Here is a 72,089-nt window from a genome sequence, read left to right on the forward strand (position 1 = left end):
ATATTCTCAAATTGCTTTTCATGTGTCTGATCAAGATATTCAAAGAATTTTTATTTCTAATTTACAAAAAGATATTAGAGATAAACTTCTCATTTATGAGTTTACTTCCTTTACACACTTGTGTGCAATACTTCATAATTATCACCTTACTGTGAGTCAATTGGAACAATCATCTTTAATGGCTAAATGATAAAAATTTACAACCTTTTACAAATTTAAAACCAAATAAGGGATTCATCAAGTTCAATTACAACAACAACACTCAAGTAGTAGTCGCAACAACGGGTGTGCCTCCTTTGTCCAAATACTTTAGAAAATAATTCACTCCTCTTAATGAGCCTTTACATAGTATTATGTCATAGTTGTTACAAAAGAATTTGTTGAAGCGTCCCCCTATTAAACCAATTGACACAATTAAGCTTTTGTCACCTGCCTTTGATTCCAAATCTTTTTGCCAATATCATCGTCAACCTGGTCATGACATTGAAAAAGTGTTATTCCTTAAGAAGTAAGATTCCAAACTTGATTGATAATAATACCATATATGTGGTTGGTGTGAATGATAAAGGAAATAAATCTAATCCTTTACCTCCCCATTCCACTAATGTGACTGAGACTTATCGTCTTGCCTTCTCTCCTACTAATCTTGGCCTTGAGTCAAATAATATGGTGAACCTTATTGATAAAACTAAACATCCTAAGGACTTATGCATTACATTTGATCCTAGAGAAAATATTAAGGCACCCAAAGACCCATTGTATAGCACGATGAGAATGAAAGACATACCCTTACGAGGAGTGCTCATTGATATGGTTTATATGGTTAATGTGATAATTGAATAATTTCTTTATACATTACTATTGAATCAAGTGACATATGATAAATATGATGTGGCAATTAAAATATGTGGTGGCTTCTCTTGTCCTTCTATTGGTTCTATCACACTTCCTATTGAGGTTGGCACTAAATGCTTAGATGTTGTCTTTGTTCTCATTCCTACATCCGATCAATTTCATGTGAAGTTGGGACATCCTTGGTTGTCTTCCATGAAAGCGATTGCTTCTTCTATTCATTAGTGTTTTAAATTTCCTCATGATTATAAAAATCATAATTGTTAATCATAACATGTATCAACCTATGGTGAGGAATGGAGATGTTTGTCTTGACCTTTTTTGGTCCGAACAATTTCAACCTCTTAAGCCTATAAGTGATGCTCTTTGTCAATATTATCAAAGATGGGAGAATGACATGATTTTATCCTCAAGTAAACCTAGAAATCCAACACTTAGTCTTCCTCTTAGCAATGATCATATTCCTTCTATTAAGGATACTCTCCTGCTTCCTCATATGGATAAACCTACTCTTCCTCCTAAGGATAAAAATATCATTCCTCCTAAGGATACACCTATTCCTCCTCCTCATGATGGACATGGACTCCTTCCTACACCTTATATTCCTCATTTATATGGTGTGGTCCTGCCTCCTAAATCTTACAAAGGGAAGCACCCGACATCTCCTATCATTCAACCTAAGAGACCTTCTCCTATGCATCCTTACTTAAAGGAAGAGAAGAAGTATATGCATGTTGATCCTAAACCTTTACAACCTTTGGCTAAAACTAAACAAAATTGTTGTGCGAGAGAACGCCAATGGAGATGTTGTGCTAGAGCTCGTGAACTTCTCCTTGAACAATTTCCTCCCTTAAGACACCAACAGTTGACATAATAACATTTCTTGAACCTTCTCCTAACCAATATGTTCAACCTAAAGCTCCAAGATGTAAAATGATTAAGACAAATGATGGTTCAAGTTCTATGCCTATTAGAGCTCCACTTTTTGTTGATCTCAATGAATAAATAGATGAGAATGTTGTTCATGATGAAAATATTGATGCTAATATTCTAGATGATGAATATTAATATGTTGATGTTGACAATCATTTATCTAAACAATTTTCAAAAGCATTAATCCTAGCTCCAAGTAATAGACAAAGTGACTCGTCATTAGAGCATGGTCCTTGTTTGGAACTTGTGATAGCTCCATCTATAGTGCTCAAGTGGCTCCTCTTGCATGTCATCCACCTTCCCAAAATAGTGATGAGAAATATTGGGAGGTGGATGGTTTGCATGATTAGCTTCATCTGTATCATAGATTCTCTCTCTCCTCTCTTGCTTGTTTTTTATCCTCTTCTATTTATTGTCCCTAGTCTTGTCTACTTGAGGACGATGCAAAGTGTTGAGATCTCTTTTGGTCTCTCCCATGTTGACTCAAAATACACATGTGCCTTTCTTCCATGGTGGTTTTGATTTCTCTAGGGGATGAGGACAATTCTATGCAAAACCACAATGGAAGAAAGGCACATGTGTCTTTTGAGTCAACATGGGAGAGACCAAAAGAGATCTCAACACTTTGCATCATCCTCAAGTAGACAACACTAGGGACAACAAAGAGAAGAATTGAGAGACAAATTAAAGAGGATAAAAAACAAGCAAGAGAGGAGAGAGAGAGAATCTATGACACAGATGAAGCTAATCATGCAACCACCTCCCAATCTTGTTCATCACTGTTTTGGGAAGGTGGAATATGCAAGAGGATCCATCCACTTGCATTCTCCTACAAATGCAAGTTGCACTCCCTATTTTAATCAAATAAAGCATTTAATTAAAAGGCCTATTTATCCTCACCCACTTTCCAAATCCACTTTCTCACTAATCATCTTATAGATTATTTTAATCCCCTTCTAGATTCTTCTAAGCCCTTCCAAATTAGCATAATCCCTCTTCTAATTATTTGCACAATCCTAAACCAAAATTAACCCCCAACCCATCATCTCAACCATTTAAGACTCTTACAGAGTCATAAATGTTTCCCTTATTCAACACACTAACCCACATGGGTCTTGACCCTTTATTCAAGGCTTAACCATGGGTAAAATTTGCACAAGAATTTACCCATTGGATAATAACCTTACCCTTGGATAAAAGCTTCATCCAATAACCCAACCCACATGAGGTTATCCTCATGTCTTCTTAGACATTAAATGCTCCTTCCCTCTCCTCTCAAGCCATCTCATGCTGACACTTGTCATCATGGGATGGGTTGAAAACCATCACATGGATCATGAATCATGCAATCTTGGCCCTCCACAAACTGGATCAATCTTCTATTTTTCCTATATATAGAACCCTTCTCCTCAAGCAAAGGAGGAAGCATTAGAGCATTGTTATTATAGTGAAATTTGCATAGATACTTAGAGATTTCTCATAGCATCACTCTTTGCATTTGCATAGCATATGTGTTCATTTTCAACCATCTTGAATCTCCATTTGACATCCATGGTTAGTGCTAAAAGCTGAGAGCTCTATTCATTTAAAACTTGGAGAGGAGGGAAACAAGGGAGAGATCAAAGACATCATGGAAGCATCTTAGGGAGGCTCTTCTCCTTTCTTGTTATTTGATTAAGCTACTTTCATGCTTTTGAATCTCCTTTGCTATGTTTTTGGAATGGTTTTTAGTTCTTTGATTTGGTTTTATGGTTGAAACTAACATATTAACATTGAACTTTGTTTTTGGCTCTTGTCCATATTTCCATGCATCATATATATACATACATTATTTATCATAAAAAGCATACTGACAACAAAGTTAAGTGAAACCACCTCATCTTTTTTCTATTGTGATCATTATCCTTTGATTTGCCCTTTCTCGGGGACAAATTATTGTGATAACGTGTTTATCTTTTTGGGTGTACCCTACCTTAAAGAAATTGGTCCTGATTAGGCGTACGCATTCTCTTTAATGTGGGGGCATACACTCTGCTCAATGATCTTTCTCTTTTGCATATCTTGATACTTAAGTTACTTAGTGAACTTAGTCTTTTGCTTTGTAATTTTGGTATTTTTCTTGTCATGATTCGTAGTAAGAGAACCTTACTAGTTTGTAGTCATGGTTCCCTCTTTCTCTTTCTCTCATGATCTCCTTTTTTCCTTGTCATTGAAGTTGTGAGATCCTAAAGTCCACTAGTGTCTTGGTGTGTCTTGCCTTCTTAGTGACTAGGTGAAAGTTTGTCAATGTGAACCCTTATACTTTACCAAGAGTATGATTGACTTCATACTCTCGCTAAAGTAGGGGCTAAATGTCGCATCCTAAAATTACACCATTGTACAATTTTGACCGCATTTGTGTCCCTACCTTAGTGTTTGCGCCCTTAGGCCCGATAGGACCAGATTCTCTGGTGCAGTCATCAGTTAGCAAGGACCTCAAAGAGATCAATCTGGACTAGGCAGCAAGAGTAAACACAACATAAACAAGAGGATATGATAGAGGCAATGCAGAACTGAATGAATTAGATCATGAAAACTGATTACAGATAATCGGTAACATCTGGGATATAAGATTCGGCTCACTGGCTTGCTACATACATGCTCAATTACATAATTGGTCAACTCCAGACCTCTAATTCTTAAGATTTATCTTCTAACTTTCTTGGAATTAAATTCTAATGCTCAATTACAATGATTTATATGATCCAGGGAGATCCGGTCGACCCAAAAGGGATCAAATACCAAAGATCAAGATCAAAGGTGTAAAACCAACAGGTCAACCTCCACCAAAGACATTCCTCTGGAAAATCCAAAGGATGAAGTGCAAATTAAAGGGAAGGTCAGCCACATGCCAATGAACATTGGAATTGATGAACTTGGGCTCCACAAGCTACGAAAAGGATCCACAAGATTCGCCAATATAGGTCCAAGCAGTTCCAATGTCTTAAGCTAGAAAACAGTCTCGAAATTCAGAATCGATAACTTTCTAAAAAAAGATCCAAATGCTCTGCGGTTTAGGAATAAGGAAGATGGTCATGTCCTCAAGCAAAATCCAACTCCATAAGATCCAGTGAGCCAATGCAAGAAAATGCAGAAAGAAATGTTGAAATTGCAAAACATAAAACAAAATGGAAAGGAAATATTTTTGGTTGATGCTGGATTGCCAAGAATCGGGGATGCTCTTGCATCAAACATCTGGGGTTGTTGAAAACACAAGTCTCTTACTTTGTTGGGGTTAGAGGAAAACCAAGGTGGTCTACCTCTTCCTGATAAATCCAAGATGAATCCTCAACTGGTGTGTCCTTCCATTTCACAAGATACTTGATGTATTGACTACTCTGGTACTACGCCCAATCCTACTATCCAAAATGTCTTCAATGTGCTCTGGTTCCTTCTGGGGAAACTATTTCTCCAAGTCTGCAATATTGTCTTCATTGAATTTTGATTCATGATACTGATGTAGATCTGCAATGTTGAATATAGGTTAAATACTCAAATTGTCTAGTAATTCTACTTCATATGCATTTCCAGAACTAAATTTCCTCAAGATTTTGCAAGGTCCAAACTTCCTCATCTGCAACTTGTTATAGGTTCCAATTGGAAATCTTCTTTTCTCAGATACACCATCACTTCATCGCCAACTTCAAATTCCTCATGTCTTCTGTTCTCATTTTCTTTCTCCTTATACTTGTTGTTCTTATCCTCCAAATGTTGCTTAACTTGAATATGTAAGGTCACCATGTGATTTGCAAATTCTTTTGCTTCTGCACTCCTCTTGTCTTCATTACTGATATCTTTCAATTCTGATATACCTCTACGGTGTACTCTGGTAACAATCTCAAAAGGTGTTCTTTCGGTACTCCTGTTGACTGAATTATTGTAGGCAAAATCTGCTTGTGCGAGAATCAAATCCCAACTTCCGGTTTTCTCTCCAACTAAGCATCTCAACAAATTTCCCAAGCTTTTGTTTACTACCTATGTCTGTCCATCAGTTTGTGGGTGAAAAGTAGAACTGAACTTCAAATTTGTCTTCATCTTCTTCCAAAGTTTTCTCCAAAAATAACCAACAAACTTAGTGTCTCTGTCTGAAACTATGCTCTTAGGTAATCCATGCAATCTCACTACCTCCTTGAAAAATAAGTCAACTATATGCACTACGTCTGATGTCTTCTTACAAGGTATGAAATGAGCCATCTTCGAGAATCCATCCACCACCATAAATATAGAATCATCTCCTCTTTGTGTCTTAGGCAATCCAAGTATGAAATCCATGCTTATGTCTTCCCAAGGTCTCTCTGGTACTATCAAAGGTTTATACAAACCCACATGTTGACTACTACCTTTTGCAACTTGACAAACTCTATAGCTCTACACAAATTTCTTAACATCGTTATGAATCTGAGGCCAAAAGTAATGTTCACTCACCAATGCTACTATTTTGTCAGCACCAAAGTGTCTGACTAATCCTCCACTATGCTTCTCCTTTATGAGATTCTCCCTCATAGAACTCTTAGGTATACACAATTGAACTCCTCTGAATAACATCTTGTCCTGAATGAAATAATCCAGCCATTTGCTTCTATCTACCATAACCAGTGCCCTACATGCTTTCCAAGATTCTATAAAATCTGGGTCATCGTCATGCAAGGTCTTCAACTCTTCAAATCCTAATACGATCACTCTCATCTCTGTCAACAAATTCCCCCTTCTACTTAATGCATCAACAAATTTGTTTGACTTCCCACTCCTATTCTTCAACACAAAGGTGTAACTCTACAAGAACTCTACCCATCTCATATGTCTCTGATTCAACTTACTCTGACTGTTCAAATGTTGCAAGGCTTGATGATCAGGTTACAACACAAACTCCTTAGGTAACAAGCAATGTCTCCATTTCTTCAAGGCTTGAACTACAACATAAAGTTCCTAATCATACACTGAATATCTCCTCCTGGAATCATTCAACTTTTCACTTAAATAAGCTATTGCTCTCCCTTCTTAACTCAATACTGCTTCAATTGCATTCCCACTTGCATCACAATCCACTTGAAATACTTTGTTGAAACCTAGTAAAGCTAACATAGGTTGTTCAGTGACCTTCTGCTTCATCAATTCAAAACTTATATTTGCTCCGGTTGTCCACTTGAATTCCTTCCTATCTCCTCTCATTGTCTTAGTCATAGGGCTACAAATTGAATTGAATTTTTTGATAAACTTCTGGTATAAACTAGCCAATCCATAAAATGGTCTAACCTCTCCAATTCTTTCCAATGTAGGCCATTCAATAATTGCTCTTACCTTCTCGGGGTCCATCTTCAATCCATTGCAGATATCACAAATCCTAAATAGACTAACTCTTCCTCACAAAATTACACTTCTTAAGGTTTATCAACAACTTTTCTTCTCTCAACCTCTGCAAAACTTGTCTTAAATGGAACAAATGCTCTTCTTTTGTCTTACTGAAAATCAGAATGTCATCCAAATATACAATAACAAACTTAACCAAGAATTTCTTCAATACCTCATTCATCAATCTCATGAAGGTACTTGGTGCATTAGTCATTCCAAAAGGCATCACCAACCATTCATACGATCCTTCGTTTGTCTTTGAATGTTTTCTTCCACTCACCTCCTTCTCTAATTTTGATCTGATGATATCCACTCTCCAGGTCTATCTTTGTCTAGTATTTGGCTCCACTCAAACAATCCATTATGTCATCCATCCTAGGTAAAGGAAACCGGTACTTTACTGTGATCTTGTTTATTGCTCGGGAATCGCTACACATCCTCCATTCTCCATTCTTCTTAGGTGGTAACACTACTGGTACTGCACAGGGACTCAAACTTTCTTTGATCAAACCTTTCTTCAACAACTCTTGCACTTGTCTATTCAACTCCTCATTTTTTGTTGGTGTTATCTGGTGTGCACCTTTTTTGGGAAAACTAGCTCCGAGAATCAGGTCCATGCAATGACTGATACTTCTCACCGGTGGTAATCCATTAGGTACATTATCTGAAATGATGTCTTCATATTTCCTTTCAACAATTCCTTTATCTCCTCTGGTTGTTCTTCTTCATGTTCTAGGTTCTCGATCTTCTTAGTAACTAAAGCGAAACACACATCTTTATGTCTCATTCCATCCGGGTGTTGGCATGTTGACATAACTGATGGAGATGATGGTGTATTGGTAAAGGACTATTGGTGATGATATATTGATGGATTTTTGGTGATGATATAATTATGATATGATGCTTGATGATCAGTTATTTGTGTTGTCGTTGATGACAACCATATTTGTCCATGTTTGTTTATGCTTGGTATGTCATCTAAGTCTATTGGTTAAGTCTAACCGATAATGGATTGAATTGGATTGAGTTGGAAAGCAAAACTAGCAAGTGACAGTGAACCAATAAGCAAGAACAGAGAAGGAGATGGTTGCGATAGTGATCTGTGTTGAGTTAGGTGTTGCGGTTTGGAATTTGTGCTTATGACATCATAATGAGTCTATGACATGAACCACGTCATGTTTGAAGAATCGGGAGTCATGTTTGTAAATTGATTATTGTATAATCAACTAGGGTTTGAGAACCGATATCAAGATCTTTTGACTCGTGATGTTTTATGATTTGGCGGTGATTCTTTTCATGTTCATAAGTTGATGATGACATGTTAGAATCGATGTAAAGAGATAAGATGTTTTTTTAGCGCGTACAAGGAGCAAATTTATTGGGAAACAACAAAGTGCTTAGCAAAATGTGTTAAGGGTTTGACAATTTATCATATCGATGTGCGGTGATGAGTTATGATCATTCAATGGTTATAATTGTCTTGTAATTTGTTGTAATGATCTGATATGATCTATGATGTAGATTCATTGTAGGTTAGGGTTATGTAACCGACCTAATTGTAAAATATATTTAGGTCGAGTTTGAGAAGGTTGAGTGTGTTGGTGATCAGAGAAGTGTGTGTGCCAAACCAGATTGAGATGTCTGCATGAGAGAAGCAAATTGGAGTTGAAAAGGATCTGTAATAGCAAGCTATGAAGTGCTTAGTCCAGATCATTTATCTGTTGTTTCCTAATAGTTGCAACAACATTAAAATCCCTTAACCGAGTAGGTCCTAACAGGCCTGATCTTGTAAATCCCTTCATCGGGTGGCTCGTTAATTTGGGTTTAAATCCTCCAACGAGGCTACTACTAACAGGGTAAAGCTCCTAACATAGCTAAGTTGTACATCCCTTGATCGAGTGACTCTTAACAGGGTTTGCTCTTAACCGGGCATTGTTGTAGAGCTCCTAATCGGGCTAGGCTCCTAACAGGGCGCATTTCGAAAGAGTGCATATTTTGTGGGTACAAATTCCCACCATGGTTTTTCCCATTTGGATTTCCACGTGAAAAATCCTTGCATTCATGTTGTAGATGGATTGTTCATTTGATGTCTTTACTATATTTGCTTAATGATGAACACTTAAGTAGTTACCAGTATTAGTTTGGTAAATCTGCATTAAGTGATTGTTTGATTAGCTATTGGTACTGGTTATGAAATATTTTGTGAAGTATTTTGTAGATTGGTGAAAAGTTTTAGTTTATTGCTTATTACTGATTCACCCCCCCCTCTCAGTAATAACCGGATCCTCACAATAACACCAGGAATTTCCTTCCATCGACCAAACAGATTTTAGCATTTGTACAAACTTCACTCTTCAAAGGCTCCTCCAAGGGTAATAAGGTTTTATTCATCCCATTCGCTACAACGGTGCATATGTTATTTCTCCCATTATGTATTGCCTGTCTATCAAACTGTCAAGGTCTACCCAACAAAAGGTGATAAATATCCATAGACATAATATCACACAAAATTTCATCATGATAATTCCCAATTTTCAATTTAACCAAACATTTCTCACTTACTAACAACTTATGATCATCCTGAATCCATGTTATCTGATAAGGCTTAAGGTGTTTCAATCTTTCCAACTTCAATGTATTCACCATTTATTTTGAAATAAGATTATCCGAACAACCACTCTCAATAACTACTTTACAACACTTACTGGATACCTTACATCTGGTCTTGAACAAATTTCACCTCTGCAAGGGCTCTTCATCTTCTCTGGTATGACACAAAGCTCTCCTCAGCATCAACAATTCTCCATCTTCTGGTTTTTTAGCTAATACGGTGGGGCTTTCTTCTATCAATGATGTTCTCCCAGTGTTCTTTGTCTTCTTACATTTGAAAGCATGATGTCCTTCTCCTCCATATTTAAAGCAAGTTCCTCTAAAAACTCTCTTGTCTTGTCTTCTATCATCTTTTCTAAAACCCTCATTCTGGTAACCACCAGGTTCTCTCCTTCGGTAGAAATTTATGTCATCCTTCCGATATGAATTGCCATCTTTGCTTACTTCCTTGTCCTTGTTTGGATGTGTACAGATTCATCTTCCTCCTTGAAATCTTCCTCTGAAAAATCTTCCACCTCTACCTCTTTGTCTTTTCTCATGTCTTTTATTCATCTTCTCTTCTACTTTCAGGGCATATTGATAAGCTTCTTAAACACTCTGCAACTTGATCAAACTGAGTTCCTCTTATATAGACATCCACAATCTATTCAAATATCTTGCAACTTTTTCAACCTCATCATCGACATGTCTAGATCTGATATTCAACTTGTAGAATGCTTCAGTATACTCCTTTACACTAGATTCTTTCTGCTTCAAGTTTTGCAACTTCCAGAATAGACTTACTTGATAATACACTGGCATAAACTTCAATTTTAACTTGGCAATCATCTGCTCCCATGATTTTATCTTCTCTTTACCTCTTCTCTATCTATCAACCTGCAAACGTTCCCACTAAAGAGATGCATGACCTTTCAACCGGGTACAAACATATTTCATCTTTCTTTCTTCTGCGATGTTCTCAAAATCAAAATACTTCTCCATCTTTGAGATCCAATCCATTAATTCATTTGAATCCAACTTTCCATCATACTCCGATGGGGTAAAATGTGGCTTAGTGTTCACCCTACTCAAAACCCTCAAGAACCTCTTTTCATCTGGATCGATCGACGGTGGATTTGCTACTTATTCTTTCGGTGCTTCTTCTTCTTCATATTTGCTCACATCTTCAATAGGTCGGCCTCTTCTCTGGGCTATCTCAATGGCTTCCAACCAGACTACAATTCCTCTCAATATTTCCATCATAGTAGGGTTTGCATTCCCACGCGCTCCACCATTTCTATTTCCTATTCACGCCATCTTCATGCCAGTCCTCTGCAGTTGCAGGTCAGATCCACAGTCCGCCACCCCAAAACAAAATTCTTAAGACAATGCAATCTATGGAACGAAATTTCGCTCTGATACCACTTGGTGTAGTCACCGGTTTGGAGGGACCTCAAAGAGATCAATCCGAACCAGGCAGCAAGAGTAAACACAACAAAAACAAGAGGATATAATAGAGGCAATGCAGAACTAGTGGCCTGCTACATACATGCTCAATTATACAATCGATCAATTCCAGACCTCTAATTCTTAAGATCTATCTTGTAACTTTCCTGGAGTTAAATTATAATGCTCAATTCCAAAAGGGATCAAATGTTGAAAAACAAGATCAAATGTGTAAAACCAATAGGTCAGCCTCCGCCAAAGTGATTCCTTCAAAAAATCCAAAGGATGAAGTGCGGATCAAAGGGAAGGTCAACCACACGCCAAGGAACATTGGAATCAACGAACTGGGGCTTTGCAAGCTACAAAAATGATTCGCAAGATTTGCCAATATAGGTCCAAGCGGTTCCAATGTCCCAAGCCAGAAAATAGTCTCAGAATCTGGAATCGATAACTTACTGAAAAATGATCCAAATGCTTCACGGTTTAAGAATAAGGAAGATGATCATGTCCTCAAGCAAAATCCAGCTCCGCAAGATTCGGTGAGCCAATGCAAGAAAATGCAGAAAGAAATGTTGAAACTGCAAAACAAAAAACAAATTGGAAAGGAAATGTTTTTGGTTGATACAAGATTGCCAAGAACTGGGGATGCTCCTGCATCATTCTGCTCATATTACTAAAGAATGACTACATTTTTTACTTTTACATCAACATGGCACCTTGTCCTAGCCCTAAATTGGGGTAAGACTAGGGCACCACACTCTAATTTGGGTGTGACCTAGCTCCATGTCGGCTCATGTTGGAAAATTAGCAAGTTTTTTGACTAGCATGTATAAAAGGAGACTTTCCCCTCTCATTTGGATATACACACACATGAAATTCAATTCAACATCAAGAAATTCAACCATTCATTCAAGCATTCTAGGAGCAACAACAAAGTCAAGATTCAAGCATTGAAGTGGAGATTTAAATCTTATTTTGTCAAAGACTTCATGAAACCCTAATCCCATGTGGAGACAAACAAACTTCACAAAGAGGTATATCATTTGGTTTTTAGTCATTATTCAACATCTCCCTTAAAAGGAGAATCTTCAATTATCTTTTATCTCTATTTCATGGTTAATTACAAAACTGGGGTTTGACTTAGACAAGCCCCCATTCCCAACCTATTTCCCTTTCTTTCTATGTGTAGGAAAGAAATACAGAGCTACGATCTTCAGAATATGCATTATTTGCAAAGATGAGTCAACCCCTTTTGGTGTGCGAAAAGTTAGGAGGACCAGAGCGACGAGCATTTTGGTCCCAACATTGTTGGATCTTTTTCAAGGATCAGATCTAAATCTGCTTATAATCCTCAGATTCGGGTGTTTGTCTCAGTCCCACATATGTAGCTCGTTGTTTCTATGTTTTTATCTTTATTTTTAACACTTTACCCTAATTTCAGCAATTCAACTCACAAAAGAGGGCAAATATGAATCAACTCCCTTGAAATCCAATCAACATTCAGTCCTTATCTTTTTGGTTTGTGACTAAATCTATTGGGTTTCACCCCTCTTTTGAATGTAATGGTAAATTAGTGGTTTTCATACATCTTATGGTGGAAACCCTAATTTTTCACCCTTTACAGGTATCTAGTTCCTAGATCTCAAAAAAGTATTAGAATTTGAATCAAAACTCACTAACTTGTATAAGTCACCTTGGTTGTTTGAGACATCCTTTCTTGATCCATTCATATAAGATTTTAACATGCTCTTTATAATGGATAAATTTGCTCTCAGGTTCTGCATATCTCCTTGTAGTTGATATATATATCCCCCTTCATTGATGATATTTCCTCCTTAACCTTGATTATTTCTTCATTAGGGATAATATCCTGACTTGTTCCATCATTCTTATTAGGATTTTTTCTCGGTGTGCTACAAATCTTTTTACCACTTATAAAAGGCCCCATCATGATAGAAAATAATAATTTTGTAATAAATCACACAAATAAAATTTAAATGATCAGAAACTTTTATTGTTACTTTCTAGGGTCAAAATAACACTTACCTAGAAATATCTCCATGAAATAGTTAGATTTGCAACCTTGAGAATAAAATTATTAGAAACCCTAATTTTGCAATAAATCCCTCATTTCTAATTGAATTTCCTTGAAACTTGGATCGTATAATCTTTAATGCCCTCTTCAAAAGTTATTTAAAAACTAGGAAGAAATTCACTCAAATATGTGAGATAGGGTATTTACAAAAAAATAGGACTAAAACCCTAATATTACAATATTTTTCTCAATTCTACTTCAATATGTTCTTCAAATACCCTTAAAAAAATGCATAAATTTGAAAGATATGCGATTTTCTAAAATGACCTTTAAATTTGAAGAAGAATGCCTTGCCTTCACGATGCTTAAATCGTTCTCTAATGCCACTTGTAATAAAATAACTTGCATAAATGAGGAATACAATATGAAATATGTCGAGAATGATATATAATAGAGAAAAATAATAAGCCACTTTCAAGGGGAAAACCTCCAAATATCTCTAATGAGAACACACTTCACAATATGATCCTAAAATAAGACTCACTATCTCTTATATATACCCTATTTATGCCTAATATATCACCTTGGCGACCTAAATATGACTATACAGGCCTAAGGAAAACCTAACTAACTAAATAACAATGTAATAATGATACTATGACTTAATTAGGAGTTAAGGTAGCCACAAGCTAACTACTCAAGCTGATTCTTTTGAATGAACTCTTCATCATCCCATGTGGCATCTTCAATTGGTAGATTCTTCCATTGAATGAGATATTCATAAAGTGTTATAATCCTCAACTTTTTTGTACATGTTTGGAGAATGAACTTTGGTTCTAATATGATTCTTCCTTCTTCCTTTTACATGGGACATTCTAACAAAAAATCTTCACCTCTACATCTTCTTCAAAATCATCATCATTGCAATAGTTCAATAATGTAGAATGACATTAGTTAAAAGGGACACCTTTGAGGACTACAATTTCTTCGACAACATGTTGAAGACAAAGTTGGCATCATGTTAACATGCAATGATCCAAAAAACATTCAAAATGAGCCTACTTGATGCATCACAACATTAATATCTTCATGTAACATAAAGGAACTAGTAGTCGTAAACAACATAGAAGCATAAGAAAGAGACTAGGATGCATTGAACATATTCCACCTACCATAAGTATAACTAGGGTTCAACTATAATTTCACCATTACCAAGCATATACAAACACCAAGGGACTTGTCCATCATATTTTACCCAACTCCCTTATCCTCACTATCTAGAGCCAAACGTTAGGCCTTTAATATCCTTTTCTATAAAGTTCATGAAATTAGCCAACACTTTCTTCACCAAATACCCAACACTTCCATTTCTTTATATATTTTTCCTCTACAACTATCTTTCCTCACTTACTACATCTTATTCTACCACCTTCACATCATGAGCCAATAAAAGACGCCATGACATCCAAATGCAAACAATTAACACTTGCTAAAGCCCTCTTGAAGTGTATTAACAAAACATGCCACCTAGATAATACCAAAGTATAATTTTATTTTTTTCAACAAGTGCTATCGAGGTGGGGATAGCGCCCTATATTCATCAGAAAGAAATCTTACATATGATTGTTAACCATACGATCCAAACAAACTACTTCAACAAGTTACATAAGCCTTAAGATGGTGGCCACTCGCATGCCTATGGTCACCACCTTATCAATACTACCTTCCGACAACCACCCATCTTCTTTCATCATCATCCTTCTAAATGGACCCAAGTTTGCGTTCTTAACTCCAACCTGGAAGACCTCCCATGCTTCCGCCATGAATTCCACTTTCCTCATTCTGAGAGCTTCGACTGCAAGACGGATTTCATCTTTAGGGTTCGAACACTCTGCATTAGAGAGAATGGTTGTTGGGTTGAAGTAAGGGCCAAGTATGCTGGCCCACTCCTCCTCCACCTCCAGCATCGCTTCCCCCATAGCTTCCACATCTTCTTTCCTCACAAAGCCTTCCAGTTTCTCCACGCAGGCTTCCTTCGACGACAGGACATCGACCAGAAGGCACAATATAATCTCATAGACGTATCCATCACACCGGTGCCTCTCTTCATTGAATGCATCGTCAAGCACGCCCTTAATAGCTCTTTGCCCTTCGATATCTATATCGAATAGACGTTCGCACTGGGCTTCCAATGTCTCCTCACGACAGAGGCAACTAAGACCAAATCTGTGAACCATATTGCTTAAACAGGAAACCACATTCTGCTTTACCTTCTCTTTGCTATATAAAGGCCTTGATCTTCTAGAATCCTCTGATCCTTTACCACTTCCTTCTTCTTCTTCTCACGGGATTTCAAAACCAAAATGAGGATGTCATAGAATACTGTCAGTCCACGTAAGAAAAGTAGATAAGAGCGTATCCCTCTTATCCCGATAACAAATGGAAGCCATATATTTCAACCTATTCTTGTCCTAGGAATACGAGCTCTATCCTCAAGCAATCTTTGTTGGATATCTTTGTTCCCTACATTTGCAGGCGACAAGACTGCTGGCAATGTTCCAACTATCCCATGATTAGCAAGGAGGTCTGCCACTTGATTACCTTCGCGGAGTGTATGTTGTATTTGATAGTTCATGAACTTTTGAAGGTGCCCATATATTCTTGGAATCCAGGCATTTAAATGCCAATTTGTAAAACAGTGTTTGATAATCCTGCTAAGGATGACTTTTGAGTCCCCTTCTATCACCACCTTCTTGATATCATTTGATGTTGTCCATTTTAGCCCTTCCTCTAATGCTGTGATTTCTACAATGTTATTTGAAACAAACCCTGCTTGGCCACATACTGCCGCCACTAAGTTGCCCTCCTCGTCTCTTACAACCGCTCCAAAACCAGAAGCTCCTGGGTTTCCCTTACTAGCTCCATCGAAGTTCATTTTTTTTCCATCCGATAGGGGGGAATACCAAAGTATAATTGCTTTGCATACTCCATTAATTATTATTATGACATCGTTTTCTACCATTCCTTTCCCTTAATATTTGATGAAATTTTGAGTGAAAGATTGAGTACAACAAGCATGCAATGTGCTCCTAAAATGACGATGAAATACAAATTTCCATTTGCAATCCAATTCGAAGTATGTTATCCAATTATACTATGAGGTCTTAGGTTGCTAAATCTTCAATAGTTAATTTCTAGCTAAGGTTAGCCTTTAAATATGCTACCTAAAGGAATGTTTTCACATGATTCACACTCCAGTCAACATATAATGATTGGTGAAAATGGTGGAAAAAGATTAATGCCATAGTTTTATGCCAAAGGTGTTTCCTTATTTGAGATGAGCGACCTGTCAAAGCACATCTATGATTGTCCTGCATCCATTCCAATGCAAGAAGATTGAACAAATCTTGTCTGTTCATCGTTTTTCACTGCTTTTGACCATTTTTGTTGTAGTTTTTGGACTATTTTTTCATGGTGAATTTTTTTCCTTGATATTTTCCTAGGCTCAGTCAAAGCTTGCACACTAAAAAGTATTTTTCCTTGATATTTCCCAGGCTAAGTCAAAGCTTGTGCACTGAAAAGTGTCATATTTAATTAATGAAACCTTCTTAACCGTGTGTTATCTGAGCAACCCAAATTTAAGCATTGTATATTTATATCTTGTAAACAAAGGAATAAATTTTATTTTATTTTCCATTTTAGAAAGCGAGGAATGATTAAGTTTAATTATCTCCTTAAAAACATATTTTTCCAATTTTAGAAAGTGAGGAATGATTAAGTTTGATCACATAAATCTAGAGCCAAATAGCCAACTTTCACACAAAAGGATTGAAATTTTTTATTATTTCAAAATATTAACAAAAGTCATGAAAGAGATGCAACCAATGCATGACATATTTACAATAATATTTTAATGAAAACAAAATTTTCGCATAGTAATTTCACTTTTTATAATTAATATTAATTTATTATATTAAAAATTATAGAACTGAAACTGATAATTTATTAATTTTGAATTAGATATAAGGTTAAGTTTATTGTTATCTTTTATTATTTAGAATATGTTAAATTAGTTTATCTCTTCTTTTTTATAAATTAGAATTAAAATTGAGTAAGAATTAAAATTATATAAATTGTTTTAATTATACAATTCTTTAATTTTATGGTTATATTATTCTAACTTATCAATTGTTATTTCAAAATTCAAAATAATTATAAAATATGTATAGATATTTTAATCAATTGTTATGATTGTGATCCAATAAATAATTATTTTAAATTCTATAAGTATTTCAAATGTTTTAATTAAATACTTTTTAATTCAGGTTAGAATATTATAATACATAATTTCACGGTTAATTTTTTTTTTGAATAATCACCACCAACCTCTATAATTGTAAACTCACATATTGATGAAAGGAATTTCAAGTGGTGATGTGCATGAATAAAATTATACTTGTGACCAAATTTATATATGACATAAACAACACTCTATTGGCAATAACAAACCTTGATATTTGTAGATCATATCAGTATCTACAAAATAAATGGTATGAAACTTATACATATAAAATTAATTTATGTGATAAATATAAGGTTGTCAACTTATAAGTATAAGAATAAATTAATTAGTTATCTCTCTTTTATATCCCTTTCTCTCCCTCTTTTTATCTTTATCCCTATCTCTCCCTCTCCCTCGCTCCCTATCATTTCCTTTTCCTACACCTCTCTCCTCTCTCTCCTCTCTCCCCCTCTCCCTCCCTATCTAAATCTATCTCATTATCTTTACATCTCTCTCTCTCTCTCTCTCTCTCTCTCTCTCTCTCTCTCTCTCTCTCTCTCTCTCTCTCTCTCTCTCTCTCTCTCTCTCTCTCTCTCTCTCTCTCTCTCTCTCTCTCTCTACGTATCCCTCTCCCCTCCCTCTCCCTCTTCCCCCTTGTCTCCCTACCTATTTCTCTCATATTATCTTCCCCCTCTCTATCCCTCCCCATCTCTCTCCCCCTCCCTATCCCCCTATTTATCTCTCTATCTCTACCTCTTCTCTACCCATATATATATGTTTATCTCTCTCTCTCTCCCTATTTTCTCATATATCTTTATCTATCCCTATTTATCTCAATTCCCCCCGCTCTCTCTCTCTCTTTCTATATCTTCCTCTCCCGAACTCTATTTTTCCATCACTACTTCTCTCCCTATTTCTCTCTATCATTATCTCTCCCTCTCTCCCTCTCTATTTTTCTATCTCTACTTCTCTCCCTATTTCTCTCTATCTCCCTCTCTCCCTCTCCCGCTATCTCTCTATCAATTTGTCTCCTTCTTCCTCTCTCCCTCGATATTTATTTGTACCTCTATCTTCCTCCCCCTCTATCCCTATACATTTCCCTCTCTCTCAATCCATCCATTTCTCTTTTTCCCTCTCCGTCCTCATAATTACCTCTATATCTACATCTATTTCCTCTCTATCTCTATATTTCTTGTTACATCTCTCCCTATATCTCTATCTTATTATCTCTCCATCTCTCTCTACTTCTATATCTCTTCCTCTCTTTGTATATTTATCTCTTCCATATATATATATATATATATAATTACCTCTATATCTACATCTATTTCCTCTCTATCTCTATATTTCTTGTTACATCTCTCCCTATATCTCTATCTTATTATCTCTCCATCTCTCTCTACTTCTATATCTCTTCCTCTCTCTGTATATTTATCTCTTCCACACACACACACACACACACACACACATAATATACATGGCTGATCAAGTAGACCCGATGGTAGACCCTTCAGTTGCATTTCCTGATCGAGAGCCTACAACGAAAGAAAGCGCAACAAAGTCAAGGGTAGCAGCAGGGAAGGATCTTACCGCAAGAACCTATACACATACTATGTCGTTGACCTATGCAAATCATACCATCATTGACCAAAGAACCGTGTTCTCCCATCCATGCCAGATGAGCCATTCCTTCTCGATAAAGAAGGTATCACCATCATTACAAAGACCACAGAAGACAGATCTTTGCTTGAAGTGATTATACGAGTTCTCCCACCAGGGCACATAGAACAGATATCACAAAGGCTGCTCTGACAACACAAATACACACACACACACACACACACACACACACACACATATACATACATACATATATACATATGTATATATACATACATATATACATATACATATATATACATACATATATATATACATATATACATGCATATACATATACATATATACATGCATATACATATACATATACATATATATACATACATATATACATATACATATATATATACATATATACATATGCATACATACACACACACACACATATATATACACATATACATACATATACGTATATATACATACATATATACATATACATATACATATACATATATATATACATACATATACATATCTATATATATATGTATATGTATGTATGTATGTATGTATATAGATAGATATACATACATACATACATACATATATGTATACATATACGTATATGTATACATATGTATACATATGTATGTATATGTATACGTATACATATAAGCATATGTATACGTATACATATACGCATATGTATACGTATACATATGTACATATATGTATACATATGTATGCGTATATGTATACATATACATATGCACATATATGTATACGTATATGTATACGTATACATGTATATGTATATGTGTACATATACACACACACATATATACATATGTATATGTATATGTGTACATATACGTATACATATGTATACGTATACATATGTATACATATACGTACATATGTATATGTATACATATACATCTATATGTATATATATACATGTATATATATATACATGTGTATATATATAGATATATATATATATAGATATATATATATATATATATATATATATATATATATATATATATATATATATATATATATATATATTTGTTAGGCTAGCCACCCTGCTTCCTCGATGTATATACATATACGTATACATATATATGTATATGTATACGTATATATACATATATATGTATGTATACGTATACATATATATGTATGTATATGTATATATATATATGTGTATACATGTACATATATGTATATATACATATACATACATATATATATCTATATATACATATATATATATATATATATATATATATATATATACATACATATATACATGTATATACATACATGTGTGTGTGTGTGTGTGTGTGTGTGTGTGTATATATATATCTTCCATCTCCTTTCTCTCTTTTTACATCTCCCCCTCTCTTGCCTATATCTCTTTCCTTCTCCATCTCCATCTACATCTTCGCTATATCTATCCCCTAAAGTGAATGCATAGTTGATTTGAAGCCATCACTTCTCCATTTAATCCTTTGTTGCACAAAAACATCACTTGCTAAGTGTTCTATCAATTGACCTCGTGTACAACACATGTATACAAAAAGTAGACAAAAAAATTTCCTTATAGATTTTCCACACCTCTTCGGCGTACCCATTGTACACCAAGGTGCAATTGCTAGTTTAATTTGAAATTTAAAGATAAATCTACAATTATAGATCTGATCAAACCCAACTCATATATCTTATTGAAAAAGTAAATAAAATAATTGTAAAAAGTAAAATCTAAAAAATGTTAAATAATAATGCAATTCGAAGATAGTTGAAATTAAACAATCTTCCATACTGCTTAATAAATTAAATTCCATACAAATTAGACTAGGCCTATCTTCCGTTTATTTAATACATTGACTTCATTAAATTCCATACAAGGTAGACTATATTGCACACCGAGCGAGTGCTATAAATTTCTTTATAAAATATTCATCGTGTCACTTGAATACAAAGATAAAGGATTAGGGTTTATACGCAGAGGAGGAAATAAATTTAGTAATCTCGTCTTTTGGAACTGTTGGAAGATATTTAGCAGGTTTGTTAACCATTTCATTACAGTTGTAGCTGTACGTTTTATTCATTTCTTCAGATTTCTCTTCTTTTAAAAATGAAATTTACCCTCACGTCTGAATTAGGGCAATGAAATAAGGTATCCTTATTTTAAGAGATTCAGATGCATAACTGATAATAACTCACTTTACTAGTGTTTTCCCTTTTACTCACCCTTCGTCCGAGTCTTTCAAAGATTCAATTGAAATATATAAGCCTCTTTTCTTTCTCAAAATTTAGAAAGAAAATCAATAAATTACTAATTCCACCTTGTCTGTAGTATGAGCAGCATAGTACACGTATCACTTGTTTTTGTTTTATATCTATACCTGCGTCTTTACTTTCTATTTGCTTGAACAACCTCTGATGCTGTCAAATCCGCTTCGGCTGTGCTGCCCAAAAACGAGCAACTCTTTTTTTCTTTCAAAAATTAACTCTTTCTATGAGTCAGGAATGTTTTGTTATTCTTTAGACTTTAGAATGACCTCTGAATAGTGCGATGCCCATTTTTTATGTTTGTGAATATATATGGAGAATATGACTTCTGATTGGCTCCGGAATCAGTAGATGGAGGTACACGCAGGTTTCGGATATGAGATTTATAGGGTTTCTGGGACTCGAACTCAGAGGTGAGTCCGATTTTTATGGGTTTCCCGCCACTAAAATCGTCCCTGGAGTGGATAACTAAGTCTTGGTACCAACATAAACAACAGGAATATCGTACCTTATATTGAGGATGTAGACGAATTGCATTCTATATATACTGATAGGTTCTATAAACAGATTTCGTCAAATTGAAAGGCATTGCCATCATCATATGTTTTGGCCATGAAATATTCAACATGAATATTGGAACCCTGCTGTTCATTACAGGATTCAAACACCTTAACCAATGAACAATGGTGTCAGTAAAAGCAAGCATGCTAAGTATGTTAAGAGTCGATGGTGAACTGTTAACTTCTATAGAGTCACACAGAACTCATCACATACAAGTTTTCCATATGCTAAAAACATGTGTTTCACTGTAGAGGAAGGCAGCACTATAATACTTTAATGATTTAAACCAATCTATCAATTCCAAGACCCAAGTCCATTGTCTACTTTGTTGGGAGTAGTAGAATCATGAAAATATAGTTTTGAATATTGTGTATGCCTTTTTCTTAATTGAGCAGAAGCAAGCATACAATATTTATATCTTAATGCGTCTTATCATATGAGCTCTTCTTGGTTGAAGATCCGAAGCAAGGTATAAGAAATTTGGCAAGCGGTAAAGATTAGGACATTGACGGGTTGCAAGCTGAATTTTAAAAATGGGGAATAGAGCTCCTTGCTCCTCACATCAAGAACTTTTTTAAAAAGGCCTTTCAAAGCAGCAGCTTTCCGGTTGAATGGACAACAAGTGTGGTGATTCCTTTGCACAAAAGTGGAGATGTTAACAATTCTTCTAACTTTCGTACTATTATGATCAATCTGCTTCTTGGAAAGCGTTTTGGGAGTATGATAGAGTGGAGAATCAGCAGCTGGGCAGAAAGAGAAGGTAAAATAGCTAAAGGACCAGCAGGTTTCAGACCAAAGCACTCCATCATTGACCACTGCATCACTCTTAAACACTTCATTGAGAAGGTTTGAGATTCACAAGGGCAAGAAGCCTTTTGTTGTTTCAAGAAAGCTTTTGACACGGTTCCTAGGGACAAACTTTGGAGTAGAATGGGGGAACTTGGGATCCCTTACGAACTCAGAGCTGCAGTTCATAAACTCTATAATCAAGTTAGAGCTTGTTTCTCCAAAATTAACCTTGTTCGCTTGTAATGTCCCCACTTTGAAATTCAATTTAATGGTAAATGATAATAATAAAATTTAAATTTAAATTTAAAAGTGTAATGTCCCCTTCTCCTTAGCACGTGGATATTCACGAGGTTGGCCTATAATTGACCCTCGTAGGCCAAGGAGTTGATTAGGGGATTGACTTGGTGGAGATTTGGTGGCTTCACATTTCATTTTATTTGGTTTTATGGCAATATAAGGGGATAACACGTATCATGAGACGTGCACTTTAATAATAATGAAATAATATTTTAAAAGTGCATTAAAATAACATGTGTAATAAAATAATAATAAAGTGTACCTACCCCAATCTTCTAGAAGGAATCTTATGATGAGTTATGGAAAAAAAAAAATAGAAGAGGGGAATACATGGTTGATCATTAGTTGGTTGTGGAGCCTTCTTGTATTGTGGTTGTGGAGCCAAGGGATCTTAGGGAATGACACCTCCCTTCGATCTGCATAATTGAGGAGGTGAAAGATCCTCTGAAGGGTTGCCTTGAGAGTGAGGGACATTCAGTTCTTCACATTAAGCTAATTAGAGTTTTTCATATCTGTTCATAGTGGATGATTTCGGTTGAGTCTTCAGATATTCAGGTTTGATGATTTCAGCTCTTCATTGGCTTATATGTGCATCGATTTTTATTTGAAGGCTAGGCCATTCTATTGGAGGTTTATTGGAGATTAGATTGTGGAGATAACAACATATAATTGACCCTCATAGGCCAAGGAGTTGATTAGGGGGTCGACTTGGCGGAGATTTGGTGGCTTCACATTTCATTTTATTTGGTTTTATGGCAATATAAGGGGATAACACATATCATGAGATGTGTGCACTTTAATAATAATGAAATAATATTTTTGAAGTGCATTAAAATAACATGTGTAATAAAATAATAATAAAGTGTACCTACCCCAATCTTCTAGAAGGAATCTTATGATGAGTTATGAAAAAAAATAAAATAGAAGAGGGGAATACATGGTTGATCATCAGTTGTTTGTTATCTTCTTGTATTGTGGTTGTGAAGCCAAGGGTTGTCCGTAGATTTGATCTTAGGGAACGATACCTCCCTTCAATCCGCATAACTGAGGAGGTGAAAGATCCTCTGAAGGGTTGCCTTGAGAGTGAGGGACATTCAGTTCTTCACATTAAGCTAATTAGAGTTTTTCATATCTGTTCATAGTGGATGATTTCGGTTGAGTCTTCAGATATTTGGGTTTGATAATTTCAGCTCTTCATTGGCTTATATGTGCATCGATTTTTATTTGAAGGCTAGGCCATTCTATTGGAGGTTTATTGGAGATTAGATTGTGGAGATAACAGCATATAATTGACCCTCGTAGGCCAAGGAGTTGATTAGGGGGTCGACTTGGCGGAGATTTGGTGGCTTCACATTTCATTTTATTTGGTTTTATGGCAATATAAGGGGATAACACATATCATGAGACGTGTGCACTTTAATAATAATGAAATAATATTTTAAAAGTGCATTAAAATAACATGTGTAATAAAATAATAATAAAGTGTACCTACCCCAATCTTCTAGAAGGAATCTTATGATGAGTTATGAAAAAAAAAAAATAGAAGAGGGGAATACATGGTTGATCATTAGTTGGTTGTGGAGCCTTCTTGTATTGTGGTTGTGGAGCCAAGGGTTGTTTGTAGATTTGATCTTAGGGAATGACACCTCCCTTCGATCTGCATAATTGAGGAGGTGAAAGATCCTCTGAAGGGTTGCCTTGAGAGTGAGGGACATTCAGTTCTTCACATTAAGCTAATTAGAGTTTTTCATATCTGTTCATAGTGGATGATTTCGGTTGAGTCTTCAGATATTCAGGTTTGATGATTTCAGCTCTTCATTGGCTTATATGTGCATCGATTTTTATTTGAAGGCTAGGCCATTCTATTGGAGGTTTATTGGAGATTAGATTGTGGAGATAATAACATATAAATGACCCTCGTAGGCCAAGGAGTTGATTAGGGGGTCAACTTGGCGGAGATTTGGTGGCTTCACATTTCATTTTATTTGGTTTTATGGCAATATAAGGGGATAACACGTATCATGAGACGTGTGCACTTTAATAATAATGAAATAATATTTTAAAAGTGCATTTAAATAACATGTGTAATAAAATAATAATAAAGTGTACCTACCCCAATCTTCTAGAAGGAATCTTATGATGAGTTAAGAAAAAAAAAAATAGAAGAGGGGAATACATGGTTGATCATCAGTTGTTTGTTATCTTCTTGTATTGTGGTTGTGGAGCCAAGGGTTGTCCGCAGATTTGATCTTAGGGAACGATACCTCCCTTCGATCCGCATAATTGAGGAGGTGAAAGATCCTCTGAAGGGTTGCCTTGAGAGTGAGGGACATTCAGTTCTTCACATTAAGCTAATTAGAGTTTTTCATATCTGTTCATAGTGGATGATTTCAGTTGAGTCTTCAGATATTCGGGTTTGATGATTTCAGCTCTTCATTGGCTTATATGTGCATCAATTTTTATTTGAAGGCTAGGCCATTCTATTGGAGGTTTATTGGAGATTAGATTGTGGAGATAACAGCATATTTCCAGGTCTGAGACAAAGTCGACCAGTCCCTCTATGCACCTTGATTTTGCTTATAAGTCATTGTGGAGGCATCCTTTCATGTGTTTGTAGACAGCGATTTTATCTATAAGGAAGGGCGATCCTCTTCAATGCATTTTGGAGGTGATTTGAGTGAAGTTGCAGCTTGTATATCAGTCTGAATCAGATTCGTACCCTGCCTCCCTTTCCCACGATTTCATTCATATCTTCCATTTTGAGCATCGAACTTGGTATAGGGAAATAGCGCCATACTTGGGAGAGGACAGCGATCATTCCTAGGGGTCTAAAGGAGATATTTCGAGCTGTTAATTATTTGTTATCAGTCATTCACATCTGCAGCAAGGCAAATTAAAGAACAGTTCGATTTGGCATTGGGAGGGCTTCAAAGACTTGGATATTGCTTGATTCTTTATCACCACACTTAAGCGATTCATACCAGGTTCATTTGCAAACAGAATTCATTGTACATTTCAGTTGATGTGCATAAGTTTATGAGTGCCATTGTCCTCAGAAGTCTGAGAATTAGTAGTTGTTATCAGTCCACGTGTTTGATCTTTGTAATGTCATATTGAGTTATCATATGAATAAAGGTTGAAGGAGTTTATGGCTGCATCTTATATGATTAATTTCTGAGGTTGTGCGATAACTATTCGACATAATGACAGTTGGTAGTTGTCCATGTTTGTGAGCTTCAATTGTCTTGTTACTCATCTAGGTTGTCGTCTAAGCAATACATGTTTATCATACTTTCATTTCAAATTATTTTTGAATGTTCTTTCATGATGAATTAGTGTTTGATGTCCCTTATATTAAACTGAAACTAAGACCAGCAAAATGAGACCCTGTTAGCCAAGTGTTTGACGAAATATCTAGGCCAAAAAATCAGAATTGAGAAGGGACATTACAAAAAGAATATAATTAAATATAAGTAAATTCTAATTAAGTTCATAAGTGGTCAAAGACATGAAATGAAAAGCTTTGATTCCCTCAAACATGAGATACGAAAGGGAGAAGAGAATCTCATTTGAGGGGGATAATTTGGGAATTAGAGGTGCAGATCTGATTGTGAAAGGTTGTGTCCCTTTCAAAGGGGCAGAAATAATTAAGAGTTGCACTCTTTCAAAGGGCGCTGATGGTGAAAAGGTGTGCCTCTTGCCAAAGGGCATACATGATGAAGAGGTGTGACCCCTCCCTCACATTGAGAGATATAAAGGAAAGGAATCAAAGCATCCAGTGAGATCACCATCGATCAGATCAGATCAGATCAGATCAGAACTGTTATTAAGTTACAGGCAGTAACATCTTTGTTCTTGGTTGGGGATGTGCTTAATACGTATGCTTAATATATGAAGCTTGATAATGTTCTTATGCAGAACTCAGTAGTAAAATTAATACAGACTGCAATATGTATGACAGTCATACTTAATTTCTTATATATCCATAACACATAAATCAGTCGGAGAGAAATAGACTGCACTCAGAATTGGATCAGACTCAAAGACATAGACCTGCAGTTAGCCACATCGAAACTGACTGATTGCTTATAACAGCTTCTGGTTATGATTACCAGTGATTTCCTTATGCAGATAGAATACACATACAAATAGATTAATATGCAAGATATATACAGAAGTTCGATCTACAGTCTGATCTGAATGAAAAAAGAATCTCTCTAATCCTCCCTTATCAATTGAGAATAGTAATCTAGGGCAAGATTTAGGGCAAGCCCAAAAGGGGACATTACATCGCCCAAAGAGCAGTGACAATCGTGCCAACAATTGGAGAGATTGCTATGAAACTGCAATCTTCCTCTATGTTTGAGAGGGACAGCTCCCTTGTATGATAGGGTTTTTTAGGATTTTTGTGTACTTTTAACTTGAAAGTACATAAAGGAGAAAACATAAAACTAAAAGAGGATGGATAACAGAAACCCTACTGGAAGACATACGAATACCAAAAGTAGGATTCCATAAATGATAACGATTATAAAAGGGATTATCACCAAATAGGTTTAGTCACGCAATGATGATGAAAGAAGTACAATAAACCTCAACATACGAAGAGACAGGGTGTATTGTTGATTTTAACACTTTCAGATTAATGTAAACTCAGAAAATCAGAATTTAATTACTAACTAAATTGATTAAATGAATAGTTTATAGTTTTCCATATTTAAGCTTAACCAAGAAAAGAACACAATAAGTACAAGACACAATTACCCTGGGAAAACTTCCTAGGAGGAAAAACCCAGCCGGAAAAGATCCTCAGATTTGATTATGGATTAGATTCATATGATGATTACACACTTATCTGGAGTACAGATGTTGCTGTCAAAAGAAGGATGGCAGATTTGAGGTTGCAGTCCCCAAGATTATCCCACTGACACAAAGATGATGATTGCTGCCACTTGAATGATATTTGCTGCACCTTGAACTAGTTCACAGTCCTTCAATAGGGTTTGCTGAGCCTTCAAGGGAATTCTCTGTGTACCTACAATGGTTCGCTGACTTCTAATGGTGATCTGCTGCCTTCTAAATATAATTCGCTGAATTCAGAGATGCTTGCTGATGTATATAGGTAATCGCTACTTCAACCTTCATTGAGCAGATGTATATATATTTTGCATGGCAAGTTGTAGTGTGTGATGAAATGAATTTGATGTTCATTTATATGAGGAGCAAGGTTGATTAGTTAGGTCGGCCTCACTTTTATATTTAACCTTTTATTTATTAATTTCCCCTTTTATTGAAATGCCTTAACAAAATAGGGTAGGTCCTATTTGTGGGTGCACTTTAGAATGAGGCGTGTGGTTTAGAGTGTGCCGTGAGAGAGGGATCAGCCCTACACGCTGAAGGAGGGACCAGACCCTTAGGCGGATTCCAATGTTGCCTAAGGCAATTGGAATCCGCCATCCCTAATTACAAACAATATGTATTAGCACATACAAGTCAAGATACCAGAAAATGATGTGTTTCATCAAATCGATTACATATATCATTGAACTGAAAACCAATGAATTCAACCAATACATTCAACATATGAGAAATTAGCAATAATAACTCACGAATACATTTGAGACATACAAACTCAATACATTCTTCATTATTCTTTTGAAAATCTACAAGTTCAAAAACCCTTAGGAATGAGGTATGAACAACAAAAGTTCTCACATAGTACCTCTATAAATAGTTTCTCTATAAAATTCTGCAGAGTTTCCCCTTTGTAAAAGTCCCTTTTACAATGCAAATATCCTTGTATTTATAATCTTTTGAGGATAACTAACTAGTAACCACCTAATAACTACCTAGGTAACTACCTTTCCATTTTGAGAAAAATAAATGAGCTTTATTTTAGTTAGAAATTTCTTAATTTTTGCCTAAATAAAGTTTATTTTTTAACTTGATTACAAACATGTGACATAAAGTCACTTTTTACAAAAAGGAATTGTAACTTGTAATTCATGAGTTACCCTGATGTGCTTCTTCATCTTTGTCAGCTTCACTTGATTTTGTAATCATCTCACCATCCAATGATCGTATGCAATAAAAACACCTTGTACAATTTGTTTCTCTAAGAAGCCAACTATTTCAATTACTATACCTTTTTTACACACACAGTTTGGCACATTTGGATGAGTCATTATTGCGTGAGAGAGGGAGAGAGACTAACCACCTCTAATGCAGACATGATGATCATCTCCATTACCAAGAACCTTATCACAAGAGTGGCATTGTAATGCATAGAACATCCTTTGGAGTCATGTATTAAATACCTGTCAACGATCTCATTGATTGAAATAGTGAACTAAATATATGAAGAACAGATTCCTTTTCTTTTATTTCAAAAAGTAATTCCTCTGCTTCATTTAGTCTCCCTCCTTTGCAAAAGTCATTCAAGATTATATTACGAGTGATTGGAATCCCCTGCGATAATTTTGAAATGTAACTGAAAATCCTTTCGTATGTTGCTAACAATCTTTCATAATTTGGCAATCACCATTTCATGAGAACAAACATCTCATCAGACTGTTCACATGCTCTGTCTCTGCTTCCACGTTCATCAAAATATATCAAAGCATTGCCAGCTTCAATGTCTTGACAAAAAATTAACTTCGGAGAGAAATTTAGATTTACACTAGTCAATTGCTTTAGCTCGAAGGTTTCAAAGCAATTTTGTATATATCATGCATTCAACATTCCGTCTGTGAAATCCAGATTTCTGCTCTTTTACAGGCTGATAAGAGGAAACATTATCAAATAATGTACTTGCCTTGTTACCACCTTCACATTCTGCATACATGTTTACGACAACACTTGTAACAATAACATCTGACAAAATTTCTCTGTCCTTGATGCTTTGATGGATGTCCATACCCTTTTCTAAAGCTTCCATTGATGTGCACGCTTGGAGGACGCTCAAAAAAAGTTGTTGAATTCAGTTGTATGCATACAAACTGCATTTGCTTGAACGTTTTTAAAACTTTTCCAACAAATTTATTGTGTATATATCTGCAATCATGAGCAAGTTGTAAGACCACATTTCTTTGAGCGTTTTGTCAAATGGTTCACTTGTCTTGTTGTTTTTCCATGCTGCAAACATGTCTATCAGAACATTTACAATAAAAACACCCCACAAATTTCCTTTATTCTTTCTCTGCTTCCGTGGATGCCATTACCCTGTCTCACCTGTAGTTGTTGTATTCCTTGTGACGACATTTCTGTGAAGCATTTGGGAGATAGTTAACATGCATGGTCCGCACTTTCATCTTCCCTGGTCCTGTATTCATTGCGTTGCATGCGAGGGCATTCTCTTTGGGTGTACTGCCAACAGTTCCACGTTTTGTCTAAGCTTCCACGTATGGCACACATTCCAAAATATTCCATCTTTGCAAAGCATTATATCAAACGATTTAGGTGCTTTGTGATTCCATATTTTACATGCAATCTATGAGCACAACTGCAAACACAACATTTAACAAAGACTCTTCATTCCTTTTTGTTTTTGTGGATGTCCATACACTATAATAAAGCTCCCATAACTGCGCAGGCCTGGAAGGGAATAGAGAAAGGTTGTTGATTTTGGCTTTATGCCTACAATTGCGTTAGCTTAAAATTTTATAAAGCCTTCTTAAAAAGTCCATTCTGCGCATATCCTGCAATTATTGCATTTGATGAGTTAACGTCTCTTTGATGCATTCTGTCAAACAATTCAGCCGCGTTATCTATGATACCACATTTTGTATGCAGGCCTATGGGAACATTTCCAACTATAATACAGACAAAAATCAATATTCTTGTACTCTTCATAGTATCCATTCGCTATTTCAAAGCTCCAACGTTGGCACGTCTATGTAACCACATTTTGCATGCATATCTAACATGGCACTCACAAGTACACCTTCTGATAAAGGTCTTGACTTCTCTGTTCTCGCAGCCAGTTGCATTTGTTTTGAATTTATATTGTGCATTATTTGTAATTGTGGCATTCATGAGAGTACATTCTTTCGAGGCAACTTGTCAAACAATTCATTCGCCTTGTATATGATTCTGCATTTTGTATGCATGCCTTCAGGAGCATTTGCAGCAATAATAAGCCTTCTCTTTATGCTTGGATGGATGTTCATAACCTGTTCTATAGCTTCCACTGTGCGGGCATTGAAGATGAGCGGAAGTTTGGAATCAACTGCACCAGTCTACCAAACCGTCCAATTGCTGTGCATATGCTTTCCACAGTTTGCAAGCATGTCTGCAATCACTGTCTCTTTCAAAATTGTCTGTTTGAGAATATTTGCAGCACTCACAGCCATGAGTTACATTATGTGAACAAGAAGCCTTTAAATAACTTCAGAGCGGTTTCAAAAGTCCGTAGGTTAAGATTCTTGGAATAACCGAGCATAAAGTTAGAAATTTTGACTTTCAGTCCCGAAAGTTAGAGTTTTGGAAAATAGAGCGCAAAAGTTAGAATTTTGGAACATAGAGCACGAAAGTTAGAAATTTCAACTTTTAGTTGCAAAAGTTAGAATTTTCAACTTTCATACGCAAAAGTTAGAACTTTGGTTGGGGTGTTCTAGAGATAGACATTAAGACTTCATATGACAACTTCGAATGCAAAAAGTTTTAATTTTGGATGTTTCACAATTAGGGCAATAGAGCTAAAATCAGAACAAGGGAGGGGATGTCTGAATGCTTTGGAAGTGACATTGGGGTTAAACAGGGGTGTCCTCTCTCCTCCACTTTGTTTGGACTATATATTGATAAACTTGAAGAGTGGCTAAACAAGAATAATGGTGAAGGTATTCAACTTGCAGGTTATGTTGTAAAACCACTTTTATATGCAGATGATCTTATTCTAATTGCAAAGATTGTGAGCGGTTTGAAGGAACATTTGAAGGCACTTGAACTATTTTGCCAAGAGGTTGGAATGCAAGTAAATAATAGCAGGACTAAAGTCATGATCTTCTCTTTGAAACGAAAGAAACGACAAATTAGCTTCATGTTTGATGGCTGGCCGTTGGAGATAGTGGAAGAATACAAGTACATGGGAATTAATTTCCACCGCAAGCTCAGCTGGGAGACTTGTAGGTCAAAAAGGATTCAAGGAGGATGGAAGGCCTCTTATTTCTTGCAAAACATATCTAGGAAAGCGGAATTATGGGATTGGAAAACCAAAAAAACTTTCATTGGTTTGTTGGTTACACCAATTGTCCTTTTTGGTTGTGAGATTTGGGGGAGTAACATGTCAAACCAGAAATGGAGGCAACTAGAAAGAATTCAAAAGCATCTAATCATCAGTAGTCTCAAAGTCAAGTCAACAATTCCCTATGAGATTCTTTTAGCATAAGGAAGAATGTTTCCAATGGAGGCCTCAACAATAGTACATTTGCTAAGCTATTTAAAGAAAGTTAAAAACATAGATAAGCAACATGGGCCCAAAATGGTTGTTGAGGAGGAATTAAAATGGAAGAAGTAGAAAAACAAATGGATCAGCAAGTGGGACATTGATTTGCAAAATTGTCCCAATAGTAATGATGAGATAAAAAACTGTAAGAAAAATTTAGAACTTCCATGTGGACAAAGCAAGTTGGTTGGAAAAAACACATTATATCAAAGAGTTCAACCCCCTGGGGGAGCATGATGAAAAAGACAACCTAAGGACAGCAATTAAGGGAAAGGCTAGATTTCTAGTTGCACAAATCAGAATTGGGTCCCACCATCTTAGATGTGAGACAAGTAGATGGGCAGTCCCTAAGGAGGAGTGGGATGAATGAACTTGTCTTTTCTGCAATAAAGGAGTGGTGGAAACTGAATGGCACTTCATCTTTCAAGATATCCATACTCAATATGACGACAATTTGAAGGGGGTAATCTAAACAAGTTATTTGAGGAGGCAAGACTTCACAAAACAACGGGCTTCTTGATCAAGATCCACAACAAAAGAATCAGCAACGAAAAGTGTAAATGATGTTCAATTCTCAATTCAATATGCAAGATATATTCTAGTTTATATTTTCTTGATCTATGTATTATCTATTTATATGATAAATCTGATTTTCTTCTTTTGTATGGCAGGTGAGAGGAGCATTTATTGATTTCGATGTCCTTTCTCACAAATGCCATTTGATATATATATGCAAGCTGGGTACGATCAAGCAATGCCTTGACCGGTCATGTCTTTTAGACATGTCCGATCAAGACATTACTTGATCGTGCCCCTTTGCTAATCGCAATAATAACAAATGGTGTATGTTTAACAACCGATACCAATCGGTGTATGTTTATCTTAACAACCGATACCAATTAGTGTATGCTTAACTTCACAGCCCGATACCAATCGGTGCATATTTACCTTGCCACTCGATATTAATCGGTGCATGCATAACCCGATATCAGTCGGTGCAAGCTTATATTGACACCCAATACTAATCGGTGTTTGGTTGATCCGATAGTCATTTGTTTACTATTAAATATGTTAACCGATATAAATCGGATTGCATTGGTTAGCCCGTTTTAATAATCGGTGAACACAAATAATGTAATCGATATTAAATCGGGATTCTATGCTATAGGATGATTATTGATAGTTAAGCATTTAATCGAACTAAGTAGATTGATCATATACAAATGAAGAATGGTTATCAAATGAAGGATTAATAGCTTGAAGTTCTTCATCATAATTATCGATAGGATAAATGATTGAATGAGAGACTTCATTTATCTCTCATTCAATCATTTATCTTATTGAAGCTATCATGCATTAACAAAAAGAACCTGAAAATTATTAACAAAGATGCTCTTGGTCCCATAGTCCGATGGTCTCGTGGACGTCATTAAAACTCATTCATTCATATTCTTGATAAAGTATGTAACTATTTCATAACCTTTGGCTGCCTTAGACCCCACTAATTAATATGGCAACTATATACTCTAAAGCCTTTCCTCATGTATTCTATTTATGCGACTAGTTAAGTACATTATTTATCGTTGCATGGCCACATTAACACCACCTATCCACAGTGTTAACACCTTTCTACAATTAAGATTTTTTCCCACTTTAAATGCACTCCAGAATCATACCTCTTTTGGCGTCTCATTACATTTCATCCCAATCCTTTAATGTGAAATCTAATTCATCTTTGTTTACCGCTTCTTCCTTTGCTGTACCAACTTTCCTGTACCACCCGATTAGTGTTCTTTGCATGAATCATCCTGCTCAATAGTTTGTCTAACTTGTCACCAATTCTACCTTCACATTATCTCCTTATCTTGTTGTATTTTCATTATTTTGTGGTACAACATACCCACTGTAGATTGTGTAGCAATATGGTCTTCTTTGTCATCACTGATGATTCTTTCCTCCTTGTGAAGTTCATCAGTGTTACTTGATTGACGAATTTCTTATTAGGGATGTTACTGACTTACTTAACAAAAAAGTTGAAAACAGAACTAAAATATCAACTTATGTGATGATTTATTTGGATTCAATTGTATCGTTTGGAGTCAATCTTCATTGAGTCATATGTCCTAAGTAGTAGTCCACTTAACACTCATTGCATGGTTTGGGCACAACATATGCTGAAGGTTTTGAAAACAGGGTAGTGAGCTCAGTGGGCTTGATTGTGGGTGAAATTCTATGGTTAAGCGTGTTTGAGCAGAGTAGTACCTCCCAGAAAATTCCACCGCTTCACCACTGTGAGCATCACCTACATGTAATGAGTGCTAGGGGGACCATTCATGGTTGTAAGAGCTGTGATTTTGTTAACTATGAATCATAGATCAACAAGGATTATGAGGGCGAAAAAGATTGACTCAAAACTATGCATATTGAGTTCCAATAAGTCGTCACATGGTTTGATACACTATGAAAGATCACCATATAAAATATCAACTACTGATGAAACTCATCTTAAACTGCATCTGTCTGTGCACAAACTTGGTTAGACTGAATAATTTCTCCTTACACATAAATGGTTCAGTCACTGCATATCAGTTAGAACTTAGATTGTATGAGGTGTCCCTCTGTAGATAAGCTTTGACTAATTTGTGCATATGTATGTCCTCTGGACCGTTTGTATTCACTCAATCTCATCTTTGTAAATCTGTTTGCACAGAAGTAATGAAGAATGTATAGCATGAGGTTTTGTTGTCATTTCCCTTCTCATTCATTTCACTGTGTATGTTGTTGTCACAATTCCATAGGGATATATCACATGTATACTCATTAAACCCTATTTCTTGATGATTTATGTAGCAGGACAACCATCAATCATTTGCTCAAGCCACTGTTATTACCCAAGCTTTATTAAAGGAGTTCATTCTATTCTCCTTTTCTTGGGTGACATTAAGATGGTTGCATTGAAAATTCCAATGATTGTCAGTGAAACTTGAGAACTATATTTTTCTTCTTAGCTCTATAGGTAGAGGAAAATTCCAGTTCTGATTATATTGCAGAAACTAGTGGCAAACATCTTCTTCATATTTCAGAATTCAGATGCAAAAGGACTGTGAAACAAAGGAACAATAGTCTAATAGAGTATCATAGCGTCAACATAAAGCTTCACATAGAAGCAAGCCCCTTTGGCTTCATGTTGCATTTTATCAGGCAAACATATCAAGGCTAAATAGTTGAATGGTTTAAAGTTCTGAAATGTTCTGTTTCATGCTATACAGACAATGATGCGGATAACTTATACTCTGCAACTGATAAAAGAAAAAAATTATACAAAAAGATTCAACTGCTGGTTGGATCTGCAGCTGTTTTACTTCTCAACATAAAACTTCTAGATGTTGACATTGCTAAAATTTAATATTGGTAATATCTTAAATTTCTTTTCTTTGGTTTGTTTTGTCCTTAAGTTTTTGATACATATTTAGCTGCTTCATTTGAAGATTCTATACATAATGATCCCGTTTGATTGATATTGTTGTTGTGATTTGTATGACTATTTATTTTGCCCTCTGGTGACTGTTAAGATTCTATATTGAACCGAAGAAGTTGAGAAATACAACTTCAAAAATCCCAAGAACATCTGCAAGTAAAATACTTGTCACAAGAGAAAAATGGAGGCAAAAAAACAATAATGGCTCTGAAGAAAAAGATTATTGTTCAGAGAGGGAATGAATAAAGAAATACAATACAATCCTTATAAAAGGAGATTAGCAACCCTAAAGAAACCCTAAAGGGATAATGTGTATTTAATAATTAGAATACCTACAACATTATTAAATGCCTAAGTTTAGCTTAAGTGTAGAGGATAATAGACTAATAATTAGCCACAACATGATAACTCTAACATCCCCCTTTAAGATGAACTTAGGGAGTAGCTAAAAACTACTAAGAACTAAAAACTGCATGAAAGTAACAATGGGTCTCGACAACTAGGCCTGATGAGGTACCCAAGTACAAAAGATCTCTATAAAGCGGAGAAATGGAGAAAACCCTGTGGGAAAAAACTCTACTCCAAAACAAGATGAAGACTAGTGAAGGATTGAAGAAGCCTCCAAACTAGAGAATGTTCCAGAAAATAGGAACAAAGGATGAACATGAAGAACACCACTGAAGTACGAAGCTGCAAACACTGTCGAAGAATAACTGTCGATCTGAAGAACCTCTATTGAAATAAAAGATGATCAGGTAGAAAAGATTGTAATTTGCACGAGTGCCCTCAAATAACACTACTCGAATTAGATGGCAAGCAAAGACAAACAACTAAACTCGAAGATACAGATGGCAAAAAACACCAAAGTTTGAAGAGCTGATTAATCGAAGATGGAAGGTTGCCTACAAAAAAAAATAATGAAAGAGTGTCCATATAGTAAATGATCCATCTCACTGAAATGCATAGGTAACCAGCCATTGCATCCGCCTAGTAGATAGGAACAAATACTGAATACATAGCTCACTCCAACAAACCAAGGAAGCATTAGAACCAATAACCAACAAGAGAAACCCCCCCATAATGCTGACAAGGGAGAGGTGACAGGTACACTAAAACTGAATGCCAAGAAAAATTGCATGTCGAAGACCCAGGAACATCGAGAGTGCAGGAGGAAGTACAAACACATATGAAGGTTAGTGTCGTGGAAGGAACAACAAGGAACACTCACTTAACACACATCATGAGGCTAATGTCGTGGAAGGAACACTCACGTGATAAAGGTAGATGACAAACAAAGGCAAATATCAAACCCCCCATGGCATTTTATAATGGAGTGCGAGTACAATAAGGCACAAGATGTGCAAGATCCTAAGCATGCAAGGCATAGTGGCATTTCATCTCAGTGCGTTTGCAAAAGGGAAAATGCTTACAAAATGATGTATACAATGTTCTAAGAAGACAAGGCTGAAAATACATGAAGAACAGCCAAAAACAAGTCATCCCACGCAAACAAGAAGCTTCCACAATCTCATATGTCCAAGTAATTCACCAGTGTGAAAACACAAAAAATTGAATAAAATGCACCTGGAGTAAAATTTGGAAAAAGTGCATGGATTACTATGAAGAGCTCTGAAACACCGTCTCAACGTCGTTGGAATCGCGAAAAATGGAGAAACTAGTGAAAAGATATGAGCTTGGGATTGAAAACAACATCTCTGACTTCAAATGGCTATAGAATGTACCAGTAACAAAACCAGGTGATGAAACCCACAAATCTGGAAAGTAGATGAAACTAGCTTTTCGACGATATCTCGTTTGCCAAAAAACGATATCGTATGTCCAAGTTATGGCCAAAAGAAAAAAACCCCTCTTTTAGGGCACAAAGAGGGTCACAGGGGGCCATGCAAGTTGTTCGTACTGCTGACGTCAGCAGAATATTCCTAGAATATTTTCTGCTGTCAGAAAAAAAACAGGTCGTCGGTAAAAATACCACCTACCGAAAAAAATAATGTCCATCAGGAAAATTAGCGGGGGTTGGAAAAAATGTGCGGGGCCAGAAAACGTCGGCGGGGGGCTGGCGACGGCGAGACCCAAGGTATGGACCGGCCAAACGACGACATCTGCACGAGGGCCAAAGGGTGGCGGCACTTGCATGAGGGCCGGAGGGTGGCGACAATTGCTGCAGGTGGTGGGGTAGGGTCCACGGCCCACTACGGGCCGTACGAACCTGTAGAGGCCGTCGACCCCCTACCCTTTTTGCTTTTCAAACAAAAAACATTTTTTTTAAAATGGTTTTTCAAAATTGTTTTGCTTTTCGGCCTAGGTAAGCTGTAAAACTGCCAAAAACAATTTTTTTGTTTTTTTTCTGACAAATTTCTTGAAATTCGTGCCCAAAATTGGGCAAAAACCAATTTTTTTTAGAGGCTAAAGTTGTCCAAATTTGACAAATTTAATATGAAAATAGGGGTTTGGGGTGTTATGAGCTCAACGGTGAGGTTCGTTTGAGCCCAAAATGTCCAAAAAACAAAGAAGCACCACAAATCCAAATAAAAAACTTTGAAAAAACTTGAAACCTTAGCCCCCAAAAAATCTTCTAAAAAATCAGGAACAAAAGTAGCAGTAGATGTAGGCTCTGATACCATGAAGAAGTTGAGAAATACAACTTCAGAGATCCCAAGAACACCTGCAAGCAAAATACCTAACACCAGAGAAGAATGGAAGCAAAAAAACAATAATGGCTCTAAAGAAAAATATTATTATTCAGAGAAAAAGAATTGTAATACAATCTTTATAAAAGGAGATTAGCAACCCTAAATGTGTGCAACCTTAAAGGGATAATGTGTATTTAATAATTAGAATTAAATACGTACAATATTATTAAATGCCCAAGTTTAGCTTAAGCGTAGAGGATAATAGACTAATAATTAAATAAATAATTATTAGCCACAACATGATAACTTTAACAAACCTTTTATAATTTATAATTTCAACAAACTTTATGAAAATATTTTCATGACAATATTTTATTATTTTATGGCCTAGCAGGTTTTGAACTTTTGAGTACTATGGATGGACCTGCAGTGCCTGAACCTGTCGGTTACATTTGTGGAGGTACGTAGATTGATTTTCCTTGCCCTCTCAAATGGATTGATAAAATTGCAATTCATTTGCATTGTTCCTTCTTTCTAAACATTCACAGTGATTTAAGATGCATTGTCTTAATGTTTTTCCAACAATTCTGTCTCCTCATTCTTCCCTGATAATGTAGACTGTGGAGCTGAGAATGCACTGAAGCCTGGCGATGTAATCCAGTGCAGAGAATGTGGTTACCGTATCTTGTACAAGAAACGCACAAGGAGGAGTAAGATTTCGTACCTTTTATTGTAGCAATGACTTTTTACTGCCCTACTCAGCCTTGTGACTTTCTAATTTAGTTTCTTCCATTAGTTTGTTGTTTAATGAAACAGTATGATTTTGAAAGGAAAGAAAATTAAAAGCACAAAAATTTAAGGTGAATGATGAATGCCAATTGAAAACAGTTGAAAAACCTGAAAATTCAAAGTGTGTATAGGTTACAGCTATTGAGTAGATGCAAGTTTTCAAAGCCTGTTAGATCTCCACTGTATGATTGAAATTTTTATTTTGATATGGTCTTGCTTATGTTGATTTATTTTATCTTCTTAATTCAGTGATCCAGAAAAGATTAGGTTCACATCTTTAAATGTCTTTTGTGCAGTTGTTCAATACGAAGCTCGCTGAACTGATTCCATAGAGTCTGGATTATTGTGGGCAAATTTTGAATCATGTTTGATCTTGTGGATAAAATTGTAAATGAAAAATAATTCTTGTTTTACGATACAAAACTTTATACAGATTGACTCAGTATATAGTTCTTTGCAAGCCCTCAGTCTTGTGTAGGGTTATTTTGACTCAGTATATAGTTCTTTGCAAGCCCTCAGTCTTGTGTCGGGTTATTTTGAAGAACATTGTTATATTTGGACCGTTTTTAATGATGTTTCTCTCATCTACTTTGAGCAATCATACTGGGGATAAACAATACATAATTTTTATTATATAGAGCTAAGGAAACTTTCATAAAGAAAGTTTTAATGGTCCTCTATTTCTAATCACTTTATATTAAGATTATTGAACTTGATTGAATGAAGCAGCCAACTTGTTAAAGCCCTTTATTAAAACCATTACTCTTCATTTAGGAACCTTAGAGAATTATATCTTCTGCAATCTAGGAAAAGTAATTTATGAACTGAATGTGAGTGTTTGTCTTCTTGGTTGTTGCATTCAGTTGAATACCTCCAGCGGATTGTCATAATGGATTTAATTGTTCATTTTGCAATTTATTTTTGTTGTTATTAGTTTATGATGTTTTTAGAGAGACCAATGAACTATATGTGACAGGTTTTAAGTTGTAAAAAACAATTTACAAGCATTATTCAATTTATTTGTTATGAAATGCCAGGTGTGCCACTTGAATCGAGGGTGATAAGTAGGACAAGCAATATCTCAAATTGATAAAAGGTACACCTTCGCCCATGGAAAAAGTGCTATAACTATAAAAAGCTTGGCTGAAACACCAAGGGCCACTGGAGGCAGTGCAGATCTCAAATGCTGCAGTGAAAAAGTTGTTCTCATACTCCTTGGCACTTCTAGCAAAGCAATATCTCCTCCATCTTTTTATCCAAAATTTGACAAACATTAATACAGCAGATAACCCATTAAACAAAGAATATTTCATTTTTCTCATCCTTGCTGACTACTCTCATCAAACGTTCAAACCTTGGCTCTGCTACCATTCAGGTCACTGTAACTTATTTTACAATCCGTGAACGTTCTGATCAGTAGATGCCTACTCGCAAGAAAAATAAGATGGTTTAAATTCCCGACACTTTCTCCTCATGCTGATGCAGGTCTCTTTGTGACTGTTCTAGATTGCTTTTTCCAAAGAGAATTTTGTCTTTTATAACTTCTTTTCATTGACAAAGAAATATACTTTCTTCTTAGACGATCGATTTGAGAAATAATTTAAGAATTCTGACAGTGAACCACAAGGACAGGCCCCTCCAAAATCCTTGCATTTCCGGGACGGGGACATGGGAACTTGGAGGGGACATCCCCTTGCTGTTCCAGGGACGTTTCCAGGACCTCCCTTGCAGATGGGTTGCTTCTGGGATGTTCTCTTTTTTCATTTCCTGGCATGGGAGATACATGGATGTCTTTGAGACATCTGGGGGACTCCCAGGCCAGGCAGTGTTAAAAATCCATTTAAAAAAAAATTAAAAATTTGAAACTCGTGCCCAGGCCTGAATCCTAATGGCCTATGGGCCCCACCCAGACCCCAAACACTATAAATTTGCCTTATAACTTCATTTCAAATCATTCCCAAGTTTCAGAATAGTAAGGATTTTGTGTTGGAAAAAATAAGTGATAGAATTGTGAAAATGCCGTTCACCATGAAGGTTGTTAGTGTGGTTTTTGAAGGCCTTAATTTGTGTTTGGTGGCGGGGCTTTTGCTCCACAATCCCATATTGTATCATGACAAGGAATGTGCCACGGGTACTACTCCTGGACCCTACAAGGGACACTGCCCCCAAACCTTCATGAGGCGCATTGCCCTTCAACCCTATTGGAAGATTTGCTCCCAGATCTCCACCAATCATTGTCGTGTTTGTAATGTTTAATATTGTAAACTTTACGTGGTATGCCGAAGTTTCATTTGAAATTCTTATACTTGGCTCTTACACATCTTTTTATAACTAATTTTTTTAGTATTATATGTATTTGCACCTCCAGCCCATCACACCTGCACTGCCAATCCCCTGCCATCCCCAAACTTAGACCCTTGGTCCACCATCGTTTGGCAGAAAACTCCATGGAACTATTGATTAAGCTTACAAGCTCCTCTCATCACAGGCCTTCTATTCCAGCCACCCTCAAAGGCCAATTTAACAGTATGGAATGCAGATTTTTTAAAGACATTTTCTGCTATTTTTCTTTGCATTGAATGGAAGACGGATAAATGGTTGTCAATACATGCGAAGTATTTGTCAAGAAAAACCATCAACAATTGATGGCAAGGAATTAGTTTTATATGTAAATGCCATGTGAAACAGCGTTCAATTAATGATACAATACACTCTTATTAGGTACTACCGTGATGTGTACTTTCTGTATTATTCAGTTCATGTTAAAACTTCTTGATACCAGAACATGTATAAGATTTTTGTATCACTTGTACAATACAACTTGGAGTTTTAAATTTGAGCTTTGGTTTTCTTTGGTGTCGGTGGTATATCGATGAGCACTAATATACCCATAGTGCCATGGGTATTTTAAAAGTATTGTAATGTTAATTATATTGAGGAATTTTTTTAATTTTAATTATACGATTTAGGAGCCTGGTCTATAAGTTGTGGAAATCCTATCACATGGGGGGCTGCATCTATTTTTTGTTGTTGTGTTTTTGTCCAGTGGATGAGATGGGGTGTCTATCATGTATAAGGGCGGCGTCCATTGTTAGTACTCGAGCAGATTTAAAGAATACCTTTTGGCATATGAGGGAGTTCGGAGCCCCTAAAACTTTAAACTAATCCACAGAAAGATTTATAATAAGTTTTAGAGATTCATGAAAATTCTAGTGTGCATTAATTGCGAGTCTAGTTCTAAAATGTGCGGCCTTTGAAGTGAAGTTAAAATATGAGACTGCAATGAGGAATTTATAGTCATACGATGGCTTGGCATAAAGCAAATGAGATCTATGGTGGAGGGAGAAATGACCAGGCGCATTTGTATGTTGGTTCTTTATGTTGTTTTGTCCTCTAGGCGATACGTGACTTCTTTCTTCAACCATTCCTTGTGTTCATCGGATAGCTTAGGTTCTTCACAATAGGATCTACGGATCTGGGTAAATTAACTAAAGCAAAAGGTTAGCATTGTTTTTTTGGTGGTTGGTAAACCTATTAAAAATAGAACATTTGTCATGATGCAAGCAATAGCTTTTTGGAAACTTTTCAAATCCAAAGCATACCAGTTTTTCAATTTGAAGAATGGCATAAAAATTAGCCTAACTTCAAATGCATTTCAATATTATTTTTCAAATCAACGCAGTCTTCATGTCCCAATCAAATTACATTGGCTATGCCAAATGATGGAAACAACTGTAATTAGCTGGTCAAAGAATGAAGTTTAAGATATTGACTAAAATGCTTAAGAATGTGTATTGATCCTCGGCAAATTATAAATTTGTCTGGTAAAAGATACCAATGGAAGGAATTAGAACTAAAAAAGGCATTGCACTAGCCATTATAGAAGCTTCTACTTGATTTGTATTGAATGAGTGAGAGAAATCAGATTGAATTTATTCACCCTTGCACTTAAAATTGAAACACAAGATAGTATTTGATGAACATATAGAAGATATACTAGGGGAGAGGACCCAATAGTTGTGCACCCTAACTTTGCACTTCTCAAAATCTTACATGGAAATTTCAAATCACTCCCAATTTTTTACAGTAGCTTACTTGTCAAGTCCCCTGCTTATAACTAAGGTTTCAGTGCCACATCATCAAGTATGGTGCCACATCAGCATGTTTTTTGCCAAGGTGTCCAAAAGAGCCCCCCCCCCAAAAGTGAAACTAATAGGCGTGCAAAAGAGGCCCCAATACTTGTGTAGCTGATGTGGCATCATATGATTGGTTACTTTTCACAACTAATGACACATTTCCTAACAATATCACTTTAAGGTCACAACTATTGGTGCATAAACACAAAAATTGATATTTTATGTTTCAAACAATAGATTTTATTTGTACTATTATTGGAACAAAAAGTATCAACAACCCTCACAACAATTCATACATGCTCAACTATTGGTGTTCTTCCCCTAGAAACTTTTAAATTAGGCTTTATTGTAATTTTGGTTTCCATTGTTTATGGAGATGATGTAAAGTTTTGCATTTGATATCAAGAGAAAATTTGCATGTATTATGTATGTAAAATTCTTCATAATAAGTTTATTAACATATATTCAAAGTGAAAAAGTTTGGTGGAGTCTTAACGTTTTGGCATCTCTTGGAATGCTTTACTTGCAAACTACTAAATGTGAATTCATCAAGCTAATGTTCAACCTGAGCATACCACTAGCCTCTACCAAAACAAGTGCTTTGAAAGAAGGTATGGACATCCAACAAAGCACAATGGAAAGAGGATTGCGGACATTGTATTAGGATGACAAAACTATTCCCATATTTTGGAGACAATAATTAAATATTACATAAAAACATACATTTAAATTTATTTTAAAATATACATATGTATATTTTCTCATTTTGTTGAGAATTTCTTCGATGGGTGACACCCATGTCCACCCTACTAAGGACCTAAATTTGATGATTGATTTGTCTTGCCAAGCAAATTTTCAATAATAATTATCCATTCAATGTTGCCCTTCAAAATGTTGGCATGTGTTAACCAAGCACAATGGATGCATTTTTAATTTTTATTAAAATAATTATTAACTTGCTAAATCTAAAATTAAAATTTTTATATGCAATATCTACATATACAATAAACTTTTTTTAAGTCTACCAAAAATCTTGCCTTTCATGCAATACAATTTTCTTTTTAACTTAAAGAAAAAATGTTGTGTGTTCCGTATTTAGTCTATTATGCATTTTTGAATTGGGTCATGAGGGCACAACAATACAACCATCAAGTTTAGCACTATATCTAATTTTGTAGTATGGTAGAGACAATACATATGCTTCCACAAGGGGTGTCTCTAATTAATTTTAGGGCAAATTAAGTTTTTTTTTAGGGTTTGTGAGAGATCGTGGTAGTGTAGGGGTCTCCATGCTATTGCATTCTCCTAACAAATAATCTATTGGATATGCCATATTCTTTAATAGTTTTCTCTATACTATTTAGTAATTGTCTTGCATCATTCTTGTATGCAAGTAAGCTCTTTGGGGTTTTCTATACTATTTAGTAATTGTCTTGCCTCATTTTGGTATGCAAGTAAGCTCTTTGGGGTCTTTTCTACTCTTCCCTTGTCTTGCTTATTTCTTCTAGTAGCACCCACATTGGCGTGCTTTTACTTCATCTTTGCCACAATTTCCATTCTCCTACAAAGTCCATTTGTTTTTGTCTTCTTTCTTCTCTAATTGGGCTTGCTATTCTCACTTCTTTTCCAAATTCAATTTCCTCCTTATTTTTTCTAGTATTCTTGTTGTCTCCTCTTGCCATGGGTGTTTTTGTTTTGGATTTATAGTATTCCTTTATTGTCTCCTATGATAGTTATCTGACAACTTTTTTTCTTGTTCAAATCTTTTCATTGGCCTCTTTTGGACCTCTTACCCCTTTGCATTCCCCATCTCCTTGGCACCTAATCCCCTCTCACAGGCTAGACATCAAGAGGACAACAATGTAGATTTTCATATTCTTTTTATCATCCCTTTGTTTTTTCTATTAGGTATGTGGTTTAAATTAAAAAAATCCTTGTCCTCAACAAGACCTAACCAGGTTCTTGACAATGGAACCAATGATAGCAAGGACATCAAAGAGGGATCATTTGTAGAAGAAACACTCTTCTAAAAGGACGTAGATCCTCATTGGGGATAAGCACACCCACCATATAGAAGGGTTCATTATAAAAGATACCATTTAATGAAGAAAAGGATTTGATGAATGGTTAGAGACTTCCAATGCTAAGGGAAAGGTTCCAATTAAAGATATGTACATAAAATCCTCATTAGGGATACTTGTTCCAATAAGAGGAAGGAGATCCCCATAGGGATATACACCTCCACAATCAATAAAAGATACTTATAGAAGACACTACTTCACAAAAGGGGGAGTTTAAATCTTAGAAGTAGAGATGTTTGAAATCATTCTTGCCCCCTTACAAAGAGACAAGCAATGAGATAAAAATGGGCTATTATGTTGCTTACAAATTATGATTTCACATGAAATTGTACTATCATGAATGACAACGAGCCCCCAATAGGTAAGCTATGAATGTCACATGGTAAAGAGCAACATAATAGCCACTAATGTTATTTAATTATATGATGGATTGGATGAAGAATTTGAATACAACATCTTAAATGCTCTACAATTAATGAGAGCAAAAACATGTATAAGATGATAAGTATTGAATTTTCTTGATCAAGAAAGTAATCTCTAGGAGAAGAATAGGTCACTAAGTCATGCTTCTCTTGCACACAAGAAACCTTAGGAGAGGGACACGTATAATTCATTAGGGCCTCATTTTTATAAGAGAGGATATTGGAATTAATAGAAGATAAAGCCTCATGAATGGGATTGCCAATCTCTTGGGAAGATTCATAAAGAGACCTGTCAATCATAATTTCCTTATGAGTGGAATGAGTGTTGAGAGATTTAGAGGATGATCTAATTGAAATGAAGTCGTCATCACTACTAAATATAGCATTTACATTGAGAGATGGTCTTTTAGATGCTTTGGTAGGCTTTGAAGGATTATATCCATGTCCAAATGAAGCTTCACGTATGTTATTTTATAACGGAACCTTAATCCCTTGTTCGTTTGCACCACAACCATTGCCATTATATCCACTCTTAGCTAAGATGTGAAAACCGGGACCATAAAGGGATGCCATATCAGAAAGAGATGGTGTGGCCTCATAGGTCTCAATGTCATAAGAAGATTTTGAAGGATTGTTTGAATTAGAAGCAGCCACAAAATTGTTACTTAGTTGTTTAGACAAAATGGGTTGCTTTTTAAATTCATCTATGTCTTTCTCCTTTTTAGTCTTAGGTTCTCTTGGAGGGACTTTATACTCTCCTAGAAAGGTAGGTGTAAAGTCCAAAGATCCCCAATCATCACCTAAGAGCACTTCTTTTGGTGAAGAAGTATCTTTGGGAGAAGATGGTGATTCGATTTGAGTGGAAGAAGGATTAGGAGTACTTGAAGAAGTAGCAATGCTTGGAGAGGAATTAGAATTAGTTGAAGAAGATTTAGAAGATGAAGTTTGCAAACAAGCTTGTAAATTGGTATCATCAAACAAAGTATACTTCTTATTGTTGTACATAAACTTGACGCTATGATGAAGTGTAGAAGGGACAACTTGCATACTATGAAGCTAAGGTCGTCCTAAGAGAAGGTTGTTGTTGGAGTAATCGGGTCTTTACTTGATGAATTAAACAATATTTGTTTAATTAATTAAGTTCCCCTTTATCTCTTTTACACTTAAGCTAACATTAGGTGGATAATAATTAATTCTTTTATTAATTATTATGTACAAACCTAGGGTTTTCCCTTTTAGGGTTTCTTGACCTATTAGAGGTTAATTCTTTTCTTTGTATCATAAATCACATTACACATTTTTGGTGAATACAGAGCTCTCATCCTTTTTGAGCATTTTTCTGTGTATTTGGTTTTTCTTTGTTGTTTCCTTGCTTCTCCTTGTAACATGTTTATTTCAGCTTGCAGAGATCATTGGGGCTCCCATGGTGTTGTATTTATCAACTCTCACATGGTATCAGAGCTTCAAATCTGCAACTACCTGTTCTTATTTTGAGTATTTTGCATTGGAAGCAGATTTGGGGTTTCAGAAGTTTTTTCGTGCACCTAGGGATAGGCTTTTTTTCTGAGCACTTTGGGCCTAAACGAACCTTACCATCGTGCTCAGAAGGCCCCAAAACCCCTATGGTTATATAAAACTTGGCCACTTTCGACACTTGAGCCTCTAGGGGTATATTGTTCTTCTGTACCAGGTCGTACGGCCTTGACACGCAGTTCGAGAAAAACAAATTAAATTTTTTTGCCTTTTTACGGCATGCAGGCTGAAATTTGATTTTTTGAAAAAAATAAAAAATATCAAATTTCAAAGTTTTTTGGAATTTTTTTTTTCAAAACTCAAAAAATCTTTTTTGGGGGTTTTCCCCACGGTACACAGGGTACCGTGGGGCCCCCTGGCTTTGTTGTCGGCCCTGTCAGGTCGGACCTTGCTGGCCCTCATAGGGTGGGCCCCGCCTGCCGCTGGGCCCCGTCACCGCCGGCCTCTCCCGGCCTCGTCGGCTTCCATCGGCCCCTCTGGCCGCCTGCCAGCGCTTCCCAACCCCACAGCCTCCACCCGTCGACGCTTCTCAGTCCCGTCGGTCACCCACTGCTTGCGGCCACCTCTGCTCCGCTCGGCTGCCCCTACTCCGCCCGCGACCGCCTTTGCCTGCCCAACCACCTCCACCACCGCCCGGCTGTCGCTCCGCCACCGAAGCGCCGCCGTCGGGCCACCTCTGCCCGACCCTGCCACCCAACAACCACCGTTGCCCTTCTCTCTTGCCTTTGAAGGGGGGGTTGGTTTTTTTGTCATAACTTGGGCAAACGGAGTCGTTTTTTCGAAAATGAATAGGCGTCGAAAAGATGGTTCCAAGTCGAACGTCATGGTGTTGGAATTTTTTTTCTAATTTTGTTGTTTGACTGTACTTTTTTCTAGTCAAAGTGGGGTCTCTTTTCTACACTTCTGGGGCCGTAGCATGAGCATGTGAACTCTGTTTTTCGAAAACTTTATATTGTTGGAAAGCTTGTTCTGTGTACTTTCCATTCATATGAGTTTTCTTTCCAGATTATGCTCTAGGAATATTTTATTCAGTTTTTTGCTTTTCAACACTCTGGTAGATATCTTGGATGTTTCAGGGCCTGGGATCTCTTTCTTTGAGTAGGATGTCTCAGTTTTGGTTGTTCTTTCTGTTTCCAGTCTTCTTATCATTGTAGTTTTTTATTTATGCAAATGCACTGAGATAAAGTGCCATCATGCATTGTTTACTTGGGATCTTGCACATCTTGTGCCTTATTGTACATGCACTACTTATAAAGTGCCATGGGGGGTTGATGTTTGCCTTTTGCTTGCCATCTACCTTTGTCCAGTGAGTGTTCCTTCCACGACATTCGCCTCATGATGTGTGTTAAGTGAGTGTTCCTTTCATGACACCATGTACTTTCTTTGCGCCTTCGATGTTCCTGGTTCTTCGTCATGCAGTTCTTGTTGGCCGTTTTTTTAGTGTACCTATCCCTCTCCCTCTTCAGCATTATGGGGAGGTTTGTCCAGTTCGTTCTAATGCTTCCTTGGTTTGATTGATCAACTCTTCATGCTTTGGTTTCTCATGCGATCTCTATCTTTGAGTTCAGTTGTTTGCTTTTGTTTGCCATCTGATTTGAGTAGTGTCATTTGAGGGCACTCATGCAGATTACAATCTTCTCTACCTGGTCATGTTCTATTTTAGTGGAGGTTCTTCAGATCAGCAGTTACTCTTCGAGAGTGTTTGTAGCTATTTCCTGCTTCAGTGGTGTTCTTCTTGCTTTTCCATCTCTGTTTGGAGTAGAGTTTTTTCCCACGTGGTTTTCTCTATTTCTCTGGTTCATAGAGATTTGGTTGTATTTGGGTACCTGATTAGGCCTTGTTGTCGAGACCCATCTTTCCTTCTTTCAGTAGTTGTTCTAGGTTTTAGCTTCTCCCTAAGTCTAGCTTAATGGGGGGTGTTAGAGTAATCGGGTCTTTACTTGATTAATTAAACAATATTTGTTTAATTAATTAAGCTCCCCTTTATCTCTTTTACACTTAAGCTAACATTAGGTGCATAATAATTAATTCTTTTATTAATTATTATGTGCAAACCTAGGGTTTTCCCTTTTAGGGTTTCTTGACCTATTAGAGGTTAATTCTTTTGTTTGTATCATAAATCACATTACACATTTTTGGTGAATACAGAGCTTTCATCCTTTTTGAGCATTTTTCTGTGTATTTGGTTTTTTTCTATTGCTTCCTTGCTTCTCCCTGTAACATGTTTATTTCAGCTTGCAGAGATCATTTGGGCTCCTGTGGTGTTGTTTTTCTCAACTCACAGTTGTAAGTAAGTTTATTGGGCATGATGTAGATAAGCATAGGTAAAATAACAGGTTCTACCTTAATAGGCAAGGTTATAGTACCTAAAGATGTTTTTGCAACATTGTCAAAGCCACAAATAGAAAGAGAATCACGTTGAGTAAGAGAAGGATCCACCTTAATCTTATGCAATAAATTGATGCTATAAATATTAAGGCCAGATCCATTGTCCACTAAGGTTCTTCTTATAGCATCATTGATTAGAACAAAAATCATAAGAGGGTCATATTGATGTTGGATCTCATGAGAGGGTAACTAATCTTGTATGAACACAATTTGAGCTTTAGATTCTTTTGTAGGATCAATCAAAGAAGCCATATTATTAGGTGCATCTCCCAAAGAGATATTTTGGTAGGAGTGGCTTTAAGTTTTTCAATAAGATCATACTCTTTACCAAGATGTTGTGATATATGAGGTGTTGATGGAAGAATAGGTTGAGAAGCAGGAAGTGAAGAAGGAATGACTAGAGGAGGATTAGGTTGCCTATTGTTTATTGTATTATATGTGTGGGCAAATGAATTGTAACTCTCTCGGGTGATTTGTTTGGCATACTCATAAGAACTCTTATTCCCATGATAACCCCCTTGCACAGTAAAACCTGGTTTGTTAGGAGTGCAAAAGGCATCATTACTATAAACACCTTGAACCACTAAGAGAGGTTTGTTGAGAGGTTGAGAATTTTGAGGATGACTACCATCTTGAACCATGAAGAGGGGTTTCTTAGGTATTTCATAACCATTCGCTTGTATCATATTGATCAAATATGGTTTGGGAATATGTGAGGAAGGTCTAGTGAACTAAAACCATCAAGTGGTTCACAAAGAGGATTATCAACCTTAAACACTTCTTCATGAATAGGTTTTTCTTTGGACTGAATGAAATGTAAATCCTCATAGAGGCGAGTATTAATGTTATTAAACCCTTGCAACCTGATATCATTCTCTTGTTCCATAGTATCCTTACAAGGGGTGTACATTTTAGGAGAAGGATCAACATCATCTTTATGATGGGGATTATTGAAAGAAGTGTTGATAGTCTCTTCTTGCACCAAAATATTATCATGGATAGGATCAGTTTTGGGAGAGGGACTAGAACTAGGCATTAATGCTTCATCCATAGAGGGAAGGCTATTGAAAGAAGGTATAGTGTTACTAGGAAAGGTAGACATCGTATCATCCTCTATCATCAAAGGATTCACATGGGGTAGGTACTTGCTAGGAAAATGATCAAAATTTCTCTTCAAAGCTTCATCCTTGAAAGGGAGATCTTTGAAATAAATATTAACAATCTCTTCTTGAACTAGGGGGGGCCTCATGAGTAGAGCTAATTTGGGGAGGTGATGTGTTATTAAGGGAATTGTCAATCATATCACCCTCTTTTACCATAATATCATCCTTTTTCACCAAGGTACTTTCATCGGAGAAAAAAATAATTAAGAGAATAATCAACATCATCATCCAATGGTTCATCCCAAATAGGAAGATCATTGGGAGAAGTGTTAAAAATATCTTCTTTCACAGTGTTGTCCTCATAGGTAGGGACAATTCTGGGAGAGGGAATAACACTATTTATTAATGCTTCATCTTTACAAGGGAGATCATTATAAACATGTTATTGAAATCATCCTTTTGCCTCAAAATTTCCTTAGTAGGATTGTTAGGAAGGGGGTGAAGTGTTAGAACAAGGTCTAAGAAACTATTATGATGCAAAGTGAAGGCTAATGCGTCACCTTAAGATTGACGACATGGAATGGGGTTTGGGGCAGTGCCTCGAATTTTTTTTGGCAACATGCAAATATTTGAAAATGTCTTTTTTTTTTTTACAAAATACAATGAAAAAAACAATGCAAGTAAAGAAAGTAAAATGAATGTCTAAACAATGAAGTAATTATGTGATTAATTGATTGCAAGCATATGAACATATAAAACTTAAGAATACATAATGCATATAACAATATATTTTAGATTTTTACGTTTTTGATAGAAAAGAAACATGCAACAATAAGATCTAATCATAAAATGCAAATGTAAGAAGGTCGGGTTCACCAAAATGTGATGGTGAAAAATGGAATTGGGTAAACTAGGACCTAATCCCACTCTCATCCATACATTGGAATATGAAAGAGACTAAGGAAGTGATTCACTTTGACTAATTCTTGTGAGAGAGAGTCAAGGAATACTTTTAGAGTTTCTATTCCTTTGTTGATATGAAAGGGAATGTGTTCAATGTAAGATTCAAACTAAGCTAGTAGAAGTAATGAGAACAATTAGAATAACACTAAATAACAGTTGGATACAGAAATAAAACTGAGACACAAATTATAGATATGAGAGAGGAATTTTGATGTGCACTTGATACTAAAATCTAAGACTAAATTGACAGGACTAAGGCGTTGGGCGCTCTAGTCCTAGAGACTATACTGGGCCAGAAACTGGAAATCTGGAGATTGAAGTGCTTTGGATCAAAACTACTAAATTTTGCACCTGACTGAGGAGGACTAGGGTGTTGGGTGCTCTAGTCCTTGAGATCCAGGGTCAAATTCTAGAAATGGGTCTGTGACAAATTGTTGGGATCTCCCAAAAATTGTCCTCTCCGATGGAAACCTGTACTTGTGCCTGCAAGATGGAAAATGGTGTGTTTGTGGCTATATAGGGTTTTTCCTTAGTCAAACCCGTTGTTTTGGTGATTTCCACCTCCACAAATAGCCAATAAAGTATTGAAAAGTGTGTGTGCCCTAGAATCTCACGTGTTTGTATTATTCCTATGAGCTAAAATGCAAACTAGAGCTCTACCATATGTTTGGAGTAAAAAACCTAAATGAATGTAATGTAAATGCTTCAAATCACAAATGCAATGTAAATCTAAAGCAATAATGTAAATCTGAAAATGAATGATGTGTAGATCTGAAAACTCAAATAGACATATGAAAATAACATGAAACCATACCAAACCCTGAGGGATAGGTACAAGCCAAACAACAGTAGGTGATCTCCTTATTATTCTTCAATATCTCATAAGCTTCCATGGATGTTGAAAAACATTGATGAAGACTTGATTGATGATAAATTTACTAATTGTAGACTTCACATAAAACCTGCACTTTCACTTCATAAAAGTCTCCTTCAATTACTAATGAATGGATCCATAAAATGAGGAAAGAAAAGGTTATATATATGAAACCCTAACTTTAATTTTGATCATAAGCTGACCTATAATTGATGAAATTTTGCAAAAAAGTAAGATTTGAACATTACAATACTACCAAATTAAGCTCTCTAAATTCGAGGAGAAAAAGTCGAGACTGATGTGGTGGTCGCTCCAGTCTAGCTGAAATTTTTCCAAATTTCTAGGGATGCAAGATACCATGATTATAAAGTCAAATCCAACTCAGTGGGTCAATCGAAGGTGTTTAGATGTGCAAAAATGTCCTTTGAAGATCAAAATTAGGACTTTATCAGGATTAATTAAAATAAAAATAAAAAGGCGTACACTTAGGGTCAAGGGCCCAATTTTATAATACGTGAATTGATGAGAGGGAACCTTAGATTTAATTAAATTAATAATTAAATGCATAAAGGAACCTTGAAAATACAAAATGCAATGATGCACACTAAGTCGGGTGCTAACCTAGGCATGGAATTGTACAACCCTAATTAAGGGTACAATTTATGATGCTACATCCTCTAAAGATTCAAACTCAAGAATGAAAAAAATCCTCTCACAAGGAAAGATACATATCTCTTCTTTCAACCCTTCTTTCAAATTGGTGGAAATCCATGCATGGAGGTCACACAACTTGGTCAAATTTTGACAAATATGTAAATGGAAGCATGTTCCTAAAGGAAATCCTCTCTATCATGGACAAGGCTATCAACAATGATCTTTGAAATGTGCCCAGAGTGTTGCGAATATATCAGAGAAAGGTTTTTGTTTCCTCTAGATACAATAGACCCCTACACAAAGCGCCTATTAGAGGTTCCTGACATTCCATAAGCTAAAGCCCTAGGTGGTTTGATTTGGGCAAAAGAGAAGTCATAACCCTTTTGATTTTTTTCTCCCTTAGACACAAGCGTAGTGGATTGAGAGAGAGGGAGAACTCCATCCCCCCATGGCTTAACCCCTTGGAGAGACCTGACATTAAAGGTGAGTGTAAAGGGAATGATTTGAAGCAGGGAAGTGAAGGGATCAAACCCTGCCATCTCCATATAGTGTTATTGTGAATCTTTTTCCCTTGAGTTCCTTGCAATTCGAACGTGAAGAAGTAGGAATGGAGCCTACATTTGCAGATTCTGCACCATGGGAGCCCATGTTTGCCAAGAGAGGTCAACAGAAACCTTATTGTTTGTAGGTGCTAAGGAAGTGTGAAAATGTGAGGAGTGAAAAATATCAGAGGAAGTCTAATATTTTTATGCCTTGGGATAGCTTATATCATGTATGTTTTTTAAAATTAAATAATATTAAACCTTATGTAAACACTCTATTTATTGTTATGACAAGTGCATAAAAATGGGTGGTCAATGATAGACAATTTTTTTCAACAAGCAAAACTTGAACTTTGACAAGTAGCTCAAGATGCTTACACTAAAAATTTGAAGATATGACAAAATCAAGAATTGTAGTGCTCCAAGTCTAGCTTCTTGTTAGCGATGTGTGTTTAGTGTTGTCATTGATGTCAACTTAATATGTGTGGATTTGTTCCTAACATGAGATGGTCTGAAAATGAATGTTCAAATATTGTTATAGTGTCTACTGGTGATACTAAATGAGTATGTGGTGTTTCTAGAAGGCGATAATAGTGGAAGCTAAAATATGCAGGAAACAGTATCTAAAATCTTTATGGGAGACTGATCTACATTCCTCCTCTTTTGAAGATGATGGCTTGCATTTCTAGATTTAACGTATATATTTTGTGGATGTTGCACTATTATGTTTTCAAGTCTTCAGTTGTTCAGGTGTTAAAGTTAGTTGTTGTAGTTTGCTGATAGTGAGGTTGTTTGTTAGGAATGGTTTGAAGAATGCTCCGCTAAGCTGATTCAATTGTTGTGGCTTAGAGGAGATGTTCATATTGTTTGTGCAGTGTTCCAGTTCAAAATTCAAGTGTTGGTTTTCTTGGCAAGTGAAGTTATGTTGGTTTGTTGTTTGAAGTTATCATTTGTGTTAGTCTTTGATCGACTCTGTCGGTTCATCTTATTTGTATCATACCCTTTTGGTCTGGATATGGATCGAAGGTTGAGTTAAGGTGTTATTATGGGTCTTATCATGGTGTGTGAAGATCCGCATTAAGTAATTTGTATTGGATAATGTTTTTCAATCAACTAGTTAACGTGATTTACAATTTATCCACATGTTTCATTTGATGCCAACTTTGGAGGATGTCTTATAGTGTGTGGTTTGTTCGAATCAACTTAGGAAGACATGTTGTGATGTTTTGGGGTCCTCTTTATCTCCTAGTGTGGACTGCATTTAGCGTAGTTGCTTATGATGGCTAACTTTGTGTAAACTATGATTATTTTGGTTGTGGTTGACCTAGTCGAGAGTTTTTGTAAATAAGGTGATATAAATATATGTGCGGATGTGTGACTTAAAGTGGATTTATTGAGAGGGTTATGGAAGCATATGTGGGAAACAAAAGTGTGAATATCAATTTTTTATGACCTTTGATGATCATGTCTTTCTGTGTGAGAGAGTTTTGAGGAAGGGAATGTGTGAGTTGTGTTTGTCATGATATTGGTCACTTGAATAAAAGGTTCAAAGACTATTTCATGATCATGAGATATTGTTCATTTTAATTCATAATTCCTGTGTACCTACTGAAAGACAATGAGTCCTTTCGGCACCTTGTGCATATTTGTATCTTGCCTTGAGATCATGTCTCAGCTTACAAGTCTATTATATCTTGCCCTAAGTTTGTGCATCTTAGCCTGCAAGTCCAAATCAAGAGAAGTGAGCTTCCTTGGCCTTGTGCCTAAAATATCGTATTTAGTTATTTATATAGTGAGTTTGATTCTCACTATAGTTTTTCCCATATTAGGTTTCCATGCAAAAATTTGGTGTTCGTGTGTTTGGTGTTTCATCTTTCATTGGTGTTTAGTTGGTTAAAGATAATTGATAAGTGTTTGTGATTGGAAAGTTTAAATATTTTCTCAAGATAGTCTACCCTTGCTCTTAGTTTTTTGGTGTGGTCAACACTTCTACATTACCAAGAATTTTAATAAATTCTTAAGATTAAGAGGGTCAAATGTTGAGTGCATGCAAAAAAAGTCCCTTATTATCAGTAAAATATAATATGGTGCCCCTAATTTTTTTGTTTCATTAACTATTTTTAAAACCAGATGGAGAAGAGATATCTAAGAGTGAGCAATACAAGTTATACATTTTTTATAAAAAAATTATTGATATTTTTTGGACCTAATAAGTTGATCCTAAGCATGTGTGTCCCCTAATTTCCATATAAAATATCAAAAAATAATTTTTTTCATGCATGTTGAAAATGAAGTGTATAGCAAATGTTAATATTTTTTATTCTTTGGATAAATAGATCAACATTATGAAGAAAAAAAAAACATATGTATTTGAGGCATACACAAAAATATCTAAAAGTCAATACCTCAATCCATCTAAAATTTAGAAAATTTTATATGATTAGAAAGCTGAGAAGTTGAATGACAATTAGGTGGTAGTTTCATAGAATTTTGATCTAAAGTTTGTAAATATGACGAGAAGGAAGTTTGAACATGCTATATTTTTCATTAAGTGCATAATTAGATGCCTATAGTCTTGGAAAATTCAATTAATTTTTATGCCTAAAAGAGGGATTTGTTAGTTTAGAAGGTAATGTACACACATTTTAACATATACTTCAGATGCATTTATGGGCCATAATATAGCCATGTTGTAACTCAATTGTGTTATGGCTTGTGCACACTTTTTGGAGTTCATGCACATTATGCTTAAGCATGTTTGCTTGGTCACTTTTTGATCCCCATGTTTGTGAACATATTAGATAATTAATTGATTAACTTGACATTGAATTTGTCTATTACTATGTTGTGTATACAAGTTCACAACTCTATCACTTAATTATTCTTAAAAATCACATAAGCTAAATTACAAATGGTAATTCAAAATGTATAATTATTTTACAAATTTTTTAAATTATATCTACTTTGCCTAGTTATAGAAAAATTACAAACTAAACATAACAAAACTCAAATAGCACTCATAGTATTTTTGCTTTCAATCTTTCACATTTTTTTCCATTTCAAAATGTAGCTCATCAATTATATTACATCTTATATGTTACCTTTTGACAAATCAAATTCTAACATGATCTAATCCATCAAAGCATTGACATGAATTGATGTAATGCATCTCTTGTTTAGTAAGCATTCATTTTTTCTTAAATTAACATCAAACTAAAAGAGAATAGTCTTATATTCATCTTCAAAGAAGTATAATATTATAAATGAAAATAAAATTACTTAACTCAAACCAAACTAATTAAGTAAAAAATTAACCAAGCACAAATTATCATATATTATATTTTACAATAGTTGAATTAAGAAATAAAATACAATGAAGCACGATACTTAGTTCTATGATAGAAAAATAATTTCCTTTGAAGTAGATTCTAGACTATTTGGTATCTCAACCTTGAAAGTGTGATCTCTTTTTTATATGAATGCCTCATAATTTATCCTTTGTTAGAGGATAGGTTTGTAGGTTTCAAACAAGTTTGTAATTGTGAACTAGTTCTTTGAGTCTAGATTCATCCTTATGAGCAATGGATTCTCCTTGCCTAGTGTACTTCTATGTTTTCTACCTTTTCCAATATGTGTTACCTATAAATTACCTTAGCAATGTTGTTTTTTCATAAGGAGATAAGTTCTCTTAGGTCAAACTTTTTAAAGTGTATAAAAATTCGAAGAAAACAAACAAGGGCCCTACAATGATGTATGTAAATTATTTTCTCATTTAAAAAAACTAAATTTAGATGTATCACTATTTGTTGCTCCTTTAATGCTTTAGAATGAGAGGATTTTTCTTGATGCTTAATGATTATAATGAATATATTAAATGCCCTTGAATACTAGCACGTAGCACAAAAAGTGCCAAACATATATTTACTCAACTCAAGATGGAATGATGAATTTGAGATTTGTGATTGGTACAATATGATCTACCACTACTATATATATAGGATATTATATATTACATGCACTAACATTATGCATTCGATGAGAAGGCAAGTCATTCTTCTCCATGTGGGAATAACTGATGAAGTGAGGGAGTGACAATTGGACTATCCTCTTATTAAGGGAGAAGGGTCTTGTGAATGCCATGGAGTGGGAGTTGCATTGATAGTTTCACTAACTCCACGAGGGAGAAGAACTTGGTAATTGACTATGGTGTTTATTTTCTAAAGTGTATTAGGATATTGTCATATGAATTGTTGAAGAGGAGTTGTAATTTTAATGTGGTTATATGGACTACTCGCTCTAATATTTTTGAGCTCACTTGTTACAAAAAGACAAAACATGTTAAGCCCTCACTCTACTAATTCTTCGAGGGCACGAGTTCTCTTACACAAAACTATTCTTCTGCACATCTTCTTTTAATGGCACATTGGACATCCCTTAGATTTTGTGATGGTGAAAAATAGGTTAGGCTAATTAGGCTAAGAACACCCTTTTCCAATCACATTAGAATACGAAGTCACCAAGAGACAAATATGAATGACTAATCTCTTATTCAAGAGAGTCAATTTAGTATCTATGTTCTTGCCGCTTCTATTATTTTGCTTCATGGATATGTCAATATGAATGATACAAAAGGTTAGGGTTTAAGCTTTGATCTAAAAATGACTGTAACAGATGTTTGTAAACTACAAATTAGATGCAGATAGAAATTGGGAAGAGTACAGTGCACCTATGATCCAAATTTGGATTGTTTTTGCTGAGATTGGGTCGCCCAAGGCAACGGGTTTCTAAGACTAAGAAAATGACTAATATTTTGGATCTAGATTCTTTGAGGTCTTTCTCGATTCTAGATGAAATTTGAGCTAATTCTAAGGGGACTATAGTGGCCACGGTGCCTTGATCCTGGGACTAGGGTGCCCTGGGCAACTTAATTCCTACAACTAAGGCTGAAACTTGAGATCTGAATTTGTGACAATGTCAGGAGGTGGTTTCTTCTATCATAATCGAACCTAGACCTATAGTTGAACCTGCAACATAGAAAAATGGTGTGTATGTGGTTATATAGGGGTTTGCCTTAGTCAACCCCCTGTTTTAGTGATTTCCTCCTCCACAAATAGTCGATGTGAATATTGGAATTGTGTGTGCTCTTGAATCTTAAGTGTATCTAAGATTGCTATGAGCTAAATATGCATAAAAACAGCCTAGAGATCTACTCAAATGTATTAGAGTAAAATGCTAAATGATATTAAAAGTGAGATCACATGAATCACATAACTTGAAATAATGAAACTTAGATCTTGAAGCTTGTACATAGAAACATGAGAATAACGTGAATTTATACTACACCCAAAGGGATAGGTATGAGCCAATTATCATTAGGTAATTCCCTATTAGCCTCCAACGTCTCTTGAAGCTTTTATGTTGATGATAAAAAATGGATTGAAATCTTGATGTTTGTTGATTTTTCTTTGATTTGCAAATCTTCACCTCATAGGTTGTCTTCAAATTGCACAACTAATCCTTCACAATTGTTTCCCTCCTAAAATGAGATTAGATAACTTGCCTTTATACCTCACCAAGTATTCTGGGGTCGAAAACTTGAAGTAGGCCAACACAAGAAAATATTTCCCTCCTAACTAAGCTAACCATTATGTGGTTCAAATTTGAGCCAAAACATCAGGGACCAAACCAATTTGATCGGTTTTCTCTTGAGAGTGGGCTAACCTGATTGGCATGCTCCCTTCAATGTGGTCCTAAATTTAAACCCTAGCCCCAGAATGTTAAGGAGAAGCTAGAATTAAATTCAAATTGGATTATGATACTGAGGTAAGATACAAAAGGTCACACATGTTAAAAAAAAAGCCTAGGTAGGTAAAAAATAAATGAGAAGATGAAATAATTAAAGGGAACACCTATGATTAAGGGCCCATGTAAGATTTTTTTGAGATTTGAATTACAAGAGGACTCATGTCTTTGAATTAATCATTAAATAAATACATAATCAAGTTGTCTAATGCGTACTATAATGAGACACACTAATATGGGTGCTAAACAAGTGTGGAAATGGACACGCTAACAAAGGTGTACAATTTAGAATTTGACATTTAGCCCCCACTTTAGCGGTCATATGATACTACATGCATATGCAAGCTAAAGTACAAAAAGTAAATGGCAAAAAATGATATTCACAAAAGTGTCAAATGAAGCCCCAACATATCAATACCTTAAATACAACATTAGGAACCGCATTCTACAAAACTACTTTGTTAGTTGAATAAAAAATATTACCTAGAGCTTACTAAGGATGATGAAATTCGAGGGTAGCTATATGCCCCCCTTATTTCTACTTTCTAATTAGGAGAGAGAAAAAAGGTATCATGTTTACCACATCGAATTGTGATCAATGAGTAATGAAAAAATTCATCAACAAGGTTCAAGAGTGATTTGAAACCACTCATAAAGCATTTGGAAAGATAGAGAACTAAATCACAACCTCAATGCAACAAATGGTGTGAAAGTCAGAGCTCTCTAGCTTGAGATATGAAAGATTTAGTAAAACAAGGTAAGAAATGAAAAATTAGGGTTTTAAAGACAACAAGTACATGCAATCCAAGCCAAAGAGAGCATAGCTCTTTTGAGGCAAGAAAGAGAGTTGTAAAAGAGAGATCTTGCAACAAGTGTAAAGGGGTCCTTTTGAGGGATACAAGGAGGAAGAGATATTTACCAAAAGATGCCTACCTCCAAAAATAAGGGAGATCTTGTAGAAATATGACACCTTCAAAAGGAGAAGGAGACTAAGAATACACACCTTCTCCAATGTTTAGGAAAAATAAGTGGATTCTTAGTGAAGGATTGCACACATTCAATAAGGAGAGATTATTCATAAAAAGATGTAATGTTTAAAGGAAGAATAGGTTCTCACCAAGCAACACATATGTTATCGCATGAAGGATCAAGTTATGAAGATGCAACTCAACAAAGGAAAAAGTGAATCCTTAGAAAGAAAGAGGATTTGATAGACTTTCAACACTAAGGAAGAGGTCCTAATCAAGGATACATACTTCTAAAGAAATGATAAGATCCTCATCAGAGATACTTGTTCCAATAAGAGGAGGAGATCCTCAATAGGAATATGCACCTCCATAATCAAGAAGATATCCATATAGAAGACACAACTTCATCAAAGGGAAAGTGGGGCCTTAGAAAGGAAGAATGATAGAAAGACTATTCTTGCCACTAAGCATGGAGACAAGAATAAATAAACCATTATGTTTCTCACTGAGTATGATTTCAGCTAAAATTGTACCACCATGAATGATAATGAGTCCCCACTAAGTAAGCTAGCAATGAAACATAGTGAGGAGCAACATAATGGGAACTTAAATGTTATGTAAGGAGTAGGATGAGAGTCAAACTTATTGGCATCAAGTATTTGATTGGTACTAGTTACAATAAGTTGTTGATGTTGGCATTATTGATATTGACAAAACCGGTTAATCCAATGAACTGGTATATTAGTTGAGATTTGTCATTGATGACTAACACTGACCGATGGAGTGGTGTATCTCAGTAGCAAAGGTGATGGCTTGCAAACAACATGGAAGCAACATCAGAGATAGATGATCAAGGTTCAATCCACTCAAGGGAAGACAGACTAAGCTAACCGGTCTGTCATTCAAGAAGATCGGTGTTAAGGTCAGATCTTCAAGTTGGCTATTCTGATGATGATGAAGTCACAGAAGGTGACTTAGGCAAGAAGGCTTGAAGTCCTATGCAAACCGGAACCTCATTGGAAAAGGAGAAAAGAATCTTGATGGAAGTATTGCAAACTGGTATCAAAGGATGAATCGGTAGTGGAGAGCGCAGTGGTATACCAGTAGAGCGGTGAAGCAGAAGGAAGAGAGGTGGTCACCATAAATATCGGAGCGGTGATTGGTTACACAGTTCCGATGGAAAAAGGTGAGTTGGTGAGTTTGTGTTAATGCCAAACTAAAGGTTGGTGAAGTCAACCTCAGTCATCATGCAGTTAAGCCATGATTACTTGCAGATTTTCTAGTTCATATTTAAAATACTGAACTCGACCCAAAAGTCGCTATTTTTGAGGGATGCAGTGGCAGATTTGGATGAGTAGTTGGCAGAATTGTTGTAGGGCACACAGAGAAAGAGCGAAAAGATTTGAATTTGAAATCTATCGAGATCTGTGATTACATTGATTAAGGAAACACCTGAAGGTGACAACAGAGAGAGTATAAAGTGTTTTGAGTTCATACAAAATGTTTTTGATTAAAAATTTTGCGCTGTGCAAATCTTGTGAGAGGCGATCCAAAGTGCAGAGTGAAGAGTGAGGAAGTGCTAAATGATTTAGCATAATAGAGTGTGTGTGAAGTAGATCGATAGAGTGCAGAGCCGAGGGTATGAGCAGAAGACCAGTGTAGTGCAGAGCAGACACAACTGGTGTAGATAGAGTATGAATTTCATAGTGATCTGATCAAGCTATTAGTAGCTATTCCAGCAGATCAACTTCCTATTGCTTTCTAACCATTACAACTCAAAATCCCTTAACCAGGTGGAATTTAACAGGTCCCTTTGTAAAATCCCTTAATCAAGTGACATCTTAATTGATGTTCCTAAGTACTTTAACAAGGCTACCTCTAACAGGGTAAAGGCACTAAGAGGCCTTAAATAAAATCCCTTAACCGGGTGGCAGCTAACAATGTCATTGTAATCTCCTAATAGCGATGGTTCCTCACCGGGCGTACTCTAGAAGAGCGCAAATTTTGTGAGTTTCTACTCACACCATGGTTTTCTCCCATTTGGGTTTCCATGAGATAAATCTTGGTGTTATTGTGTATCTTTTCATGCATGCATGTTCTCCTGCAAATAACTGTTTGTATTGATGAATATTAAGTTAGTGCAGACTTGAGTAAAAAGGTTTTAATTTTGTAAAACTAGTAAAGTGTTGATTCACCCCTCCCCTCTTAGCACGGATTGGGACTAACAATTGAATTTTATCTGCTAAATCATAACATTCCTTAGTGGAATGGCTATGAATTTGATGATATTTGCAAAAAGAAGGATTGTGTTGATTTTTCTTATGATTCTTTCTTTGATTTCTCAAAGGGAAAGTAATCAAGTTGGCTTAATAAGCTCATACAAAATATTCTCTTGTTGTGATGAGAAGTTGTATGAAGACATGAATGTATTAGACAATAAGGGAGGGGATGTTGATAAAGGAGGAGTTTGGAAATCTAAACCTTCTTTGGAAAAGTGTATGTAAATTTCTCATGATTGTCAAAACTTTGTTGGACACGTCTTAAGTCAAGTCCATTGCATCCATGTTATAGAATCTATAGACACCTATTTCTTTCCACTTAATTAATTAAATTTTATTTATTTAATTATAATTTATCCAACTATTAATTAAATTAAGATTTAATTAATGTCTCTTTTCTTCTATTTGGCTATTAATCAAATTTAATATTTGATTAATTAACCTTTCTTCTGTTAATTGAGTAAATTCTATTTATTTGATTAAATCCCCTTTTCACATTTAATTGAATTTAAATTTAATTAAATTCGTCTTCTCCCACTTGCATCCTCCTAAATTCTCCCACTTGCATCCTCCTACAAAATCCACTTACATCCTAATCATTCTTCTAGAACCTCCCAAATCCCACTTAATTAAATCTAATCCTATCCTAAACATTTTCATATTCCTAAGCAAAAACAAGTCGCTTCTCAAACCCTCAAAGTCTTTGTAAACCTAAAGGCTTTGTGTCTCCAACAAGTTAACCTCCAAAGTCTTCAATAACCATTAATGGTTAACTCAACCTCAATCCTTGGTTACAGACTTTTTCTCTAACTTAACCCGTATCTAACCCATGGGTCTCTTCAAGCATTCATTGCTTTTACCATGACTATCCATTAACTCTTGCACAAGAGTTTATTCTTTGGACAAAAGGATTATCCAAAACCTCAACCCTAACCTTACCTCCTAAGGTAACCACCATGTCTTCTCAGACATTTAATGCCTCTTACATCTCCTCTCAGGCCTCCTCATGGTGACACTTGTCAACCTAGGATTGGGTTGAAAATCTCACAAGGATTTAAGATCATTCAATCCTAACCCTTGTTAAGATTACTCAATCTTAACCCTCCAATTGCCCATTTCTTCTATAAATAGGCTTCATTTCCTTCATTATCAGGATCCAGGTCTTCATGCATCTAAGTTATAGTCTAATTTCATCAAGAATTTTATCCTCTCTTTGATAATAGCAATTAGATCATTTAGTAGCATTATAATCTTATAATAATTCATATTTAGCATATCATAGCATATCATGTTAGTAATAGATCATCTTAGTATCATCTTCATGCTAGCTTAAATATCATACTAATCTCATCATCTTGCACCATATCATAGCTAATTCAATATCAATATCATGCTAAAATCTTAGTTGCTTTGCATTTAGATATTTGATCATATATCCCTCATTCTTTAGGTATTCATCCTAGAGATCAAGTGCTCATCCAAGTTGAGAGACACCTTGATTTGAAGGATCCTTGGAGATAGAGAACAATGGAACAATCTTAGGAGATTGATGATTTAGCTTGTTTTTTTCATTTAGATCTTTGTTTTGTCATTTAGATCTTTGTTTTGTTATGTTTCATTGGTATGCTTGATGTGTTTTCTCTTGTTTGGTTGATCCACACTTTTAGGTGTACATTTTTGGCGCCACCATGGGGCAACCCACTCATTCTAACAATTTTTTCTGCAAGTTCACGCCAAGAAAGTTTTAGCGCATATAAAGATTATTGTAGGGCATGTATACCTTATTTTATCACATACAAGCGTTTTGTTGGTGCATATAAACACTATTCCAGTGCATACAGACACTGTTCTGGCGCTTACAAACATTGTTCTGTCGCATACACTCACTATTCTGGTGCATATAAACTCTGTTCTGGCGCATACGGTATTTTTTTTCGCGCATACAATATTTATTTTAGCGCATACAGTATTTATTTTAGCGCATACAGTATTTCTTGTAGTGAATACAATCATTCTTTTAGCGCATACAATATTTATTTTAGCGCATATAGTATTTCTTGTAGTGAATACAATCATTCTTTTAGTGCATACACTCTCCGTTCTAGTGCATTTGACACAAAAGACATAAAAAGCATTGTAATGGATTGAAATTTAGGCTTGTGAAGCCCACCATCAAGATTGATTGCTACTAACTATTTTTTTGCAGGTCTAACCGTGGTTTTGCAGGTTCCAAAGGTGTTAGTTTAGTTTTTTTTACTTGCTTTATTTTAAAGTTAGTAAAAAGAATTCACTTTCCTTTTGCAAAAGCTAAAAAGAACTCCATTTTGCATTTGGTGTAACTAAAAAGAAACTCATCTTTCTTTTAGGCTTTAAAAAGAATCAAAATCTTTTCTTTCTTGCAAGAATAAAAAGAACAACAAATCAAACTTCTTTTCGCAAGGATAGTTCACATTTCATTTGGGCTCTTAAAAAGAACAAGACAAACTTTCAATTTGGCAAAAGGTAAAAAGAATTCACCTCTTTTTCTTGCAAAAGGTAAAAATAATCTCATATTCATTTAGTGCTTAAATAGAATTACACTTTTCTTTTTGGTGCTTAAAAAGAATCATATTTTATTTCTTGCAAAGAGGTAAAAAGAACAACAAGGTAAACTTCCATTTTCCAAGTTAGGTTCCTCTCTAAAAAGAACAAAAATCTTTCATTTTGCAAGGGATAAAATGAACAATCAACATCTTTTTGTTCAAGTTAAAAAGAACAAACCACATTTTCATTAGCAAAGTGATTTTATTTTGTTGACCAGGTTTGCTTTCAAAAATTAAAAACAATTGCTATGTGGGACTAAAATGAACACCATATTTGTTGGAGCAACATCTCCAAATAACAATTAGATAATCATTGCAATGAAGAATTAAAAACAATATGTAAACCGTGTCTCGAAAGTGATAGGCATATGCTCTCCCCTTAATTGGGTGATCAAAAAGCCAAACTCACTATTTAAATGCTTTATTTCAATACTTGTAATAAGATAAAACCTTTAGCAAGCCTGCCCTCCCAAGAAGCCCATAAGGCCAGTGAGAGGGAAACGACCTAAGGTGGGAATGACTTAAAGTCAAGTTTACCAACCCACTATAATCAAATGTGGATGGAGATGAAAATCACATCCAACGATGGTGTGCATTGATAGCCTTCCCCCAGTATCCTTGAGATATGAAAAGCCTTTGTTTTAAAGGTTGGGAAGCCTTTTGAGGGAGTTTATCTTTGACCACGTTGAACGAAATCCTTATTACAAGACTTAGAATTAGAAAGCTTCGCCGAGTCAATAACCAAACATTTGTAATATCATAGTGCAAGGGTGGGGAAGAATCTGCCCCCAAGACACTCACCATACATCTCCCAAGAAAATGATCCAATTGAGGAGCAATCTTCTTTGGTTCAACTTCTGGAAAAAGGCAAAAAAATGGGTGCACCCTAGGGTGTGATAGGTTTGTTTGAGCTAAAGGAGTATCGAGTTGTGGACTATTATATTATTTATGACCCTTGAATAAAGAATCTTCTTGGTGTGTTTTTCTTGTACCAAACCAGTGAAAACATCGGGGATTTGAAAAGATCCTCAAAATAACATACACTTCATGTTAGATTAAGACAAAAACTACTATTGTTTTCATGTGTGTTTGTTGTGTTCTTGTCAGATATCAAACAAACATCTTGCAAAAATATCAACAAAGTCAAGAATCACTTTACAACTTGCAGAAATCAGGTTTCTTCCAACAAAATAAGAGGAATATCAACTATTGGTCCAAGTGACACAATTTCAACCAATATAAAACATCAGAATACTTAGTCTAGATATTCAAGTTAGTCAAATCAATCTCGTTCCCAAAATCAAGATACATCATCCTTCATCGGGGAGCTTTATTACATCATTTGATACACTTAGTCACATCAATAGGGGACATATCAAACCCTCTATTCGACTTAGTAGGCTTGAATATCCAAACGAGGTATTTGTTATCAAATCAACCTATCAACAACATCAAATTTGATCACTTGTATGACCACTCCTCAACATTTAAGAAGGAAGGATCTCTGTCAAAAGACCATTTTGAAAAGGAGACAACCTAGTCAAAAGACACTCATAAAAAGAAGTAAGTTTCTCTACATAAACCGTGAACTCTTCTTAAAACATCACACTTTCTTACACCACTTTCATATCTATCTACGCGGTAAAGGAACTGAGTTTGATGAGGAAACCTTACAAGCACGTGCCTTCCAACAAAATTCGACATTCTCTCAATGTCTCAACAAAGGAGGAAAGATCAACTTAGCTTATCTACCCAAAGATCCAATCACTTATTGAAACAAATTAATAACATGTTGATTTTTACATGATCCCATAAAAACAATGAGTGGGACGAACAACCTGAACCAAGCATGGGACAAATAGAAACTAACACTTGGAAAAAGTACATAAATATAGATGAGGAATATATAATAGATGACGTTATCGAAGAGGCCCAACAAGACCCTGGCCTACAAAAAATTCTGGAGAAACTCATCGAAACAGACAAACAAAAATACTTCCTCCTACTATCTAGCAAAGGTGTGAAGATCCCTGAAGATTTTGACACAGATCAATCGAAGCAAACTAAGAGCGTAAAAAGGACAAAATCAAGAACATACACTTACAACACCGACCAAAACAACACAAATAATCATGACAACACTAATGACCAGAACAACACTAATGATCAAGATAACACCAACAATCATGATACCAACAATGAAAACAATCCCCTTACTACACTTACTCAACAACTACAAGCGCTTCAACAACAAATGCAATACATACAACAAGGGACCACAACAAGATACTCTTTAGAGGATATTTATCCCTATCCATTTGATATAAGTTTAAATATGGTGTCATTTCCACCAAACTCCAAAATACCAAAGTATGAGAAATACAATGGTAAAGTGATCCCTGCGATCATGTAAGAGAATTTTGCATGATGAGCTTGGAGTTTTCCCACAATGACACCTACATGATGAGGTTATTTCCAAGAAGCCTAGGAGGACAAACAATGGAATGGCTTTCAAAACTCACACCTCCAATTAGATCATTCGAGGAGTTGGTGAACAAGTTTGTTTCACAATACTCTTATAACATTCAGCACGAGGTCGACATGCTTGACCTTTGTAACACAAAAAAAAATAACAATGAACCATTCATTATGTTCTTATAGAGATGGAGATGATTAGTCTCTAGATATCCCAAACTGTACCTGAAAAGGAGAAAATGGAAATCTTTGTAGACAATCTAAATGACGAGATGAGTTATCAACTTAAACTACAATGTCTACCTAGTTTTCAAAATTTGATTGACAATGACATCTAGATAGAAGAGGCCCTAATAAAAAAGGGAACTTTGTAATTTTCTAAGGAAGGTGCTAGTTCATCAAACAACAACTATAACAACAAGTACAACAACAACAACTCAGACAAATCCAAATTTTGGACAAGGAACAAAAATGTCATCAATGATGGTATAGTTGACGCTATCCATGTTAAATCGAAACAACTTGTGCTAAACTTATCAGGTACTACACCACCAAACACCCATCAAGGAAACAACAATCAAGGAACCAAATATTAAGGGAACAATTATCAAGGGAACAACAATCAAGTGAACAACAGTAACGCCAAACCTACACCATATCAACGAAAGTTCAAACCTTTGGGACAGTCTCTTGAATCAACATTTCAAGAGTTATTGGCAAACAAACTCATTGCATTGCCAAACACAAGGGATTTTGAACCACAAGTCAAACCTTCATGGTGGAATGACATGCACTACTGCAAGTATCATAGAAACAAGGGGCATCGCGCAAATAATTGCCTAAGGTTGAAAAAATTGGTCCAAGATTTACTAGACAAGGGTGACATAACGATAGACGACCATAAAAACAACAATGATCATGAAGCATTCAAGAATCCCCTCCCCAATTATGACAAGGGAGGAGCATCAAACAAGAAAGGGGGGACCAATATAAACCATCTTTATGACAATACCATCAATCACATATTAGTATGTGATAATCAAGTGAATGTCATCATGATCAAAGACAAACAAGAACATGTCCAGGTAAATGTAACTACGAGAGCCCAATCCAAATATGTATTGAAAGGGAGCACCTCTAAAGCAACAACACCTCTTAGAAATCAATATAGTTTGGTAGATCAACTATAGAAAACACCGGCCCTGATATCGATACTAGAGTTGCTCAAAATTTCACCGATACACAAGGATATCTTAGAGAGAGCTCTTGTTGACACTACGGTTCTAAATGACTTGGACATTAATCAATTCCAAGCCATGATGGGATAATTGACCGTACCTTATAACTTATCATTTTCAGAGCATGATGACATCTCTTTTAATCATCCGCACAATACCTCGCTCCATATTGAAGTTTTGGTTCATAAACATTAGATAAAATATGTACTAATAGATGGAGGAGCCGATCTAAATATATGTACTCTAAAACTTATCCGTGCACTGGGCTTCTAAGAAAAAGCTATTGATCCTAAAAAGAAGATAACTATAAAAGCATATGATAATGAAAAAAGAGAAACAAAAGGATTGGTGGTGTTGCCCATTCAAGTGGGACCAATTCAAAAGGATACCATTTGTCAAGTCTTGGATATAGACTTATCTTATAACATACTCTTGGGTCATTCTTGGATTCATGAGATGCAAGAAGTACCATCAACATATCACCAATGTCTCAAGTTTCCATACAATGGGCAAGAAATATCAGTATTAGTAGACACAAATCCTTTTCAATATTGCAACAATCTGAAAGTAGCTCAAAATGTCCTAGTACCACATAATAGAGAATCTCTTACTTCCACATCATCAAATAATCTAGATCAACTCGGGTTTTTATCCATAGATGTTGGAAAGAAGATGCAGTTAAAAGACAAAGGTATGGGGGAATACTTTTTTGAATCCCTATGTCTATCATAGTTACCCATATCACCAAGGTCTCATGGGCAACCATCAACATCAAAGAAAAAATCTTCGTAACCCATCAAAATGTTTAATGGCACATTTATCCAAGCAAGCACACTAGCATATGAAATAGAGGACAAGGATGTCCTTAATTGGTTATACAAAGGTTAAGGAGAAACTAGAGCAGCGATTGTTGATATCACAATCCCAACATAACAATATGGCAACAGGTTCAAGATCATGCAAAAGATGGGATATAAAGGAAAAGGTTCTATTGGCAAGCATCAGGAAGGTATCACAGAACCGATTCAACTTCATTCATAGCAGACCAAGGACAAATCTAGCCTAGGCTATGGACTACACAATCAACCACAGGATCAACAACAATATCATCAACTAAACAAAAAATCAACATGTCAACAACAATTGTCACAAGAATTGATACAACAACAAGCAACAAAAGAACTAGTCCACAAACAACAGGAAGAAGAATATGAACGCCAACAAGAAGACCTTGCTATCAAAAGGGAGGAAGTCACTCTGAATTTGTATGAATAATCCCACAAGATACAATCTAGTTCTGAGACCGACTCACATGAGTGGGAATGGGATTCCTCTGATGAAATATCTTGTGATAAGAAAGAGATCCTTATCATCCAAAAATATACGCCAATACCGTATGAGGGACAAAGCTAGGGAGCTAGACCATTTGAATTTGGATCACAACATATCGATGACTCTAGTGAGGACAATTGGGTTTAGAGCAAGATAGATTCTGAAGAAGTTATCATCATAGACCTTGACTTCACTATTGCCAACTTTGACAATGTATCCATCACGACCCTCACTGCTATAGACATTAACCCTATTGACGATCCCTTACCATTAATATATCCTAAACTCATTGATTGGGAACGAACAAAGCCACTCAATATCCCTATCTTTCAAGATGATGAAGCCATTTTTCATTACCTTTGTTCAGTAAACCCAAAAACATGTTCCACCAGCGAATCTCATAATGAAGTTCTCAATCAGGAGAGTGCCAAGTCTCTTAGTCGCAAAATGAATAAATTCTAAAATCGATCTAATGGTGAAAACCATTCAATGGTAGTATTAGATCATAAAAAAGTAGAAACAAAGGACGTATCCGATAGTGAAAACCTCTTTGAGGTACCAAAGGATGAGAGACTTGATACTATTCTTGAACATTATCAAGAGAGATCACCAATTTTGATCAAACCAACTCAATCAATCAACATCAGCATTGAAGCAACAACAAAGACCATACACTTGGCAGAGTCATTAACAGAACAAGAATGACTTGACTTCACCACTTTCTTCAAATCAATTTTGCTTGGTCCTATGTAGATATGCCAGGGGTAGATCCAAATTTGATAATGCACCATTTATCTATAGCTCCAGGAGCTAAGCCAATCAAGCAGAAACTGAGAAAAATGAACCTGCATGTCACACTCTTAGTTAAAGCAGAATTTAAGAAGCTACTTGATGTAGGATTCATCCGACCCATAGATTATGTGGAATGGATCTCTAACATTGTACCTGTATCCAAACTAGATAAAAGTTTCAGAATTTGTACAGATTTCAGGGACCTCAACAAGGCTTGTTTGAAGGATGACTTTCCTTTACCCAACATCGACACAATTTTAGATCTAACAGTAGGACATTCTATGTTATCATTCATGGACAGTTTCTCAGGCTATAATCAAATCAAAATAGCACTAGAAGACCAAGATAACACAACATTTACATGCCCATGGGGTAATTACTACTGGAATGTCACGTCTTTCGACTTGAAGAATGTGGGAGCAACCTATCAGCGAGCAATGACCACAATCTTTCATGACATGATGCACAC

At 35.7% G+C, this 72,089-nt stretch overlaps 1 protein-coding gene across 1 annotated transcript; it reads left to right on the top strand.

The window, feature by feature from the left end:
• Positions 1-21,059: 21,059 nt before the first annotated feature.
• Positions 21,060-40,184, top strand: LOC131042802 (DNA-directed RNA polymerases II, IV and V subunit 12). Its single transcript, XM_057976123.2, has 4 exons — positions 21,060-21,219; positions 39,062-39,127; positions 39,285-39,377; positions 39,753-40,184. Exons 2-4 carry the CDS (start codon positions 39,082-39,084, stop codon positions 39,773-39,775), a joined length of 162 nt encoding a protein of 53 aa, XP_057832106.1. The 5' UTR covers positions 21,060-21,219; positions 39,062-39,081; the 3' UTR covers positions 39,776-40,184.
• The last annotated feature ends 31,905 nt before the right edge of the window (positions 40,185-72,089 follow it).

The sequence above is a fragment of the Cryptomeria japonica genome, chromosome 10, assembly GCF_030272615.1.
Source record: "Cryptomeria japonica chromosome 10, Sugi_1.0, whole genome shotgun sequence".
Classification (NCBI taxonomy): Eukaryota; Viridiplantae; Streptophyta; class Pinopsida; order Cupressales; family Cupressaceae; genus Cryptomeria; species Cryptomeria japonica.

Coding starts and splice junctions, on each gene's coding strand:
- LOC131042802 (XM_057976123.2), top strand. CDS start 39,082: ATGGATGGACCTGCAGTGCCTGAACCTGTCGGTTACATTTGTGGAG. Junction 39,128..39,284: donor TGTCGGTTACATTTGTGGAG/GTACGTAGATTG, acceptor CTGATAATGTAG/ACTGTGGAGCTGAGAATGCA. Junction 39,378..39,752: donor CAAGAAACGCACAAGGAGGA/GTAAGATTTCGT, acceptor TCTTTTGTGCAG/TTGTTCAATACGAAGCTCGC.